The sequence below is a fragment of the Lactuca saligna genome, chromosome 1, assembly GCF_052625555.1.
Source record: "Lactuca saligna cultivar CGN05327 chromosome 1, ASM5262555v1, whole genome shotgun sequence".
In the NCBI taxonomy this organism is placed as follows: Eukaryota; Viridiplantae; Streptophyta; class Magnoliopsida; order Asterales; family Asteraceae; genus Lactuca; species Lactuca saligna.
Window position 1 is genome coordinate 149,552,687 of NC_136417.1, and position 72,089 is coordinate 149,624,775.

Consider the following 72,089-nt stretch of genomic DNA (forward strand, 5'->3'; position numbering starts at 1 on the left):
ACAGGAGAAGGCATTCCAAACCTTGAAACGAGCCTTATGTACTGTGCCGATTCTATCCCTTCCTGAGGGAACAGATGACTTTGTGGTTTACTGCGATGCATCCAATCAGGGGCTAGGTTGTGTTCTGATGCAACGAGGTAAGGTCATCACCTACGCTTCAAGAAAACTAAAGACACACGAAGTCAACTACACCACACACGATCTCGAATTAGGAGCGGTTGTGTTCGCTCTAAAGATATAGAGACACTATATGTACGGTACAAAGAGCACGATATACACCGATCACAAAAGCCTCCAACACATACTTAACCAGAAAGAGCTCAATATGAGACAACGACGATGGGTCAAATTATGCAATGATTACGAATGCGAAGTTCGATATCACCCGGGTAAAGCCAATGTAGTAGTAGACGCCCTGAGTCGGAAAGAACATTCTGATCGAAAGGTTAAATCACTGACAATTACTATCCATTCTCACTTATCCGCGCAAATCCGTGAAGCCCAGATGGAAGCTCTAAAAATAGAAAACATCATAAACAAAACTTTGAGGGGAATGGATAAGAATCTTGAGATCCAAGGATACGGGGTTTATCGTTTCATGGGCCGGATCTGGATCGCAAAGATCGGTGGTTACAGAGAAGTTGTCATGAACAAAGCTCACAAGACTAAGTACTCCATTCACCCAGGTTCGGAAAAAATGTACCTAGATCTCAAGGAGTTATATTGGTGATCAAAAACATGAAAGCCGAGATCGCTACCTTCGTGGGCAAGTACCTAACTTGTGCAAGGGTGAAGGTCGAATATCAGAAACCCGCGGGTCTGCTCTACCAACCCGAGATACCTGAGTGGAAATAGGAGATGATTTCTATGGATTTCATTACCAAATTACCCAAATCTCTGAGTGGGAATGATACCATTTGGTTAATTGTCGATCGATTGACGAAATCCGCCCATTTCCTGCCAATCAAAGAAACTTTCAAGATGGAAAAACTTACACGAATCTACATCCAAGAGATTGTTCGATTGCATGGTGTTCCTATATCTATTATCTCCGATAGGGATAGTAGGTTCACTTCAAGATTCTGGAAATCACTGCAAAGCGCCCTAGGAACGAGGTTGTACATGAGTACAGCCTACAATCCACAGACTGACGGGCAATGTGAAAGGACTATCCAAACTCTGGATGTCATGATGCGAGCCTATGTAATCGACTTTGGTAAGGCTTGGGATACCCACTTACCCCTGGTCGAGTTTTCCTACAACAACAGTTACCACACGAGCATCAAGGAATCTCCATTTGAAGCCCTCTACGGCCGAAAGTACAGATCCCCTCTGTGCTGGGCTGAGGTGGGTGACACCCAGTTAGCTAAAGGATGGATACCTGACAGCACTCTCATAGGTCCGGAGATCATTCGAGAAACGACCGAGAAGATCGTTCAGATTCGTGAAAGATTAAAAGCCGCTAGAGACCGACAGAAAAGCTACGCAGACAAACGAAGAAAACCCTTGGAGTTCTAGGTGGGAGATCGAGTCCTTCTGAAAGTCTCACCCTGGAAAGGCACGATACGCTTTAGGAAGCATGGAAAGCTAAATCCAAGATACATAGGGCCTTTCAAAATTCTCGCTAGAATCGGCCCCGTGCCTTACAAACTCAATCTACCTCGTGAGCTTAGTAACATACATCCTACATTCCACGTCTCAAACTTGAAAAAGTGACAATCCAACGAGACTCTTGTAATCCCACTCGACAAGATCGAGATCAATGAGAGCCCCAATTTCGTGGAAGAACCGGTGGAGATTATGGATCAAGAGGTCAAACGAACGAAACAAAGCCACATCCCTATAGTGAAGGTTCATTGGAATGCCAAACGAGGACCACAGTTCCCTTGGGAGCGTGAAGATCAAATGAAACTTAAATACCCCCATCTTTTTACTTAGTTATTTATAATAACTTAACTACGTAAAACTCTAAATTTCGGGAGAAAATTTCCCTAACGAGGGGAGAATGTGACAACCCGACACTTTTACATTGTGAAATCGATCCATATATGTATAATTTACGTGAATTTTGCATCTTTTAGCAAAATGTTGGGTCCGTGCGAGTGTTTTAGGCTTAGTATATCATAGATGTGGGCCATAGGAAGGGTTAGGAAGGGTGTTGCATAGCAAAATCCAGCCAAACACACCAAGAGATATATTATGTATGATATATGGTTGCGGTATACAGAGTATGATATATGTATGATATACGGTTGCGGTATACAGAGTATGATATATGGTTGCGGTATACTCAAGAACACTTGACAAAAGATCAAAAATAACAAACAATAAGGACCTAATAAATATAAGTATGATATATGGTTGCGGTATACAGAGTACACTGAAACCATGTATGATAGATATATTAGACTAGGATTGCAATGGTGACTAGAGGTGGTCTGCGGTACCTATCAATTCAAGAAGAAGTGTGGACCCAGATTCATCATCCCTTAAATTTGTAGAAAACTGTTGAGTTTTGTTGCATCAAGTACTTTTGTAAACACATCCACAATCTCTTCGTGAGATGGGACAAAAATCAGTTCAATGTTACCTTTGAGTATGTGGTCCTTGATGAAATGGTACTGAAGTTCAATGTGTTTCATCTTCGAATGGTGAATAGGATGTGAGAAATCGCTATAGCACTCTATGAATCACAATAAATCGGTATCCGCAACATTTTGTATCCATTGTCCATCAGTTGGGTTTTCATCCATAGGACTTAAGAACAGCAGCTCGCTGCGGCAACATACTCGACTTCTGCGATAGACAGAGAAACATAATTTTGTTTCCTTCAAGACCAGCTAACCAATCTTCCTCCAAGAAATTAACAACCACCTGAGGTGCTTTTTCTATCCAATATGCATCTGGCGTGATCCACATCTGTAAAGGATTGAAGGTTGAAATCGTTCCATGTGGGATACCATTGGCTGAGAGCTTTGCTTCCTTTCAAGTATTTGAAGATCTGTTTGACTACGGTTAAGTGCGATATTTTGGGGTCAGCTTGGTACCTAGCACATAAGCTTGTTGCAAAGACTATATACATTCTACTTGCAGTGAGGTACTTCAAAGCACTAATCATTCATCTATGAAGGATAAACATAAATCTTATATCCGAAGGCAATAGGAACGTTGGTTGAGGAACAATTATCCGTCACGTATTTCTTCAGCAGTTCAAAGGTATATTTTTCTTGATGAATGAATATCTTTGACGGGCTTGTTTCACTTGGAGTCCTAGAAAGCAGTTAATCTCTCTATTCATGCTCATTTGGAACTTCTTGGTCACGAGCAATGCAAATTCATCCACCATACCTTGATCTGTTGACCCGAATATGATATCATCCACATAGATTTGAATAAGCATAAGGTGATTACCATTTTCCTTTCGAAACAATGTGGGGTCAATCACTAATCTTTTATATTCAAACATCACAAGAAACTCAGAGAGAATCTCATACCATGCTCTCAATGCTTGCTTAAGACCATAGACTGTTTTCTCAAGCTTGAAACAGTAATCTGGGAACTCTAAACTTTCAAAGCCTGGAGCTTGTTGCAAGTAAACTTCTTCTTTCAATTCACCATTCAGGAAAGCGCTTTTTACATCCATTTGATGTACTTTGATATTTTTGTGTGTTGCATACGCTAAGAAGATGTGTATTGCTTCTAGCATGGCTACGAGGGCATATATTTCATCATAATAAACACCTTCTAGTTGACTGTACCCCTTGGCAACTAATCTTGTCTTGTTTCCAACGACCGCACCTAATTCATCGAGTTTGTTTTTGCACACCCATCTTGTTCCAACAATTGTGTGACCCTTTGGCTTCGGAACGAGTTTCCACACTTTGTTTCTTTCAAATTATGCTAACTCTTCTTGCATATCAGAGATCCAGTCAGGCTCCAGAAGGGATTCCATGATGGATCAGGGTTCGACTCCAGACATAAAGGTTGTATAGTGGTAGTGGTTCGTAAGATGATGCTAAGTTTGAGTTTGTACGCCTATAAATGGGTTTCCGATAATTTGACCAGGAGGATGTTCTTTTGTCCAAACATCTGGACGCAGTAATTGATGATCAACAGCTGTAGTGGAAGGAACATCGACGATATCAGAGGATTCTGTGGTAGGAGAAGTGTGACAACCTGACACTTTTACATTGTGAAATTAATCCAAATATCTATAATTCACGTGAATTTAGCATCTTTTAGCAAAATGTTGGGTCCGCGCCAGTGTTTTAGGCTTAGTATATCATAGTTGTGGGCTATAGGAAGGGTTAGGAAGGGTGTTGCATTGCAAAATCCATCCAAAACACCAAGAGAGGTGTGTGCGGCCATCCAGCTGCACACCCAACCGCAAACCCCCTCTAGCCTCACACCCGACCCTATATATTGTAGAGGACCCCTTTCCATTCACTTTTGGCTGCACTCTCTTCCTCTCTCTACTTTCGCTCTCTAAAAACATCACCCGAGAACACTTAGAAGGCCTCCAAAACGTGAAGAACATCATCTTTCAGCTTGTTATAGAGGTACAACACTTGAATCCAAGCCCAAAACTCATAGTGTTCTTTGTGTTCTTCAGTCCTTGAAGGAGTGCAGCCGCACACCTTCATCAGGTGGCCGCACACATTTAAAACACCCTCCAAAGTGAGAGTATGGCCACACAATCGACACATAGGACTCAAACAAGGAGTGTACGCCCGCACACCCCTGTGTACGACCACACACACACCCTGTACGGCCGTACACTCTAGTGTGCAGCCTCACACACAAGTCTGGCCGCATTCCGCAGCCACACACTCAGTTTTATGGTTATACACCCACCCTAATACTCATATTTGGACTTAAACTTGCATAGATCATTGAGTATAGAACACAGGACACTTAGTCCTAGTGATTCCAAGCCCTTAGGATGATTTACCATCATATTTTTAGTCATGAAACACCCTAGCTCTAACATATATATATATATATATATATATATGTGTGTGTGTGTGTGTGTGTGTGTGTGTCACCATATGATTAATAAGGGCTACTTGCGTTCAGAGCATCCGTTGACACTCGACACTCATATCGATAACACACTTGAACCCTACGTCAAACAGTGAGTTCATACCCCTTAATTAACCTTTCAAATTTTTTTAATTGTTTTTATGGGGGGGAATACAAGTTGAATTCCAATATATTGCAGAATCAATCACACATGATTTAAGACATACTATCAAAAGGATTTTTCATTTTTAAGGTATTTTTTCAGTAAAATTATTTCAAATGTTTATCAACCTCCTTTTCTCGAATCAATTGTCTCAAAAACTGATTTTCAATGTTTTCAAACCTTAAATTATTTCCAAATCATATGTACACTAATATATTTATATAAATAAGTATTGAAGGACTTAGAACTGATAACTGACCTTATTTCATGTTGTTGTTTGATTGTGGACTTAGGGTATTAGGTTATCTATCCGATTGTTGTTTAATATTTAGTTATATATCTTGTATATTTGTGTTAGATATAAAAGTTTTCACTCTAATTCGATACTCCTACATATCAAAGACACTTAATTAAGTACTCTAGTTAACTATAATAGGTATAGTTAAGAATTACCGTTCACTACCGACATTATTATGATACACATTAGGGCATGTGCAATTACAAGACTATATGTACAATACACTATGTGAAAAGAACGCTATATACTATACTATACTAAGGTAACACTATCAACTACACGAAGAAACACTATAAACTACATCAACAGAACATTACCTAGTTCACTAAGTGAGTACTATATACTATACGAGAGAAAATACTACAATGGGATGCAATGCACTATTTCTCTATACGACACTTTGCTATGCAACTGTCGTTTAACCATCGCTTCCTGGAAGGAGAGTGACCACTATGTGTATAGATCTATACGGGACGGATTTTCCCCCATCCCGACTGCTAGCTACAGTCCGAGCCTTTTGGCCTAGGGATGACAAACACTACTACACTATTGGTGACCTGGAGGGTCGGCCGCTGTAGTACTATCACTCTGTATGATTTCATACGAGCTCACATTCAAACTTTAATTAAACACACATCCCAAGGTGCATAAAAAATTAATAATATCCGGAGTTTACATTCACTATTACATTTAACCGGCAGGGGTGCTGCTGGGGTGAAATTCTATTCTTTCTCTATAATGAACGAGTTTGAAATTATATTTTCATTACTGATATTTTCACAAGAAGAATGTTACCTTTACAAAGAAATGAACTTACAAATAACCTAGTTTTGGTAAAATACTACTTTTGCTGGAAAATATGGAATATTCTATGAATCAAATAACTTTCAAATTTTGATAACAGCCAATTCACTACAAGATTATAAACACTTTATACAAGCAACGACACTAAGTACTTATGAACTCACTAGCTTTATGTTGATACTCGTTTTCAAAATAACTTGTATTCTCAGGTCAACAATAAACAAGTACTAATGCAACTTTTGGGAAGATGGAGCACGTATAAGACTTATCTTTTATTTTGATTATACTTTTGGTGTCTATTGTATAGAATGCACATGTATTACAATCGTTATATTAATGAAATGGATGTTGTTTCTTGTTTTTACTATTATGCATTGTTATGATACTATACATGACATCCTCCACCCCAAAACGTATTCTACCATTCTCGGTTTTGGGGTGTGACAAGAAGGCAGTTGCCCCTCGACTTGTGAGCAACCTACAGAAGTGTCTTGAACATGGACTAGAGGATTTGGATCAGAATGAGGTTCCCCTTGGATTGTGGATAGGAGTCCCTCTTGAACCAAATATGCCCCCCTGGAATATATAACTTGTGATAACCATTGGATCAGTTCTTGTGTTAGTATTTTCTTCTTCATCGGAGTCTGAGGAAGCATTTGATGGATTCGAGACTCTTCGGGTGGAAACCGGAGCTGCGTCTTTAAGCATTGGAACCTTGATGGTTTTCGTAAGAACCGGAGTAGTGATTTCCCCCTCAACCGGCGAGGTGGAAGTTCCCTGAGACAAGTCATCAGATATGGAAGGTCCAAAAACTTCTGTTTGTTGTTGTTGAGCTTTCGGAGACACAAGAATTTCGGACAGTTGAGCAGTCTCTATGGGGTCGAAGAGATCGTCATAGTTAACTTCAACTATGTTGAGAGTACCCGAAGAGGTTGAGATACCGCTTTTTAAAATTGATTTTGTTACACTTGAAGGAGTAGTGTTGGAGACGTAATAGTCATCAAATTTGACATCTAAACTTTCAACTATTAGTCACGTGCATCTGATAAGAACTCTGTATGCCACTTTGTTTGTTGAGTAGCCAAGAAATATGCCTTCATCTGACTTCGGTGAAAAATTGTTAAGGTGATCCTTGTTGTTGACCACAAAGCATCTACACTCGAATACGTGAAAAAAATCATACATTCGATTGTCGATTGTTGAGGCCCTCATAAGGTGTTTTGTTGAGACACTTGCAGACAATGCTTCGGTTATAAACAAAGCATGTCATTTCCACTGCTTTGGCCCAGAAGTATAGAGGAAAGTTTGTAAAGTTTAACATGGACCTTGTGGCTTCTACCAGAGTACGATTCCTTCGCTCTAGTACTCTATTTTGCTGCAGTGTGTAAGGAGTAGAGAAGTTGTGACTGATACCTTTAGAAACCAAGAAACTATCCAAAAGTTGATTATTGAACTCGGTTCCATTGTTACTTTGGATTCTGTGAAATGGTAGCTTGATTTAGAGTTCAATTTCTTTGATGAAGTTTATCAGGATCTGCGGTGTTTCAGATTTGAGTATTAGGAAGAAGACCCATGTGAAACGAGTAAAGTCATCTAGTATAACCAGTATGTACTTCTTATGATGGAGACTGGCTACGGTAGATGGACCGCAAAGATCAATATGCAGCAGCTCTAGTGGTTTAGAAATTGATGAATCTATAACTAGTGGGTGACCTCCCTTTGATTATTTTCCAGACTCACAAGCAAGGCAGAGTGTTTCATTGTTATACTTCATAATTAAGAGGCCTCAGACGACTTCTTCTATGACAAGATTGTTGATGTATCGAAAGTTTAGATGAGCTAGCTTGCGATGCCACAACCAGCTAAATTCGAATACAGCTTTGGACAGAAAACATAGTTATGGTTTCCCGATGATCAATGAGACATCCAAAGGGTACATGGTTCCTTTGGATTTGGTCAAACAGATGCTTCTATATCTTCATATGATGTAGCAGTATTCATTATCAAACTCAATTCGATGACATGCTTTGCATAGTTGGCCTACACTTACGAGATTGTGTTTGAGGCCTTCTATGTAAGCAACCTTTTGTATTGAGAAGTTCCATATTGTTAATACACTATAACCTCGAATGATACTGTTTGCGCTGTTGCCAAAGGTGACATGTCCTCCATTACAGATAGACATGAACTCCCGAAGGTATTCTAACCTTCTGGTCATGTGCAAGGAGCAGGAACTATCGATCAGCAACTCCTATTCTTGTTCCTCCTTGCACAATGCCTGAGAATTACACGGTTAGTTTGGGAACCCAAATAAATTTGGCACCCGGGGTTACAAGTGAATTCTTCCTAGATGCATGAATAAGGATTGCGGGGATATGTTTTATATCAAGTTTAAGACCTAGACCTGGGTGTTTTGAGGTCTTTTGAGAATTACGAGGTTTCTGAAAGTTACGAGGTTTTGAATGACTACGAGGTTTTGGAGGATTATGAGATTTTGGAGGATTACGAGGTTAGACTTGATTTGGCCTTTTTTTATGCTAAAATCCAAAGGTAAGATTTTTCTCATTTAGCCAGACACCGTACCTGGTCAGTAGTCTAGAGGGTGTGATGTGAGGGTTGTGACCAGTCCGAGAATGAGATTAGACTGATTTGCCCTTGGGATTTGAAAATTTTTGGGCATTGGACTTCCTCCTAGGTTTTGATCTTTTGTCAAACTGACGTGACTTTAAAAGTGTAGGAGTTTGAAAAATTCCTTTCCATTTAGGGTCATCTGATGAATAGTTTTGAAAACGAAATTTGTGAAAAGATTTGACATTCTTTTGGGACTTGTCAGAAGATTTTGAAAAAGCTTTTGGAACTGTACATTCCTTTTTTTCTGTTTTCTCAATTTGAGTGTTTTTTGAAGATAGATTTTAAACATGTTTTTCAGGCACCTTTTTCTTTGAGATTTTGGATTTGTTTTTTGAAAGAGGTTCCTGCTTTTTCCTACGAGATTTGAATTCCTCTTTGAAAGCTTGTTTTACCTAAGTTTTTGGAGAATCGCACTCTGAAGCGTTTAACTGTGGTTTGTTGGAAAACTTAGATTGTTTTTGAAAACGTAGACTGGAGTCATCTGAACAAGAGGATTCTGGACTTTGAGATCATTGACCGGATTCAAAGTTTTCTATGGGTAATTCATGATGAATTGGTTGAATGGTCACAATGCTCTTGACTGTGGTATGTAGTAAAGAGGATTGAACTACATTAGAGTAAGTCAGGGATTTTTCTTTGGAAGGCAATTGAGTTGACTGTTGTTTGAGACTGCAGTGAAAGGGACTGCGGTTTGTAGACAAGTGCGAACAGTTCTCAAGAAATTTGGGACCTTCCATAAGGATTTCTTCATCACAAACTGAATAGGCCTAAGTCGTGGAATGAATTATGCCATTGATGGGATTTTGATTAGATGGATGATCCGAGGTTTCAGGAAAAATTTCCTCGATGACACAATTAGTGCTTAGGTTATGAGGTCTACCGAAGTGGGCACTAATATCTTCGAGAAATATTTTGTCATTCACTGGGAAGTAAAACTCTCGGTCAGGAGGGACATAGGGACAGTCCTTGTTAAATCGGGGTGATCAGTCCTTTTCGGTGGAGTAATCATTAGACCAACCCCAATTGTACGTATTGTCTACGGTTCCATTATTAACAAGATTTTCAATAGCTTCGCTATCAGTAAACAATTTTTCGATTAATAAATTCAAATGAACAATTTCTTTTTGTGCTTAATCCCTCTGATCTAAAGTTGTTCCTAATGGGTTTCACATAACATTCTTGAATCCTTTTCTAACACTAAATCTCTTTCTAACATGGCCACCTTGAGTTTTTTTGTCTTCTAGACATCCTCTTACATGGAACATTTCATGGGATGCTATGTTCTTCTCATCTAGGGCCTTTTTATAGTCTGAAAGGACGGCATCACAGGTGTCATTAAGGTTGTCTAAGAAGGGTTGACAATCATGCATGTTATAAAGAAGAGTTTGAATCATAAGTTTTACATGTTCGACTATGCTCATAGTTTCGTCTTTGGCCCATGAAGCAATAGTTCTTTTCCAGCTTTATCGAACCATCTTCATCAGCAGTTTCCAGCATGCAAATTTTACCCTTGCCCTTGATGTTGAAGTCTTCATCCTCATCCTATGACGACCATACTTGATGATCTCTTTTCACCTAGGCCACATATACCCTTCCCTTTTCATTTTCATCCATATCGTGTGCCATTCGTAGATAAAAGGCTTTTCCCTTTACTACATTTGATTTACAGTCCTTATCAAAATGATTCTCTTTGTTGGACTTGTGAAAAATGATAACATCTTCTTTAACTTCGGTCAGGGGACTGGAGTCAGTTCGTTTAGCAGCTTGCGGTATCTCCTTGGCTTGATGAGAGTTCAGAGGTTACAAAAATTGGCGAGGGTGTTTTGGATACCGAGAGTGATTGTTTTGAGGTTTGAAGTTTCTGTTAAAGGGAGGCTTAGTAAACTGCTGATTTTTGCGAAAGGAGATTGGAGGTAACCGATTGAACTGCTGACTTACAAGAGAAATAGCATTATGGAATTCCTTTTCATCATCATACTATGTGTTAGCTTCGTAAGACTATGGTGGGTTTTCATAGGAGAAAGAGTAAGGTTGAGGAGTTATGTTTTGTGGATTCTGGGCTATGAGAGCAAGTGACCCTCCGAAGTCAGCAGAATCTTTGGGCACGGTTGATTCTTGTGCTTGTAGTTCTCCATACAGTTTAAAAACAGAGAGTGAGTGAATCTTCTTGTCACCTTGGACTATCATCTTTGCGGTAGTCCAGTGTTTCCCCAAACCATTAAGAAACTGAAGACTGGTTTCATGGTTGTTGCAGACAGTGCTAACATTTGACAATTTGGTAACAATGAGGGTGAATCTTTTGAAGGAGTTCTCAAGGCTTTCACTTGCATGAGCTTTGAGGTTATTGAACTCATTGAGTGCGGTGGTGAGCTTCTTATCTTGTTCCTACTACGAACCTTCATACATATTTTTTAGAACTTCCTATATCTCTTTGGCTGATTTACAATTGATGATAATGTTGAAGTTGTCAATAGAAACTCCGCAAGATATTTCATAAAAGGCAATTGCATCATTTTCCATTTTATCGAGATCGTCCTTAGTGGGACGATTCATGGCAGGTTGATCTCCTCTAAGTCTAGCTTGAGCATCGTCAGCTTGAACTGGAGTAAGAATAGCGACATGAGGACCTTCTTCTACAGATCTCCACACATCTCATCCAAGTCTTCTTGGGTATCTCTCCATCCTCTGGGACCAGTGATGATACTCATTTTCCACTAGTATTGAAGCTCTATTCGAACCTCTAACAATATTGGAAACGTTTAGAGATAATGCTTGTGCCATATTTCATTGTTTTGATTTTTTTTTATTTTTTTAAGAAAAATGAGTTTTAGTGGTATAGAAGGCTTTTCAAAATCAGAGTTTTGTTCAAAAAGCAACCACTTTGGCTCTAATACCAATTTTTGAGAGAAAAACTTTTGAGAAACACACTTGAACAAACGTTAGAACAAGTTATAATGCAGAATAACTTTCACTCAAAGGAGCATATAACTCAACAATAATAAGAAATTAGAGTTAGAAAGTTAGATAATTAGATGTGGAAATGTAAAGACAAAAATGTAAGGAAATATAAATGACAACAAGTATTATATCAAGTAAACACTAAGCTGATTCATAACAAGGATTGAATTCAAACCAAGTTAGTAAGTGTGATCAACTTAAAGTGATTAAGTCAAGAGTGACTTGCTCTGAAGGAGAGATTACGATCTTAAGATTAGAATTTAAGTTTTGTAAGATCTTGTGAATAAGAGAGTGATGAGAGAAGATGTAAGATATAAGATGTAAGAGAGATATATATTGCAACTGAAGTAGAAGTCTCTATTTATAGAGTTTCAATAACATTACAGGAGAATAAATAAAGACTATAATTTAAAAAGAAGTGTCCATGTAAGGCACACTGGACAATACATAGTAAGTACATAAGTTAAAACACTAAGTCTTTGTTCTGGTATGAAGGTTGCGGATGGTGTCAACACTTCCCGTTGCAGTAGTGAGGGAGACTTCGGATTGAGGTTCCAGAGGGTCACTTTCTTGATTCAACAATATTTTTCATGAATTTATATTTATCTAGAGAATTAAATGTAGTTAAAATGGCTACACATTTCTATAATCCATGAAAATTTATCTAGAACTGTTTTGATATAGTTAGAACCAAAATCAAAAGTTTGGTAATTTTTATTAAATATTTAGTATTTTTCATGGTTTTATGATTATTCAAGAAATTAAAATGGTGAAAAATAGCTAGACAAATAAAAAAATGCAAGAAAACTTATGTTAAGGTCATTGATTTCAATTAAAACTGAAATGCAATGTTTGGAACTAAATCGACTTAGTTTTTTAATATTTAATCATTGGAACACCTCATAAAATGTTAAATTTTAAGATTTCAATAATGGGAAATCCCACTTGAATTAGTTATACAACAAATTGATTCAAAGAAATCTAAATTTCATAAAAAAATGTTTGTAAATTAACAAAATTTTAAATTTTGACACAATATTAGCATAATTCTATTGTAATAGTAAATATACTAGCGTTAGATTTCGATTAGAGACTCACTAGCATGTACCATTATTATAGGAATCGGTAGTGGTACAAGTGGAATGTAGTTCAAGGCATTATTTTCATCATTCCAATGCATTGTGAGTATTCACACCTTTCCTTATTTTCGGTTTTTAAATGTTTTGGGGTGGAAAAGCATGTCTTAAACTATTTATGTTCGTTGTAATATTTTGACTCGTATCAAACTTGGTTGCTATATTTTGTTTGTATGTGTATGTTACTTTAATTAATGATGAGAGTAATGTAGTTAAGTCCCTAGAAACATTTAACACAACACATTAACTCTTTGAGCCAATGGTTATTATGGATAGTACTATCAGGAGGTAGACAACTCCTCACTCGCACGATTCGCTTCAGTACATTTTACCATTTTATTCTCTATGTTTGTAATACACATAATAGTCAATATGTCATGATTCGGTCCTTAGGCTTGGGTTGTGAACTCATGAATGGAAACTTAATACACATACGAATCTTACATCATATTCTTGTATACTCACTTTAGCAATGAAACTTGTATACTCATTTTAGCAACGAAACACGTATACTCATTTTAGCAACAAACTTGTTTACTCATTTTAGAAATGAACTTTATCTCCCTTGAAAATATGAACATTGCATCTCGTTTTGGCAACGTAATTTATTTCTCATGATGACAACGAACTTTGCTTATGCAAACTTATTTACTCCTTTTAGCAATGTACTTTTATTTAAGAAATTTCTATCAAAACTTGATTACAATTCATGAAACCAATATTATTTTTAACTTGTGAACTCACCAACTATTTTTACAGTTGACGCTCTGTTTACATGCTTTTTCAGGAATCACCTAGTAAGAGGCACGTTGAGACACAACATTTGTAGGAGCATTTGCATATGTTGTTCTATTTTAATACGTTATAATTACTTTTATAACTTATTCAAACTTATTGTAATTTGTAAAGTTTTTAATACTATGGTTGGTGTTGTCTTTTAACTTTTGCTATGAGACCATTGATGGGTTATGAGCAAAACAACAATTCTATGGTGTTCATGCATACCCTAATTGCTTGGATCTAGTTTTTCTAATTGTACATGCATAATTGTCCAAGACTAGCAATATCCTAATCTAGCATACAAAAAAAAATTTAAACATCTAATGCACTTGTTAGAATGTTACCTTGATTGTGATTGAAGATCTTGAAGCTTTGAGAACTTTAGCACCCCAAGTGTTGTGCCTCTAATGAATCACAAACACCAAAAGCAATTGGATGAAGCAAGAGAGAGAGAGAGAGAGAGAGAGGGAGAGAGAGGAGAAGGAAATTTTGTCTACAAGACTCTAGGGTTAAGGTCTAGTCGATTTCCCATGCCCAAGGGGTGTTTATATAGGTCTGAGAATTAGGGTTTCAGTCAAATTCCTTATCTGGTTACTTAGCCACCAAGTATGCAATAAGAGTATTCTGGAACACCCCCTTTGGAGGAATTCTTAATCGTTTAACCCATGGAATTTGTCCACTCTATCTCTAGGGTTTCCTCACTCTACTTTGCAACTATCACATAATTACAAGTTCAGTCCCTTAATTTAATTAACCTCTTTTAACCACAAAATTAATTCTTAATTAATTATTGATCAATGTTAATTAAATAAATATGATTTCTTCTTTAGTATATTATTCTTATAATATATTAATAAACCATAATAACCTCTTTCTCTATAATTCATCCAGTCAAGTTGCTTTGGTGAAGGCAACCCAAAAGGACCGTGCTAAAACTGGGTCAATTACATAGCAATTATAGTTATTGACTTAGATACTAATCTAACAGTTTCCCACTTGGATAAGTCCAATAACTATAAATGCAAGTACGACTTCAGGATCCAGTTAGCAATCACAGTTCTAAAAACCTGTTGTCAACTCTAATCTTATCAGTAACCTTTGCTTTAGATAAGGGATCATATAATCCTCCGTTCTCAAGATATCCTGCGGACAATTACATGGAACTTATTGTCTAACAGTTTTTTTATCAATATCTGATCTGTTTGACATAGAACTTAATCTAACACATCAACTTAGTACTGACCGGGCCTGACACATAAGTCAAACCAAATCATCGAGGGGCCCAATATATCGCTTTTACCCTCTTAGGATAAAAGGAACAGATAAACTTTGACTCATATTCATTTACCATTTACTCATCAAATCATTCACAACAATGTGTTTTATAACATCAAGTTACTGATGCGTTTACGCATTATCAATGCACAACTAACTTTCAAACAATAAACCATATATCTCGGTTTCAAGATTATATGATGTTATCATCTCACAATCACTTGAGATAAATTCCATGAAGTGATTCATGTGAGCATGGGTTTATTCCAACACTCAAATCTTATTCATAATCACTCATGAACGTTACAACAAAGTTTTGCTATGTCTAATACACTTTAGAAAATCTACAAGCCAATTCATGACAGTCTTCTTTCATACCTACTTCCAAAGTATGAGCGACTGTAGATTGTTCGAATAAGCTTATTATTCAGGAAGTCAAAACATGCAAAGTGAAACAATAGGTAAATGATTAACACAAGAAAGTAACTATACTTATAAATAATACTCCTTTATTTAATCATCAAATGTTAATGAAAATTGATCTATTACACATTTTGAAACTATCTAATCTAAACTAATATCTTCCATCAGCCCAATGCTCATAGTGTACTCCAAGTGCTTAACCCTACTCAGTCCCTTCGTAAGGGGATCTGTTGGGTTATCTTCTGATGATACCCTCTTCACTACGAGGAGTCCCTCTTCTACCCGATGTCTAATGAAGGGATATTTCTTGTCGATATGCATGGATCTACCATGATCTTTTGGTTCCTTGGTTAAGGCAACCGCACATTCATTATCACAGAAATTTTCCATAGGCTCCTTTATAGCTAGTACAACTCCAAGGTCTCCCATGAAGTTCTTCAACCATATTTCCTCCTTCAACACTTCGCTCGCTGTTATGTACTCTGATTCGCACATTGAATCAACTATGGTTTCCTACTTGGAACTTTTCCAAGTCACTACTCCTCCATTCAGGGTAAAGACCCAACCCAACTGAGAGCAGTAGCTGTCTCAATCAGTCTGAAAACTAGCATCACTATACCCTCATACCCTTAAGTCATCACTCCCACCGAGGACTAGAAACCATTCCTTGGTCCTTCGAAGGTACTTAAGCATATTCTTGACTATGTTCCAATGCTCTCTACCAGGGATCCCTTGATATCTGCTAATCATGCTCAAAGCAAAGGCCACATCAAGGCGTGTACAGGTCATAGCATATATGATTGAGCCAACTACAGAAGCATAAGGTACTCGACTAATTTCTGCTATCTCGACCTCGATATTTGGACTTTGAGTCTTACTCAACTTGGTATTGCTTTGGATTGGTAACTCCCCTTTCTTGGAATTCTCCATACTAAAACGTTTTAGTATCTTGTCCAAGTAAGTATTTTGACTAAGTCCTATTAATCTTTTATTCCTGTTTCTTACTATCCTTATTCCCAAAATGTATGCAGCCTCTCCGAGGTCCTTCATAGTGAAACGCTTCCCAAGCCAGGACTTGACCTCCTGCAGGGTTGGTATGTTGTTTCCTATGAGTAGTATATCATTGACATACAATACGAGGAAGCTAACTTTACTCCCACTGGCTTTGACATACACACAAGACTCATCCTCACTTCGTAAAACTCTTTGACTTTCTCGTCGAAACACAGATTGCATTTGCAAGATGCTTGTTTTAATCCATAAATGGATTTCTCAAGCTTGCACACTCTATTAGGATGCTTCACATCGAAAAAAAACCCTATGGTTGAATCATGTAAACATCCGCAACCAATTTCCCATTAAGGAAAGCGGTTTCGACGTTGTCACATCCTCATTTTCATAGCTAGAAAAGACCGATTTTGTTTATGCTTTATAAAAATCAGAGTACCTCTTTTAATAAAAATGTTGCGAAATTTGTTCACAGTAAAACATGATAAATATGTTATCAAAGCATTTCAAAGAAAAGTATATTTATTCATTTTAAAACATTTGGGATGTCATCATCAATATAGAAACATAAGCATGAACAAAACTTACATTCATTATCACTAGTGATTTATATCTCCTGAATCTCTCAGTGTAATGTTGTGACAACCGTCAATTTCCAATCAAGTCAAAGTCAACTGGTCAAACCGGTCAACTCATCCAACCTGTGTATACTAGGGTTCACTTTATGTAATTACTGTACAACTCACTATTTTAATAAGAAATCATGACTTGAAAAGTTTGTATTTTTTTATATTTCTTAAACCCTAATCAGGGTAAGTGAGGTAGCAAAGCGATAAAACACTATTACATACCCTTTCGGGGGTGTGTAAGACTCTTAAACATGGCTAAATGGGGTTGCGGACCTTGCGTTGCAAAGCTAAGCACTCAAAAGGTCACAAACTAAGTCTCTCTCAATCCCTCACTATCAATCTCTATCTCTCCGAAATCTCTCCAAGTATGTGAAATCTCTCCTAAATATCTCCAAGTATGTGAAACCTCTCTCAAATCTCTTCAAGTATGTGAAACCTCTCCCAAATCTCTTTAAGTATGTGAAATCTCTCCCAAATCTCTCCAAGTATGAGAAATCTCTCCCAAATCTCTCTCAACTTTTATAGTCATCCGGGACATCCCGACCCTTAACTTGTTCAAAAATCACTCGAAAACGGAAGTTTCTGCAAAAACAGCTCTTACGAGTCGAGCCTCTTAGGAGCCGAACACCCCTGAAACGAACCCTCCTTAATCGAGAAGTAGCCGAAGCCGTGCCTCCCTAACTAGCCGAGACCGAACCTCGCAGGGAGCACCGGGACCGAACCTCACATCAGCCGAAACACTAGGAACTGAACCAAGCTTTTCAGAGCTGAACCTCGCCTTCGCTTCCTTTTTCGAGTTCGGTTCCTCGCCTGCAAATGTACCCAACCGAACCTCACTCTCGGTTTTCACCTCCTAGCCGAACCTCTCTCTCGGTTCCCCTCCTACGACCGAGCCCTCCCTTCGGCTCCCTTCTACTTTCAGTTCTAATCATAAGGGACTGAACCTCCTGCCCTAATCTCGGATTTTCACATATTTTCCTGGTTTTTTACTATTTTCACGTTTTAAGCCAGTTTTTTGTGATTTTAACGTGGGATTTTCACCCAAACTCGTATTTAAGCATAATAAACCCTAAATATTCATATTTTAATTATATTTTAGGGAAAATCCTTGCCTAATAATAAAATCTAGTGGGTAAGATTTATGGGTGGAGTGCTGACTTTACCTTAGTGTGTACGACAAGCAACCTCCCATACACACTCCTTGACCATCCCCAGTCACTATTCCACCACACCTAGGCAATCATTATCCTATTCCCATCACTTTCTTCCAGCCATACACTTGAACAAAAGGTAGAAACATTATCTCTCCTCTCTCATTTCTCTCATTTTCCACCAAAGAACAAACACCTCTCTCTCTCTCTCTCTCAAATTCGAGATTCAAGGGTTGATCATCAAGTTTTCTTCTACTTTTGGGTAAGTATTATCATCCTCCATATGATTATTTCACTTCCTTCTACTCAAATCATGGATATCTTACACAAACATCATCACATTTGTGGTAGATGTTCGAATCTTCAAGGCATCTTCTAAGTGTTCTTGAGTAGAACACTTCTTTTCTTCAATATACACCCATTAAGAACACTCAAGGTGAGTGCATACCCCTATATTTTCATGTTTTCTGAAGTTTTAAGGGGGGGGATACAAGTTAAAATACCAAGAACATAACTAAACTCACCCAACAACTTTCATCAGAAACGTTTAACTCCATTCACGGACTGTTTTGGTCAACTTAAACATTTTAGTTTTCAAAACAGTATTATCCGAAAATAGTTCAGGTTTATACATTTAAAATGACTACTTGAACATGTCCATATGATTTTTCTACAATTTATGGTGCTTTTTACAAAACCGCCTATCACTGTAGCTACAAATTCGGACCAGTCTGTGAATATGGACATTTTCACACATGTTAGAGACATCTAAAAATTATAATAAATTTTATGAACAAACAAGACACATTTTGTAAACTCGCAGAGTTTATGGACTCAGTTTTTGGCTTGGTATGATTTTTCTATGATTTTTCCAAAACAGTGCCGAAATGTTAAAAACAAGTTAACAGCGTACAACTTTCATCACACTTTGAAACATGTTGAGCAAAGTGTTAATCTTTGTTGATTTCATATTTTACCTGTGTTTTCCGTTGTGGTATAATTAGATAATAGAAAATACTCAATGATTGGTAAGACTCCTTTGTCATTACAAATAATACAAGATAATGCATGATAAACATAATTATGTTTTTGCTATACATTCGACTCACATAAAATGTGGTTCATTTGCATCACAAACGTTTTGGATAAACTATAATAGGTATAGTTTATGTTACATATACATTACAAACAGTTATGTTAAACTATAATAGGTATATTTTATGTTACATATACATTAGAAACAGCTATGTTAAACTATAATAGCTATAGTTTATGTATCAATTACATTTCAAGCTCATTACCAAAGGTTTTCAGTTCAATTCACGTAAATCTGTTAATGAATAAATTTGTGAGACATTTGCTTCGCGTTACATCCAAAGTAAAGAAATCAAAAGTCTTGTAGATTGTAACCAGAGTCTCTTGTAGGGAGAATGTGATAGTTGTGTATAGATCTATATTGGGTTTGACAAACCCACACCTGAGCTGCATGCAACAGCTAGACCGGCAGGTATCAGTTGACAGGTGTCGTTTAACTTGCGACGCCTAAAGAACGTCGTATTTTGAGGCCATCTAAGTCACAATATGGTTGTAATAACTCACATGGGGTATTAACAAAACATAAGGTTTACGGGTTCTACTTCTAAATTTAACGAGTTTTATATCGATTCAAACTTGCATAAATTTCTTTAAGTATGGTAAAATACTTGTATACTTCGGTCTTGACTTTTAAGACTACAATGCATTACATAAGGAAAATATTGGATTTTTCTCAAACAAACATCACTTTTACATGAAGAGGATTTTAGTATCACTTTCAAAAGCTTATGAACTCACCAACTTAATTGTTGACACTTTTTTTTAAAAAAAACTACTTGGATTCTCACACAGGTAATCGGCCGCTTTTGAGGATGGAACGCTAAGGTGTCAAACGTTTCATTTCTCTTTGTCAACATAATGTAATTGATTTGGAAACATGTAAACATATACTATGATTTAACTTTTTCAATTATATTTATGTTGGTTGTCTATACTTTGAGCACTATTGTAATTATTGTTATGATACTACACATGAAGTCCTCCACCCCCGAATGTTTCCGCCATCCTTGGTTTGGGGGTGTGACAGATTGGTATCAGAGAAATGATTATAGTGCACTAAGTATATTGAACCATATAAGATATACAAACCATAAACGCATTGGGACTAAAAGACTCTGATTAAACACTTTTAAATGACGATACTTTTAGAAAATAAGTTGTTTCTTGTTAAAAGTATAAGTACATGCATACATGCTCGCGTAGTGTCATAACTAGGAAGAACATAAAATAAAAGAGGAGTTGTGCATTACGAGTATGCCTCGGGATATGTGGCCAAGTCTGGGATGGATATAGCCTAATCAATTGTATCTGTCCAAGAAGTGACTTGCATGTATCGGGGGATAGTTGTAGTGGGCAACAAATCTAACAACCTAACATTCACCCTATAATGAATGAGCTAAAAACCAAACATAACATTTGAAACTACTATGGGAGTATTTTGTAACTTCATAACTCGACATTTTAGGTTTATTTCATATCTCTTACACCTCTATTCTCGTACAAACAACATGGTAGGATTTCATCTACCTAGACACCCTTACTTCCCTAATGAGGGAAACGCTGGATGGCTCGAGGCAGAACCCGAGGAAATGATCGAGGAGGATCCTGAAGAAGACCCTGAAGAGGTTGACGAAGAAGAAGAACCCGAGGAAAAAGATGAAATGGAAGACGAAGAAGAAGAATCCGAAGAGGAAAAAGAAGAAGAGGAACCAGAGGAGGAAGTCATCAACCCTCCTTACATCCCAGGGTTCTTGCAAACCGTTTCAGCTACAACGGGCATGAGCCCCATTGGGCAAAAGTGATCGAGAGGTGGAGTCAAAAACAACGCCAACGATCACCATATGGCGATCAACGGGGTTACTACGACCTCAGCCACGGGGGACCGGCTGGCAGAGCCCTCCCCTGTTGGGTTTTAGTATACTACAACATCCTATGGTGCACATACAACATACAAATATTATATACTTCGGTAACAAAAATAGATAGAATACATACCTTTTTTTGATGTAACTTGTCTTCATGAAGCTTGAATGCCTAGTGCCCCAAGTGTGAACTCTTGGAATAACCTTGAGAATAAGGATACCTTGGTTGTCTCTAGTGGAATCGGCCTTGACCTTTTGTGTACACACACTAGTGCCTATTTCACCAACTAAGGACATCTTTATATAGTGTGGAGACTAGGGTCAAACCCATGACCTTTCATTTCATATGATCCATGGGTTAAACACTTCATGGACTATCCATGAAAGCTTAGCCCAACCTAAATGAACTTGGATACAATACCAATAATTTAGCTCTAATAATTTAGCTCAAATAGCACCCGGGTCTATGCACGGGTTAAAATACCAATAATTTAGCTCAAATAGCACCCGGGTTCTGTCATAAAGTTTTAAGGACAAACCGTTTGTACCCGGGTCTTCCTTAATAATTGAAAACTCACGAAATTTCTAAGTATGATAAATCTCTCTCAACTTTTTATAGTCATCCGGGGCATCCCGACCTTTAACTTGGTCATAAATCACTCGAAAATGGAAGTTTACGCGAAAAACAACTTTAAGGAGCCGAACTCCCCTAAACCGAACCCTCATAAACCGAGAAGCAGCCGAAGTCAAGCCTCCCTAATCATCCGATACCGAACCTCACAAGGAGCACCGAAACCGAACCTCGCATCAGCCGAAACCCTGGGAACCGAACCTAGCTTGTAAAAGCCGATCATGTCAGAGCCGAACCTCGCCTTCGCTTCCTTTTTTCAAGTTCGGTTCCTCACCTGCAAATGTACCCAACCGAACCCCACTATCGGTTCTCACCTCCCAGCCGAACCTCTCTCTCGGTTCCCCTCCTAAGACCGAGCCCTCCCTTCGGCTCCCTCCTACTTTCAGATTTTCGCATATTTTCCCGGTTTTTGACCATTTTCACGTTTTAAGCCCGTTTTTCGTGATTTTAATACTGGATTTTCACCCAAACTCGTATTTTAACATAATAAACCTTAAATATTCATATTATAATTTTATTTTGTGGAAAATCCTTTCCTAAGAATAAAATCTAGTGGGTAAGATTTATGGGTGGAGTGTTGACTTTACCTTAGTGTGTAACACAAGCAACCTCCCATACACACTCCTTGACCAACCCCAATCACTATTCCACCATACCTAGGCAATCATTGTCCTCTTCCAATCACTTTCTTCCAGCCATACACTTGAACAAAAGGTTGAATCATTATCTTTCCTCTCTCATTTTCCACCAGAGAACAAACACCTCTCTCTGTCTCACTTCTATCTCTCTCTCTCTCTCAAATTCGAGATTCAAGGGCCGATCATAAAGTTTTCTTCTACTTTTGGGTAAGTATTATCATCCTGCATATGATTATTTCACTTCCTTCTACTCAAATCATGGATATCTTACACAAACATCATCACATTTGTGGTAGATCTTCGAATCTTCAAGGCATCTTCTAAGTGTTCTTGAGTAGAACACTTCTTTTCTTCAATATCCACCCATTAAGAACACTCAAGGTGAGTTCATACCCTATATTTTCATGTTTTCTCAAGTTTTAGGGGGGGGGATACAAGTTAAAACACCAAGAACATAACTAAACTCATCCAACAGCTTTCATTAGAAACGTTTAACTCCATTCATGGACTGTTTTGGTCAACTTAAATATTTGCACATGTCCATACGATTTTCCTACAATTTATGGTGATTTTTAGAAAACTGCCTATCACTGTAGCTAAGAATTCGGACCAATCTGTGAATATGGACATTTTCACACAAGTTAGAGACATATACAAATAGTAATAAAATTTATGAACAAACTAGACACATTTTCTAAACTCTCATAGTTTACAGGTTCAGTTTTTGACTTGGTATGATTTTTCTATGATTTTTCCAAAACAATGCCGAAATGTTAAAAACAAGTTAACAACTTACAACTTTCATCATACTTTGTAACATGTTGAGCAAAGTGTTAATCTTTAATGATTTCATATTTTACCTGTGTTTTCCGTTGTGGTATAATTATATAATAGAAAATACTCACTGATTGGTAAGAGTCCTTTGTTATTACAAATAATACAAGATAATGCAAGATAAACATAATTATGTTTTTGCTATACATTTGACTCACATAAAATGGGGTTCATTTGCATTACAAATGTTTTGGATAAACTATTATAGGTATAGTTTATGTTACATATACATTACAAACAGTTATGTTAAACTATAATAGGTATAGTTTATGTTACATATACATTAGAAACAGTTATGTTAAACTATAAAGGTAGAGTTTATGTATCAATTACATTTCAAGCTCATTACCAAAGGTTTTCAGTTCAGTTCACGTAAATTTGTTAATGAATAAATTTGTGAGACATTCGCTTCGCGTTACATCCAAAGTAACAAAAGTCTTGTAGATTGTAACCAGAGTCTCTTGTAGGGAGAACATGATAGTTGTGTATAGATCTATATTGGGTCTGACAAACCCACACCTGAGCTGCATGCAACAGCTAGACCGGCAGGTTTGGGGTGACAAGTGTCATTTAACTTGTGATGCTTGAAGAACGTCGTATTACGAGGTCGTCTAAGTCACAGTATGGTTATAATAACTCACATGGGGTATTAACAAAACATAATATTTACGGGTTCTACTTCTAAATTTAACGAGTTTTATGTCGATTCAAACTTGCATAAATTCTTTAAGTATGGTAAAATACTTGTATACTTCGGTTGTGACTTTTAAGACTACAATGCATTACATAAGGAAAATATTGGATTTTTCTCGAAGAAACATCACTTTTACGTGAAGAGGATTTCCGTATCACTTTCAAAAGCTTATGAACTCACCAAATTAATTGTTGACACTTTTTTTTTAAAACTACTTGTATTCTTACGGAATAAATAAATAGGTAATCGGCCGCTTTTGAGGATGGAACGCTAAGGAAACGTTTCCTTTCTTTTTGTCAACATAATGTAATTGATTTGGAAACATGTAAACATATACTATGATGTAACCTTTTCAATTATATTTATGTTGGTTCTCTATACATTGAGCACTATTGTAATTGTTGTTATGATACTACACATGAAGTCCTCCACCACCGGATGTTTCCGCCATCCTTGGTTTGGGGGTGTGACAAATGTGACTTCATATCAACACCTGTGATATAAATAAACTGAGTGGGTCAGGTTGGAAAACCTGGTGAGTACATAGGGTTTTCAACCCACAATAATATAATTATTATGTTTAAACATCAAACAATCAACCCAATTACCCATCCCCATTATCTTCCTTACTCTTAAGGATCTATCCTAAGAATAAACTATTCCTCATTCATTCATTCCTAAGGATCATCCTAAGGAATCGACATGGAGTCCATCGTTTCCATGGTTTACACAACATACACTAAGTATGCATAGTTGCCTAGGTTTAGGCACCAAGTCTGCATGTTCGCCAGGGTTTAGGCATCAAGTCTGCATGATCTCCAAGGTTTAGGCACTAAGTCTGCATAGTCATCAGGGTTTAGGCATCAAGTTTGCATGATCGCCAAGGTTTAGGCGCTAAGTCTGCATAGTCACCAGGGTTTAGGCATCAAGTCTACATGATCGCCAAGGTTTAGAGTACACCGGGTGAACACATCGTTCACAACACCTATAGTTTGCGAGCCTGCTAGTGTTCCAATGGACTGTCCAGAATAGTCTGTGGTTGTCATCCATACTCCGCTAGATGATAGGGCCAGCATTTGGGAACAAGGCTACTCACATTGTCCACGTCTCACCCTTACCTCATGGTTTATATCACCTCTCAACTCATCATCCAACTCTTATTTCATCTACCTATGTTTTACCCAACATATTATGTAGATATAAATACATATACAGTTTAAAGCATATAAAACTTGTATAAATTCGTTCATCTAACATAGATAGCAATTATACAGATAATATGCACACATAGCACGTAGTTTATATAAAATAATTCATATCTATGTGTAAGATGAAAGGGACCATGCACTCACTTGATATGGTGTTGACTCAATACTCGGACAACGCTTCGTTTACTTTAAAATAATTTCCTTTGATGAAACCTAGTATTATTACCACTAGATTTTAGTCTCATATTTATTGTGATGAATTATTAGTCTTATTATTATATAAGCATTTAAACAATACTTTCCAACCACTATGAACATACAGGGGCCGGACATAAAACACCGGAGGGGAGGACCATTTTGGCATATAGCACTTCTTAAATCCAACAACCCTATGCATCCCTTTAAACCAGATTCCCCGTACTGCGAGTAGTTAAAAAGATATTATAACGACACTTACATAATAATAGCTCAAATATTTATTATAAGTTCATAATAACAATACTAATTTTAAATATAAGCTATATTAAAATAGGGTAAGCATAACTTACTTAAAAGGGGTTTTAGCTAGGAGTCAGGCTTTGCAGGGGCATAACTTCGTCACTGAATCTTTCTAAGAAAGATTCGTGCAACGCCTCAATGCTCACCTTACTATACTAAAACTACAAAAAGAGAAGTTGAATCACGAGGGACTGAAATACTCGGGGGATAAGAAGAGAAAGACTCTTGAATCAAGAGAATGGTGCAAGAAATATGAGAGCCCAAGCCTCTTATTTATAGTAATTGAATTTACAAAAACCACCCTCCATAATTACTTAATGAGCTTATAGTTATATAAATGACTAAACACCCATTCGTAATACTATTTTAAATAGATTTAATGATATTTGTACTAAACTAATGTCGAAAGTACACAACACTAGTCTTATAATAACAGCATCGTCGCTACCTTTCTAATGATATATACATTTTTATATGTGTGTGTACGTATATACGATTTATACTTTATTTTAATACTGAAATATGCTATTAGAATTTGTAACTCATTCATACGAACTCCATTTTTGATGTTCTTTATATCCACACATTGGTATTTACGAGTACTACAACTTTCATTTAGACGCCGTCAGCTAATTCTCAGTCTATATCAGATTTACAAAACTGTATCGAATTTATCTCGCTCGAAGAGTAGGGACCAATTTTCATCCATATCTTTAACATGTGAGCTCTACCATCGACATTCTTTATATCCGCGTATAGGTAAAAACAAGATCTAAAACTTTCATTTAGACTTCGTCAGCTAATTCTCAATCGATGTTAAATTTAATAGTAGGAGGAGATTATATTGTTAAATGTTCGTGTAAAATTCATAAATTCTACATACGGACTCCATCCCTCATCTTGGTCATGATCATTGAAGTGATGATATCGTACCTCTCCTGCGTGACACATTGGTGGTACCTGTCTAGTGAATCCTAGTAGGGATAGAAGTTCTCGTAGGACTTTTGGAGTTCGGCAGTCATGGTCGCGAGCATGATGCAATGGACTTTTGTAGCATCACACTCATGAGCCTCAAAGGCACCGATCTCCTCAGGAGTAGCAGCGTTGACATCTACTTCTTTCAGCTCCTTTTTGAGGGCATACTCCTTGTCCTCGTAGCGAGTAACCATTCGTATGTTGCGGATCCAATCATTAAAATTGTTCCCATCAAAGATTACCCTCCCACACAAATTCATGAGTGAGACTGAGTCGGAAGCGTTGTTGTTAGGGTTAGACATCTAAAACAGAAAAGAGAGAAAGTTTGATTAGAAAAGAATCCCCAATTAAACACCCAAATCAGAAATTAGGGCTAGGATCCAACAACATTATTCACAATTTAGAAGAGGGATGTCGTAATCTAAAGAACAAATAATTTGAAGGTAAGTGAATAATGATTCACTAATTTCCACCACGAAAAACAAAAGGAATTAAGTTTTAGATGTTTTGAAACTCCTAGATCTTTTGAGATTCATTGAACTTTTCAATGGCATGTATGCACTTCAAGTTTGTGACTGGGATACCGAGGATCACAAACAAGGTGTGAATAACCATGCAAATGTACTTGGTGCCCTGGATGTTACAGTCACCTACTCAATGTGCCAGTTAGTCACACACACTGCATTGATCTATGATAAACATCGAGTCACCCATTGCCACCTTTGCTAGACCCAAATTAGTGTGCCGGTTAACCACATATGCTCTATTAACGTCTTGGCTAGGGTAAAAAGTATAATTTCATGGAACAACATCATTTTCACAGTTTTCCTAAAGTAACTAAGATTGGGAATTTTTAGAAAAATATTTAGTTACTTTATTAACCATTATAGTCTTAATGAGGAATTAGTTCCCCTATCCAACCCGTTCGGCTAACGAACCTCCACCAATCAAGGAAGTTGTGGGTAAGAGTGGACAGTCATTAAACGGCCATTTTATAGGCCATCAACTTATACCCCCCTTATAGATTGACTTCGTGAATGAGGCCTACTAACAGTAAGACTAGCTTTATGTTATATATATATATATATATATATATATATATATATATATATATATATATATATATATATAATTATTAATCTTATAATATTATAATAATATAAGAGTTGAATTTTAAACTTGTAAAACTCTAGGGTTTGGAATTTAAATATTTCAAAATTAAAACTTTTTAATTAAAAACTTAAATCCCAAAACTTGAGGGCAAGTTTTGAAACTTTTCAAAACATCTTTTAGATCAAATTTGAAAATAATTAAATAATCATATTATTAATATATCACATAATTTGACCTTCATTTTTTTCATACAAGATAATTCAAATCATTTTACAAATAATCAATTTTTATCTTATAAAATAAGTAATTATCTTAAATTGACAATTATCCATTAATTTAATTTGGATATCAATTACCATAACAAAAAATTTGATTTTTAATTTAAAAAAAAAAAAACAAATTATGGTAATTATCCAAAGCAAATCAAGGCAACAAATTTGGAATTCAGCAAACAGTTGTGCTCATGTTGTGACCTTCCTGGTCACATCTTGAGTTTGGTATAATTCAGAAAAAGGGATTTTTTTAACAGATATGAACAATAAACTTTGCATCAAATACATTAGAATAAACATCCTAGCTCTAATACCATTGATGGGTTATGAGCAAAACAACAATCTTATGGTGTTCATGCAAACTCTAATTGCTTGGATCTAGTTTTCCTAATTGTACATGCATAATTGTCTAAGACTAGCAAAACCCTAATCTAGCATAAAACAAAACAATTGAAACATCTAATGCACTATTTAGAAGGTTACCTTGATTGTTGATTGAAGATCTTGAAGTTTTGAAAACTTTAGCACCCTAAATGTTGTGCCTCTAATGAATCACAAACACCAAAAGCAATTGGATGAAGCAGGAGAGGGAGAGATAGAGTGAGAGAGAGAGGGGGAGGACAAATCAGCTACAAGACTTTAAGGTTAAGTTCTAGCCGATTTCCCATGCACAAGGGTTCTTTATATATGTGTGACAATTAGGGTTTCAGTTAAATTCCTTATCTGGTTACTTAGCCACCAAGTAGCCCATAAGAATATTCTGGAACACCCCCTTTGGAAGAATTCTTAAGCCATTAACCCAAGGAATTGGTCCACCCTATCTCTAGGGTTTCCTCACCTTACTTTGCAACTATCACATAATTACAAGTTCAGTCCCCTTAATTCAATTAACCTTTTTTGACCACAAAATTAATTCTTAATTAATTCTTGACCAATGTTAATTAAATAAATATGATTTCTCGTTTAATATATTATTTTTATAATATATTAGTAAACTATAATAACCTCTTTCTCTATAATTCATCAAGTCAAGTTGCTTTGGTAAACGCAACTCAAAATGATCATTCTACAACCGTGTCAAGTACATACCAAATATATTTGTGAACTTAAACACTAATTCAACAATCATTTGTACTGCCACGCCCTATGTTCCCGGTTTAGCGGGGTGTAACAATAACTATTAATCTTATTTATTTTAATATTATCTATATCTGAATCATCATATGATTCTTTATTTATAGTATTAATATGTAATTTACTCATTTGTTCTTGAATAATATCTAACATATAATCATAATTTTTTGGTTTATAACAATTTTGGTGATGGTTGAATAGTAGCATTTTTTTTCTTTGTCTTTTTTCTATATTATCATACCTTTTTGATTATTTTTAATGAGTAAATTTATATTTTCTATTTTTTGTGTAAATCCATTAATTTTTCTCCTAATACTATAGAATATTAATTATCGAAATTTAGTTGTTGTATCATACTATTAGTATGATTTATATCTATTGTAGAAATCTTTCCATCAAAACGTTTTTAATAGGCTGAAAATTTTATAATAATATTATTATTTGTAATTGTAAAAGGGATTTGAGGTGTAAATATACTTGTTATTATTTTGTCACCGAATAAAGTATAATCTCTTTCTATGTTGTGAATATTATGTAGAAAAGTATAAATAAACCAAGGAACAAAATGTATAATTTGATTTATAAAGGATAAATGTTCATAAAATTTATTTTGAATTTCTTGTGGTTCCTCTTTAAAATATTGCTCAAATAACCATTCTTTAAAAAAATTCCATTTAGTTGAATATACGCATCACAAATAATTTTTCTTTGCTTAGAACAAGGCTAAAATCTATTTTTTCTTTTAATCCATTATACTGTAAATTTCATTTCTGAGGGAGTAGATGCCTCCGCCTCATACACAATATCATCATGTATATTCAAATTATTTACTTTTCTAATATCAATAGAGCACGAGTAGAAGGGACTTCTACCTTATAAACTGTTGTGGTGATAGATATGAATGTGAAGATCTTACAAATCTTGTTCATGTTATTAGGTCGTCTTCATATTCTAAATTTGTTTTTTTATTGAACTCAATAGTAACTACACCATCAGAAGTTTGTATAATACTTTCTATATTATTATTTACTAAAGGTATGGGTGGTATATTATTTTCTAAAATCCAGTGTTGAGGAAATTTTATTTCATCCTAATTTATAGCTTTTCTAGTTGTAAATTTTAACATATCAAAATTACTTTCTATTAAAATTATTTCATTTATAGGTTTATTAATTTTTTTAGATCTAGGATTCATAGTTCTAGTGGTTTTAAATATATACGATAATATATGCATATTACTTCTAGGATTTATTTCTTGCATCTCTAAGGACTGCTAACAAGCTTTTGAGTAATCCTTGTATTGTTAATGGTTTAAAAGCAATTTGCACTGAATCAATATATAAATAATTATAAATATATTTATATCTATTAATATCTTGTAGAGTTATTAACTGAACTGTCATATCATCTTCATTCATAGTAAAATTTTCTTCAATAGTTTTAAAAGTTTGAATGAAACATACTGTAGTGACATAAAAACATGGTTTGGCATGCGGAATTAAAGCTTACACAATTGAACATGGTGATTTGGGTGTTTAAGAGATATATTGAATGTATATGGTGTTACAGAAAGGATCTAGATCTAGACTACATAATTAACACACACTTACACACTTACTTCTACATCTCGCAAGCACACCTCTACAAGTGGACAAACCCACCTTATATAGAGGTGTTTACATGTCTCTCTCTCACTCTCTATCTCTCATGTGTCATAAGGCTAATACTCCACATGCAAGTGGGTCTACACAAGTCAAACATTTACAAAGTCATGAATGAATAACTTTGCACCCCAACATTCTCCCCCTCAAAGTTAGGAATGAATGACCCACTTCAAATCTTCCAAAATCAAGCACTACGTGGTTCGAGCCTCAAAGGTGACACATGTCGAAACAAACTTCAATCTTCAATTCTTCCATGATTCTTCAATTTGGGCTCTAGGATGTGAGACCATACAATCCGAGCAGCAACGAATGATCAAGAGTATTCCAAACTCCAAATAATCACCCAAAGTTGCGCATAAAAACACACCCCAAAAATCTTCAATAATTCCAAACCCATTTCAAACACATCACTTCCGAACATCCAATTGCATCATCTCGTAGCTTCAAAACTCCAAGATCAATTCGGTCTTCAAATCCGCGTAATATGAAAAATTCAAGTTCGAATTTCCATATAAAAATTTCTCCCCCTTTTTATAATCGAAATTTAATTATAAAATTCCAAAGGAAAAAGAACGTGCTCTATTCGGAATTTTTCATGTTAAAACTACCCCTTAACATGTGGCATAAACTTTGTGCTTCAATCCGGAAAATCCAAAAAATATTGAATTTTTAGCTTCGTTCACAGATTGCCTTTGACAAAATTTCTCAACAATGGGTAGAAATTGTCAATTTCAAAATTCTGCAGTGACCTGTTGCGCTAAAAAGAGCCAAATATGCGAAACACACTCCCGTTTGCGAAACTGGGTAAAATGTGTAAATTCGCACAAACTGCAGGGATCAGATTTGAAAAATCTGCAATTTCATCATTTTATGACCCCATTTGCGAAATTGGACCATTTGTTTTATTTCATGAAAAGATCAGGGACCAAATGAGAAACTGTTAGCCTTCTTCCCCAATTCGCATTTTTCTGTAAATTCTTTGTGTTCTTCCCCAAATCACAGACTTCGCATCTTAATGTTTCGCATGTTTAACTCACCAATTGCGAATCATAAATGAGATGAATTCGCATTTTGACCCCAAAACAAAACTCCAAATGCGAAATCAATGTTAGCTCTTTAACCAAATGCGAATGAAACACTTTTCTATCAACCTCAAATGCGAACCCGATTTTGGTCTCAAATGCGAAATCATTTTGGAAACGCAGATGCGAACACATGTTTTGATTCATCCATATGCGAACCAAAAAAATCATCAACCACACACTTGTCTCACCAAATGCGAACTCAAAATTGATTATCACATATATATGAACTCAATCCATAGATGCGAACACAACACAGATCTTCGACTCCAAACGTGCGAAACCAACCCATCAACATCGATTCCTATAAATCCTTCGCAATATCGACTCCCAGTAAACCCAAAGTCACAAAGTCTTCTTTTACAGATCATCAACTCCAAACATTCGATCATTCGCCCCACTTCCAAAATCACCGGTTTTTGCTTTTTGTTCAAGAACACAAAATCAATAATCAAAATCGATTACCAATTCCATCTTAACTTCGCATCGATGACTCTTGTATTGACTTTGCTTTTCATTTACCACAAGATGTTTAATTTCAAAATCACATTCAAGATGCAAATATGAACAACTTACAGTGCTCAACATCTCGTTCATGAACCCAACCAATTGCGAAATTAAATTCCAAATCGAGTAAGAATTCAACATTCATAGCCTTTGTTCAACTTGTATCAACTGATTTCAGCATACAAGTCACCGATTCATCGCTTGAATCACGAATTTGACTTTTGTGTTGGATTTGACTTTTCGAAATTATCAGTCAACAAACATGAAATTGATGATTCTCACATACAATTTCGGATCAAAACAAGATTCTCCAATTGTTCTAACAATGTTCTTCACAAAAATTTGGAAGATCTGGATCAATTTCATCAAACTCAAAAGCTCATTGTCGACTTCTTGATTCAGATTTGAACAAACTCGTTTTTAAGATAGAACACATAATTCAAAAACGATTCAAAAAGCTATTTGAACAATCAAAACAAGCATCAATCGATTATTCAGAATGATGAAATTGGAGCACGGAACAATAACCACGATGAAAGTCAAGAACGTACAACTCCTTTATGCATATGATAAAAATCGACTCAATCAGTGAATATTAGAAATTGATGGAATCACTTCCTGGGCTAAATCACGAAATTAGATCACAAAACAAATATGGACTCCAAATAATGAACAGTAACCGATCAAGATTTTGGGCTCAAAGTTATGGATCATTATCAATCATTGATTGGGCTTCGAATATATAAACGATACATATCGAAATTGAGCAACAAAAGTGAATTTCGATTGTTAATTTTTGTTTTGGATTCAAATGAAAAATTACAAATTAAGAATTGAATCAAACAAACGAATATGAGAATGGATCGGAATTTGATAAAAAAAAAATTATTGGATCAAAACAAATGGGTTTTTCAACAAAAATTTAGATCCAACGAGTTAAATGATCACAAATAAAAGACGCAACGCACGAATTCAATGATTACGAGAGATCATAGAGAGAGACTCACCAAAATTGATCAAATTGCGACAAAAATTGCCAAACCGAGAATCGTTCTTCAAAAATCATCTTGATCTTGAAGACCTGCTCTGATACCACTTGTAGTGACATAAGAATATGGTTTGGCATGCGGAATTAAAGCTTGCACAATTGAACATGGTGATTTGGGTGTTTAAGAGATATATTGAATGTATATGGTGTTACAAAAAGGATCTAGATCTAGACTACATAATTAACACACACTTACACACTCACTTCTACATCTCTCAAGCACACCTCTACAAGTGGACAAACCCACCTTATATAGAGGTGTTTACATGTCTCTTTCTCACTCTCTATCTCTCATGTATCATAAGGCTAATACTCCACATGCAAGTGGGTCTACACAAGTCAAACATTTACAAAGTCATGAATGAATAACTTTGCACCCCAACACATACTTCTTCAAAGGTTCCTAATTCATATATAAATTTAGGATTGAGATTAGGAATAGTCCATTTATTATGAAGATCTAAATTCATTGGTACTTCATATTCTTCTATTAGTTGATTTTTAAACAATTGTTTATTATTATTTTTGAATCTACAAAATATATTCATAAACAGCAAGATGAATAATATCACATAGTATTCCATGTCTTTGACACCATAATTTAGTAGGACCATAATGGGATATGAGCATAGGGTTTTCATTTTTGAAAATTAAATTTGAAAACAAAAGAGTGTATTCAGGTTAAACATTTTATATCATCATCATTATTATTATCATTGATATTATATTTTAGTTTGGTATCAGAGCTAGAATTATGAGTTTTTCTAGTCTAGAAATGTGTAAAAAAGAATTTAACTTTTTGTTTTTGTAATGCAATAAAAAAAGCTAAAAAAACTTCTTTCTTTAATAGAAATGGATTTTAATACATCTATTCCTGATAGTAATACATATAGTAGATAATAGTATAAATTCACAACAAAAACAAATAAAAGTTCCTGAACATAAAATAACAAAATTAATCTATTAAATATGTCTCCAGAAATAGAAAATTTGTTAACAATTATTAATAATGAAGAAAACTAATCCGGATATATTTTCGATGCCCTTATTAATAAAAACAATATTAATAAAGATGCTATACGGAAAACAGATTTTACATTATAAGAAAAACATACTTTTAAATATAAATCCATAAAAAATTTCTATTCTAGAAAAAATGATATATTATGGTAAATTTTAGGAAAAGAACCTATACTTATAGAATCAACTCAATTAAATATCATCATACCTATAATAAATAAACAATAAATTAGAAATTGTTTATATAATATTCAAGAAATAGATAGGATACAAATAGCATATATTCATATATCAACAATTTAAGTCATTTTAAAAAGTACTTTTAATGATTTAGATACTCCATTAGAATTAGAAATAAGAGACGATTGTATAATAAATGATCAAGAAATTATTATTGCATAAGGAAAATAGAATTTAATCGAACGAAAAATAAAATTTAATATTAATATTCAATTAGGATTAAATCTTAAAGATAAACTATGCTAAAATGTAATCATCCGTTTACTATTACATATCAGATAAACTATGCGTTAACAAATTCACATTATAGTATTACATGCAAAACAGAAGATCAAATTTATATTGATAAACTATTTACGCCTCTATTATCCCTTGAATCTCCAAAAACAACAAATAATAGAATATTTAATGAAGCTAATTTTCAACCAATAATAACTACTCCTCTAATAAAAGGAAATCCAATTATAGAACCCCACCAATTTCAACTATAATAGGCAGATATTCTATCTCACAAGCTCAACCCTCAACTTCCTCTAAAAATAAAGATTAAAAATTAGAAGATATTAAAGAAATGATTAGATCTTTAAGTGTACGAATGTGACAGAATCATCTATTCATTCTTCGAAACATTTTAAAATACTTGAATGTTCATATCAAAGTTTAAAACCATGTATACCAGATAAAGAAATAATTATAGAAATACCACAAAATTTATCAAAAGGAACATCATACAATATCAGTCTTAGTTTTGAAGAAGAATACCGGTAGGAGATAAATTAAATATAATTAGTAAATAACTAAACAATATTATAGAAATAGAAAGTTTACTATTGCTCAAACAAATTCCTAAACTATTACAAAATACAACTCAACAGAAAAAATAACTTGAAAAATATCTAAAAATAAATAAAGAAAAACCACTTACTATTAAACCACCTTTAACATGGTAAAAGGAAAAAATAAAAAATATTTATGAGAATTAAAACTCAAGTATACTGTAACTTCGATAATAATTATGAAGTTAATTTACTTAAAAAATTATGGAAAGATTTAGACATGTCAACAAAACACTTAAAATGGAAGGAATATTCCGAAGTAAAAGAATTACTATATACAAATCTAAACCGTACTACATAGCAACTAGTTAAAATTGAAAAACTAAGAATTGAAATTAATTATTTAAAACTCATACTAACTAGGAAAGAATCCTACTTTGCGGGGATGGAAACGTCAAAGAAGATGGACAAAACGGGAATATTTACAATAACAATATCTTACAATAAGTTTATTTTCATTTCTATTTCACTAGTTCCCCTTTGCAAATGGGACAAAGTTCTTCAACCATTTCTTGATACACTCAACATGAAAACCATGGCCACAAGCTTTTAACACCCCAATATCATCCATATTCGCATAATCTTCCTGAAAATTTTAAGCCAAATCAACTAAATATATATAATTTTTTTAACATTTAAATGTAAAAATGGAATTCGTACAAGGCAAATGACGCATGTGGCTTCATCTCGTATTTGATCTGAATAACAATAAATGGATTCTTGAATGTATTTTTCTTAAAATCTATAACTAAAATATGTAAAATGGATTGTTGAAATGTGTTTAAAGCTTAAAGTCTTCCCAATGGTAGTTTTCTAACATGTAAGAGTTATCAATATGTTTAAAAATTCAAACAAAATAGTTTTAGAATAACTTCAAAAAACTTCCTAAAAGCAAAATTTATTCCATCCTAGACCTTATTACCATATGCATGTATGCTTTCAACTTCATCTTACTCGTTTTTTCAAACTGACCATTTGTTGCAAATAAGCAGAGACATATAATTTATTTATTTGCAATTTTAGCATGACTAAAAGATATTTGACAACGAAAGACAATAAGTGCATTACTTTTATATATACACACAAACATTTAATTGCATTAGATTTCACACACATAATAAAACCTTACCTAAGAGCGTTCCAAATTTTTCCCTATTTTGAAAGCCTTCACTTTTTGAGCTAAATCCTTATAGTTACCCATTCTTTAACTTCTCTTTGGTTTCCAATCTTTAATTATTGTTACTATGGACAATAATACCCTCTCAAGTATGTATTTTACATTACTTTCAATGTCGAGATTCATCTTCCCCATTTCTTTTATAGATACACACAAAAATTTAATTGCATTAGATATCACACACATAATAGAACCTTACGAAAGACCGTTCCAAAATTTTCCCCATTTTGAAAACCTTCACTTTTTGAGTTGAATCCTTATAGTTACCCCATCCTTTAACTTCTCCTTGGTTTCTAATCTTTCATTATTGCTACTATGGACAATAACACCCTCTCGAGTATGTATTTTACATTACTTTCGATGTCGAGATTCATCTTCCCCATTTAAAAATGAAAGAAACTGAATGCATTACTTTTATATATACACACAAACATTTAATTACATTAGATTTCACACACATAATAGAACCTTACCAAAGACCGTTCCATAATTTTCCCCATTTTGAAAGCCTTCACTTTTTGAGCTGAATCCTTATAGTTACCCCAACCTTTAACTTCTCATTGGTTTCTAATCTTTCATTATTGCTACTATGGACAATAATACCCTCTCAAGTATGTATTTGACATTACTTTCAATATCAAGATTCATCTTCCCCATTTGACAACGAAAGAAAATAAATGCATTACTTTTTATATATACACACAAACATTTAATTGCATTAGATTTCACACGCATAATAGAACCTTACCAAAGATCGTTCCAAAATTTTCCCCATTTTGAAAGCCTTCACTTTTTGAGTTGAATCCTTATAGTTACCCCATCCTTTAACTTCTCCAATCTTTCATTATTTGATAACGAAAGACAATAAACGCATTACTTTTATATATACACACAAACATTTAATTGCATTAGGTTTCACACACATTATAGAACCTTACCAAAGACCGTTCCAGATTTTTCCTCATTTTTAAAGCCTTCACTTTTTGAGTTGAATCCTTATATTTACCCCCATCCTTTAACTTCTCCTTGGTTTCTAATCTTTCATTATTGCTACTATGGACAATAATACCCTCTCGAGTATGTATTTTACATTACTTTCAATGTCGAGATTCATCTTCCCCATTTGACAACGAAAGAAAAATGATGCATTACTTTTATATATACACACAAACATTTAATTGCATTAGATTTCACACACATAATAGAACCTTACCAAAGACCGTTCCAAAATTTTCCCCATTTTGAAAGCCTTCACTTTTTGAGCTGAATCCTTATAGTTACTCCATCCTTTAAATTCTTCAATCTTTCATTATTTAACAACGAAAGACAATAAATGCATTACTTTTATATATACACACAAACATTTAATTGCATTAGGTTTCAGACACATAACAGAACCTTACCAAAGACCGTTCCAGATTTTTCCTCATTCGAAAAGCCTTCACTTTTTGAGTTGAATCCTTATAGTTACCCCATCCTTTAACTTCTCCTTGGTTTCTAATCTTTCATTATTGCTACTATGGACAATAATACCCTCTTGACTATGTATTTTACATTACTTTCAATGTCGAGATTCATCTTCCCCATTTGACAACGAAAGAAAATAAATGCATTACCTTTATATATACACACAAACATTTAATTGCATTAGATTTCACACACATAATAGAACCTTACCAAAGATCTTTCCAAAATTTTCCCGATTTTGAAAGCCTTCACTTTTGAGTTGAATCCTGATAGTTACCCCATCCTTTAACTTCTCCAATCTTTCATTATTTGACAACGAAAGACAATAAATGCATTACTTTTATATATACACAAACGTTTAATTGCATTAGGTTTCACACACATAATAGAACCTTACCAACAACCGTCCAGATTTTTCCTCATTTTGAAAGCCTTCACTTTTTGAGCTGGATCCTTATAGTTACCCCATCCTTTAACTTCTCCTTGGTTTCTAATCTTTCATTATTGCTACTATGGACAATAATATCCTCTCGAGTATGTATTTTACATTACTTTCAATGTCGAAATTCATCTTCCCCATTTGACAAAGAAAGAAAATAAATGCATTACTTTCATATATACACACAAACATTTAATTGCATTAGATTTCACACACATAATAGAACCTTACCAAAGACCATTCCAAAATTTTCCCCATTTTGAAAGCCTTCACTTTTTGAGCTGAATCCTTATAGTTACCCCATCCTTTAACTTCTCCAATCTATCATTATTTGACAACGAAAGACAATAAATGCATTACTTTTATATATACACACAAACATTTAATTGCATTAGGTTTCACACACATAATAGAACCTTACCAAAGACCATTCCAGATTTTTCCTCATTTTGAAAGCCTTCACTTTTTGAGCAGAATCCTTATAGTTACCTCATCCTTTAACTTCTCTTTGGTTTCCAATCTTTCATTATTGTTACTCTGGACAATAATACCCTCTGAAGTATGTATTTTACATTACTTTCGATGTCGAGATTCATCTTCCCCATTTCTTATACGTCCGATGATTTTCAATCGTTTTTGTTCTCACATGCAACCAACAGATCTTCTTTACATCTGAAATTTACTTTACAACTTTACACGTTTCTTTAAATGTATATTTAAATAAAAAAAGTCAAAAAAAGAACCTAATCAACTTTGAATAGACCTTCAAATTTATTATGTGTACCAGTTTTATTTAATGACTTCTTTAAAAATCTCTTGTGCTACTGCAAAACAATCATCAAGTAGAGGAAATCAAATCTAAAATCCAATAATACAAAATATCATTATTTAGTAATCATTAATCATTACTTTAAATCAAAGAAACATAAACATGAAAAATGAAAAATGAATGAATAGTTGAATAGTAACTTGAGATGGAAACTCTGACTTGGAAGCTTTTGGTTCAATGTTATAACCATCGGGTCTACCAACTTTGAAGATTCCATACGTCAGTCTGAGATCAAAACCAAACAGAAACAATATCATTCCTTTAGAAATATTTGGAATAATCTCTAAATTTTCTATTAGACGGGACCGGTTTTGTAATTTTTTGTTGTTGGAAGTATAAACACAACACTTGATACATGCTCTTCTTATAGGTCTATTTTTAATGTTTGCCCAAGTGTATAGATTTTCCCCTGAACATTAAAGAGGTCTTTCCTCTCCTACCAAAGTTCCTAATAACCAGAATGATAAAGTTGTGAGATTCATCACATAATCATTACTACAGATGAAGAAAATGCATTCTCAAAGCAATAAAAAAATGTACCGTGAAGAAATGGAAAAAGGATAAAATAAAGTAATCAATAAAACCATCAATTGTGAACATATTTAACTGTCCCAAGTTAAAGATGCATCATGCAGCTAATAGACACGTCACCTAAGTTTTGGATAGATTTACCCCTACAATAATTGATTTTGTGTGTATTACGGTTGGGGTAATGACAAACCTCATGTTGTGCATATGTGTCTCAGAATCGAACATATGAGTGAGTTGAATATTGGCATCCAAATCAAACTGAAATGGATAAGTAATCAAACAGATAAGAACCTGCAATTAAAAAATGTATTGTGAAGAAATGGAAAAAGGATAAAATAAAGTAATCAATAAAACCATCAAAGGCACCGAGCCGTCAACATTGCTTGGGTCGAGTAAATTAGGGCTTAATGGGCAGAATCACTTCTTCGGTTGTACTTTCTTCGGGATCAGTAAAGCAGGTTTAACGATGGGTTTTGGATGTAGAGCTTCATATACTTCTTCAATGTATGGTGATTCTTCTTCGGGTAGTGGTGGTGGTTCGGGATCTTCATCAAGATACTCTTCATCCACGGGCCGATGTATACAAATTACCGGTGATGGGTACACAGTCGGTGAAGGGTACACCGATGCATTTCGTATTGGCTTAAAGGTAAAGTGGGGTGGAAGGAATGAAGGCACGAGGAGAAGGGTAATGCTGGTGATGCACGTCTAGAAGGTATTGATTTTTTCAGGTGGTGGAGGAAATGTGGGAATGACAGGAAGATAACACGTAGTCTAGGCCACAATTAGTGTCAAAAGATATAACACGTACTAAGTCTCTATGCTAAGGAAACAACTTTGAGATCCAATATAAAAAATTTAATTAGACAAACAACAAAGCATAAAAAGAAAAAAAAAATGCATCCAATCATATGAAAGTTCTGTTCACCAAGGACTTGTAAATTAGTATGTATATAAATAAATCTTAATACTGCAATTAACTTTATTTCACATACTCTATTAATTTGCTAAGTGAGTTCAAAAGTATATATTAATTGTTCCAAAGATAATAGGCTTTGGATTAATAATCTAAAAAGACATTGGAAAACGAATTTAAACATATCTAAAAATATTGAACATTTAGAAAATACTCTATTATATGAAGAAAACTATCATTAACGTTACAACCACAAAGTGATGAGTATATTTATCAAATAAAAAAGATCTCATGATTAACAGAAGGAATTAAGATATATAAAAAAAAATCACAAAATCGTAATTTAGAAACAATAAATAATATTTCAACTATTCTAACAAACAAAACTTCTTAAAATGGAAAGTTTACAAGAAAAAGTAGAAACATTAGCTAAATTATTCGTTGTATTAGAAATCTCATTTTGAAATCCAGGATAACAAAATAAATAAAGATATAGAAAACAATATGGACAATGATGGTGAGGTAGTATATCATTTTTCATCTGATGATGAAAATCCCTACTCCAATCCATATAAAAATTCATATAATAACTTCGAACTAAAAAGAAAACAATCATACGTCGAAGATGATTATCAAAGTCAATTTTTTAATGACCACCTTATTGGAATAATTTTTTTTTATATCGCCAAGGAATTGTTAACAATAAGCACAATAAATGAGAAAAAGTATCACCTCAATATGTGCCGAAATTATTTACGTTCCGAACAAATTAAGATATTTTTTTTATTGATTGTGATCAAAATTCCGAATCCAAAATACAAGAATGGAGTAAAAAATGGGAATACAAATCCAACTAACTAATAAATTACGAAATTTACATCCAAAGAGTTTTCGTAATTATATTATTCATAAAACACAAGGAAATGCATATCGTTTCCTTTCATCTCTCGATGACAATGAAACAATGATGATAGCTACTATCGATGCTATGGAAACATTTAAAAATATACTAAATCGTCTTATTCAAGAATTTATAGGAAAACAAATAGAAAATAAAGGATACCAAGAAGCCTTTCAAATAGAATCATTATGATATTTAACCAATTTACGAATTTGTAACATATGCTATTTAAACCCCTTTATATGCGAATATTTTAAACTTTACTACAATCTAGATCCAGGAAGAAAATAGCATTAGATATATTTTATCGAAAACTACCATCATTATTAAGTCAAAGTGTACTAAAAGATTTTGAAGAAGCTTTATAATAAAATAAAATAACAGATTCTTTATGAGCACAAATTAGTATACTAAAAACATGGATGCAGAAGAAATGTTTAAAACAAAAAACAAAACAAGATGAAAAAATTAATTTATGTTGTGAAAACCTTTCTAATAAAGTTAATCAATATGGTTGTAAAAACAGTAAGCGACAACGATATAAAAAGAAGATTTGGAAAAAACAAACCTATAATCCTAAATATAAACGATATTACAAACAGGGTGTACGGAAATATTTTCTTAATAGAAAACAGTATAAGCAAAAATATAAACCTAAAGCAAATTATTGTCCACCTAAAAATAAAAATTGTAAATATTGGATATGTTAAGAAGAATGATATAAAGCTTTTGAATGCCCAAAAAAGAATAAAAATGAATGAGAAACTAATTTATTAAAAATTGCTTATGATCTAGGATATGAAAACTACAATATAAAGATGGAAGTACTTCGAATGAAGCCCTTAGCTTTATAGCACTATTTTTTCTTTGGATGACATAGTTACTTTTATTATTATTATTATTATTATTATTATTATTATTATTATACCATTTGTAAGAACTAGACCACTAAAATCGTTTAGTCTTTGGGATGGACGTATCCATTTTTTGTGGTGGGTTAGAGGCCATCTCATCGGTGAAATGATTCAGACCACGGCGAGGTACCGCGACACCAAAGATCAAGAGCGATTTACTCTCTCTCTCTCACACACACACACATACTCTCTCTCTCTCTCTCTAACACCCCCCCCCCCCCCCCCCCCCGACCATTGAAATCGGTAATAATTTTAATTCTTTTATAATCCTTTTAACACTACAAATACAAACCTTGACCTTTTTAAAATCCACAACTTTCTACAATTTCATTCCATCTTTCTTGTATTTCGTTCATTTTCTCTAGAATTTAATTCTCATTTCATCCGGTTCCATTTTAAATGGATTCTCATGGAAAATCCAAACAATACACTTCTAGCCAAAGATAAAACCGGCGAAACAAACCGTTTATCAAGATTTTCCATTTTTCGTACCGAAAACCCAATCAAGCCAAATGTCATCTCCAATTCAAATCAGGCGCATAAGAAAACTGTGAAAGCATAGGAGCTCGGGCCCCTTCGGGTGGGCTAACTGTTTCGATGAAAGTTGATTTGTCGTGACGGGATCTCTAAGGATGGGTTGAGTTTGGTTTTTATAGTTTAGTTGAAAGGAAATGAAATTCTAAAATATGCTATTTTTATGAACAAGGTAAAGTAAAGTATAAATTTTAAATAAAAATTATGGTTGGTTTATCGATTTACACTATTGAGCATCTTCCTGGCCTTTGAAATATAGGATGCATTGAAGGTATTGAAGTGTTGTATAGGTAGTGATTCCATTGAAGCTTCATGTGGAAAAAAAAGTGTGACATGTTTTTGGCTAATAAAGTTTAATTTTTTAGTTTACTTTGTTTTATTTTAGCTTCTATTCTAAGTTGTTTTTATGTCATCTAAGTTTTTCCCTTTTGTTTATAATGCTTATTCTTCTTATTAATTGAGGGCAAGTAAGGTTTAGAGATAATGATTTGATAGGGTAAGATATTTTCTGAAATGTACACATTTAATCCTTATTCTTTTTTTCTTGTAAAATAAACTCTTATACTTTAATAATATGTACATATTAGGTCATTTTCACCGGATTCTACATGTTTTGCTGACGTGGAGGGTTTATTTTACAAAAAAAAAAAATAAGGACTAAATGTGTACATTTCAAAAAGTATCTTATCGTATCAAGTCATTTTCCATTTCTTTTATTTTGTTGAAATGAAATACCCAGGTGGCATCCACATATCCACAACGAGATTTTTATAACTTTTATTCATCATGAAAAAGAGGGAGAACCCCGATCTCCGGCGACTCCTTTGTGTGTTCCTACACATCACTGGTAGCAAGGAGGAATGATGGCAAAAACAACAAAGTCGAAGGAGGAGGCAGGAGGAAGTAGAGATGGTGATTGGTGGTGAGGAGCTGCTCTGGTAGCCCCCTCGTCGATTCATTCTTCTTTTTCTGGCAACATATCTCAAAGATGGAGGCAAAGAGAGACAGATCGGAGAAACACAACAGGTAAAGGGTGTTTGGTTGTTGTTGTTCGGCCGGAAGGAAAAGAGACGAGAAAGAGAAGGGTCGCCACCCTTTTCTTGTTGCTGGAAGGTCACCCACCTCCAATGACTAAGCTAATTAATTGCTATTTAGTGTCACTTGTGCTTCCACATCAGCAAAACTTGTATAATCCGGTGAAAATGACATAATGTGTACATATTAATAAAGTATAACGGTTTATTTTACAAAAAAAAATGGACTAAATGTATACAATTCAAAAAGTATCTTACCCTATCAAATCATTTTCCCTAAAAGAAATTTTGTATATGTCCGGTATACCGGGTATAGCCGGTCACAAGGATTGCATTGTTACAAAAAATAAAGTATAAGGGTTTATTTTACCAGAAAAAAAAAGAATAAGGATTAAATGTGTACATTTCAAAAAATATCTTACCCTATCAAGTCATTTTCCCTAAGGTTTAAGCTTTGGGAGATTCGTTAGATGTCATTTTATGCATCTTTTATATTAGTTTTTGTTACTGTTTTGTTCCATATTTTATGCTTTTATATTTGTACGTATTACTATAAATAATGATCAGCTCATGTTTTTCACCAAAATTCTCGTACTGCTTATATTTTTATTTCGTTTTCATTTATTTTTAAGGGAACAACAGTCTAGAAGCTTTTGGAAGCAGCTTGTATGCATTATAGGAGCTTATTGGAGTTGGAAATTGAAAATTAATGTTGGAGAATGATCAAAGTTGTAACATTGTCGTTTCATGGTAGGCATTAATTATAAAAATATGTATCTAGGTCAATCGATGATTGTAATCATTTATGAATAAATAAAAAAGAACTATTCGAACATATGTGTTTATATATTGTCCGTGGAAAATAGACATATATATATTATGTGTATATAATATATTTTTGTAAAAACGTATGTTAAAACTTAATAAATATGGCTAAAATAAACATTAAAATAAAATCTCAATTAGGATAAATGATCTAAACAAAAGTCGAAGTAATCGTCAATACATACTCACCGGTATAAAAGAACGTCAAAATCTGACTTCGTATGAAGAAGTTATGATTGTTTGAAGTTTCGACTGCAAACAGTACAGCAGTGTACAACACAAAAATCGTAATGAAAATCGGTTGATTGTTAGCTGAAACAATCTAAATGAAATTTGTAGTACTCTTCAATAGGAGACCAACGATATAATGAACGTCGAAAATGGAGCTCGTACGAAAAAGTTACAAATTTCGCAACGTTATTTAGAGTCTAAACCTTAAATTGGTTTTGTTCTTATGGCAACGATGTAATCTTGTGATCATGTTTTATTCAACTTCCATCTGCTCTATCATCTTTGCAAAACCGCTACTTTTTTTTTTTTTGCTAAATGCCTACAGCCCACTAATGGATTGTTTCAATCGTCTTTACAATCCTATCATCTTGTATTCATGTTTTTTAGCTGTTATATTCTTTGGTGGCGCTTTTTTGGGATTTAACAAATTGAGTTTGAAAAGGTTTGAGTTAAGTTATTTTAGATTGTGCAAGTTATATATTTTATTTGGTGTGTGTTTTGAGTGGATGTAAACTTATAAATTTCTATGGTTGATGTTCAGATATCGGTACTTAATACACTCATTTTCTTGAAGTGTCTATTTCTTACTAGTGTCCATTTGATTTCGTAATAGAATATGTTTGATAAATTTTACATTTATTACCTGTTACGTATTTTATAATAAACATTGTTAAATCAAGTTTACATACACAGATGTGACTGTAATGTTACTCAAATTTCAAACTACTCAAATTTATGAGCAACAAGTAACCATTAATATGAGCAGAGGAAGGATTAGACTCAAGAACTACGCCAGATAAGTAAAAACCAAACAAACATCTCCAGGGGTAAATTCATCCAACCATGGCATTATGGTAAAAACGATGTCAGATCGGTAGCTAAAAAACAATTCAATCCCCAAGAAAATAAGATATATGCATGGAATCAAAACTAAAGACAAAAATAAAAAAAATCCAACCAAAGTTCTGCACTATAAGAGGACCACTGACCTCATGATTTTGAAAAACAATGTACACCTCATATCAAGCCAAAAATAAATAACAAACCAACTATATTAATTAATCTATTAGTCAACTTGTAGAAAAAAACCTCACATGATGTTGAAATGGATCCAAACAAGACTAACAAAATGGTGTATGTGAACAATGAGACATCATCCAAAACCACAAATATAATCAACTTAAGTTTTGTTTTATAAATTGCTTTCCAAGGTAATGTAATAGTTTCTCCAAACAACAAATACTAAGTTTGTGAAATTTGAAGTGAAATATTGTAAAATAGATTCTGTTTCATAAATAGATATCTATATAATTTATTAAAAACTACATGGATTCATTTTAAAGAAAAAAAAATTAAACATTTGAAAAGTTGAATTTAAAAAAGAAATTAAAAAATCTTGAATTATTAAAGTAAAATTGTTTGTTTTTCTTTTAAATTAAAAAAATAATTTAGATAATAACATAAACCTTTAATTTAGAAAATTTGAAATTAAAATGAATTCAATTAATGAAATTGATATTGATTTATTATTACATTTATTGTAATTATTACACTTAAATATTATGTGGAAATTAATAAAATGAAAAAAAAAAAACACAAAATGTCAAGTGAAAAAAATAAATAATTGAAAATAACCACAAAATGATATGTAGACAAAAATCAATTAGAGTGCGATATGTGGCAAAAATTCAAATAACATATATGACTTACAAACTCCGCTGTTAAATAAAATAGTTTACAAACCCAGCTTGCAAATCTAGAGATTTGACTTGCAAACTCCGCTGAGTGACTTGCAAACTTTGCTGATTGACTTGCAAACTCCACTGAATGCAAGAAAATCAGCAACTCCCGGTTTTATTGTAGCTGAAAGAAGCTCTTGAAGTGGAAGATAGATTCATTGTGCTTACAGATTCAGCTCCACGGTAGTCCGGTCTACCTTATCTTTAGAATCACCAGTCTCCTTAGCGGTTTTAAATACGTCATGGATGAGACCATGCATATCATGGCTCTCTCCATCACACGTCATCATTTCTGGCCACCAGTCATAATTGGTTTCAATCAAAAGCTTTATAGAAATAAACACTGCATCATTACGTGGTAATTGTGAGTAAATTGCAATTCAAAAAAAAAAAAAAAAAAAAAAAAAGCTAAGAGAAACAATAGATGTGATGAAAATGAGTGTAATAAATAAGCAAAGATAGTTATCTACGTACATCTGAAAAGTATTGCTGCAGAATCGATTGAGGTAGCCATTAGAGGGGGGAAGCTCATGAACTCAATAGATCATTAGATCTTATGATTACTGATCTATCTATACTCGTTGCATTTATATAAGCAAACTGATGCAAGTGGGTGCATATAATTTATTATTTCTGTCGTATTCTTTTAGTGCTCGCATGTGACCACCAACAACTTTATCTCCGATCGAGATATCGTTTTTACTTGGTAATAATACAAGAGCAAACCCTAGATATTCACGCTTCAGCAATCGACTCCACCCTAAAGCCCAAAACCGATGAAACTCGTGAATTTCAATTTAACCATTTATTATAAAATCTTTAGGTTGTTAATGTGATTATGTTTTTTTATGTATATTTTTCTATTTTTAATCTTTTAGATGATATGGACAATTAATTTTTATGGTTAGTATTAATATCTAGTTTTTTATTTATCAAAAAATATTAATTTCAGTTGTTGGTCTAAATTGATAATTAAGCATATATGGATTAAAAGTTAAAGTTTTTAGGCAAAACAGTAAAAGGAATTAGCGGTCAAAGTATTCATGATAGGTAATTTAATAATAAAAAGAAAAATATCAATAATTCCTTAAAATGTTGAAGTTGTAATTTAAAAATATTGCACAATACCCTTTTTTTTAGTTTACAAAATTTTGCTACCATTGTTTAAAAAATATGATTTTAATAATAAATACTTAAAAAAGCTTGAAGTTGCGTAAAAAAATGAAATAGAACATGTCTAGAATAGGTTGGGATTTTTTTTTTTTAGGATTAAATAACCTAAATTTATGTTAATTCAACTAGTGACATTTCACTTTTAATGTTGCATACAACACACATGTTGATAGACCCTTAATTTGTAACTAGACATCTCATCATTAATTTATTTAGTATAATATTTAATAATTAACTTATCATTATCTTATACTTTTAAAATAATGATTAATTTTCTTTTTATTTATTGTATTTAATAACTGTTTATTAGTTTTCTCAAAATAGAATAAATATTATATATGCTTTTGAATTTTATAATAAGCAAGCTTTTTTTTATTTCTATTATTTAATATAATTTTTTTTATTTCAATTATTTAATATAATTTTATTATTTGTGCATGTTTTTAAATAAATTATTTAATATTTTTTTTAACATTTTGTTCATTTTCAAGTTATACAACACACAAAATTGAACAAGTTTTGAAAAAATTAATATATTTATCCCATTAAAACCTGGTTGTTTTTCAAAACGAAAAAAAATTCACATCGCAAAATTCAATTAAATTACGAATTACAATTAGATTGATAATGATTAGATAGACAAAAATATCATCAAAAAATATATTAGAACAAAACGCTAAAAAAATTATTCAAGAAAAACTTCGAAAAAAATATAAACGGATAAAATGTCAAAAAAAACATTAACATTTTTTCGAACAAAACGTAAATAAAAAAAACTTTACGTTGCAAAATTGAGTTAAATAACGATGGTTACAGTTGTCATGAATAGACAACCAAAACTTTAAAAAATATTAAGAAATCTATTCAAACAAAAGAATAAAAAATTTATTTGAAAAAAAAAAAAAGTTAAAAAGAATGTAAAAGAATAAAACATTATAAAAACATTAAAAACTTTATTCGAAGAAAAAGTTACAAAAAATAAAACGGAAAAAAAAAAAATAACCTCACAAAATTGAATTAAATTAAGATTATATATATATATATATATATATATATATAATATATATATATATATATATATATATATATATATATATATATATATATATATATATATATATATATATATATATATATATATATATATATATATATATATATATGGGAAAAATGAATATACCCTTAAGGGTATATAAGCTATACCCAAACCCACTATAATTAGTTGTTTCATTTCATATATTCATTATAATGTTATTAAACTTCAACCTTAACTTGATTTACTTTGAAGATTTTCGAAATTTCATGATTGTTTTTCTCTTATATCACTTTTTTTTGCCGAAATAGGTTATATATATTAGAGTTGAAAATGAAAATTATGTAAGAGGAAGATAAATGTGAAATTTATAAAAATCTTAGAAGTAAATCAAGTTAGAAGTTGAATTATAAGAACATTGGACAATTATAATGTATACATATGATACAAACAACATAGTATGGTGACTTTGGGTACCTAAGTTTATATACCCTTAAGGGTATATTCACTTTTCTATATATATATATATATATATATATATATATATATATATATATATATATATATATATATATATATATATATATATATATATATATATATATATATATATATATATAGGTTCAGGTTCATTTGAGACCATTCTAATTTTGTGAGACCGTGAGACCAAATCTAAAAATAATTTTAAAATGCAAAATAAATGGAAAAATCCAAAAATTCTTTTTTTAAATATTATTTTCGGAACTTGAATTAACTAAAAAAAATATAAAAAAATAAAATAAAATAAAAAAAATTCCTTTTTTTTTTTTTTGAAAAATACGTGAAATATTCTAAATAGAATATTACACTGACATATTCTAAAAAATAATTTTAAAATGCAAAATAAATGGAAAAATCTAAAAATTCTTTTTTTAAATATTATTTTCGGAACTTGAATTAACTAAAAAAAATAAATAATAAATAAAAAAAAATAAGAAAAAATTCTATTTTTTTTGAAAAATACGTGAAATATTCTAAATAGAATATTACACTGTACATATTCTAAAAATAATTTTAAAATGCAAAATAAATAGAAAAATCAAAAAATTCTTTTTTTAAATATTATTTTCGGAACATGAATTAACTAAAAAAAATTAAAAAATAAAAAAAATAAAAAATGCGTCTCACGGTCTCACAAAATATAGGTGATCTCAAATGAACATAGCCCTATATATATATATATATATATATATATATATATATATATATATATATATATATATATATATATATATATATATATATATATATATAAACACTAAAAACAATAAAAATATATTAAAATAAAGCATTAAAAAAATTAAAAATATTCAAACGAAATGCTAAAAAGAATGTAAACAAATAAAATTAATTTTTATTTAATGATTATAGTTACTAGTTTATAACCCGTAGGAACCACGGGTTATAATTATAATTAATTTTTCTTAATAAAATTTTATAATTATTAATCAATTATTTTAAATAAATTATTAATTAAGATATATATCAAAATTTTAAAGTTATTATAAATTCAAATTTAACATATAATTAGAAAATATAAATTTGAATTTTGAAATGAGTTGTCTAGTATATATACATGATATAATATTACTGAAGAGTTGTATTAGAATAACACTTAACAAAAAGAGATTAAAACTATATATATATATATATATATATATATATATATATATATATATATATATATATATATATATATATATAATCAAGTAAAAAAATCCTAAAAACCATTTTTTATGAATACATTAATTAGAAAATAACTAAGAAAAGCATTTATGTGTAAATTAATTGATTATGAGATACATTAATTACCATGGTTGATATTTTGTAAAAAAATCTAATATAAAAACATGAAAATAAAAATATACTCCATGTATTCAGTTTGAATATTAGATGTATAAAAAAAAAAAGTTGTGACTTTCATTTACCAAATAAGCAATTGATTTTCACTTATATCCACCCCCCTTTCTCTCAACACACCTAATTTAACTTTTGCCCTAAAATCATCGGTGACAGAGAAAATTCTTCCACCACTGGCTACCTTTGCTCCAGCTAAAATACACACCAAGTATAATCCGATTTTAATTGCTCATTCTGAAGTTTGATCGGAGTTATGGAGTATTGGATGTTGGATGACAACATGAATGAAGGTAACACAACATTAAATGATGTTGATTTTTTGTTTTTTGAACATAACATGATTATGTTTGTCTAGAAACTTACCTGTTTGATTCGCAGATGATTATTGTTGAAGATGATACACAAGTGGGAATTTGTTGAAAAGTAAAGATTAAAGCTCTTTTTCAGTGGAAGCAAGAATCGGGTATGTGTGATTATATATTTCTAATTTGAATTCTGAAAATGATAAATAATAGGCTAATATTTAGGCAAAGTATAAATCGGATTAATATGATTAAATAAGAGATTGATTTTATTTGATTTAATTTCCAAATGAGTATCACATAAACTTTGGTAGGTGTGTGATAGATCTTGTGCACATATTTTAGACCCATCGATGTATATGAGTTCAAATTCGCCAAAACGTTTGTTGTGGATGCCATTTCCCGTTCTCTTAGTTAGACTTTGACTCCCACTTAGGTTTAGTTGTCTGCTGTTGTGGAATCTAAAAGATTGGATTCCGACATAACCAGAATTCATGGGTTAACTTGTTGTACAAATGGGTGAAATTCAGTTGCATTCTTTTTTAATAAAAGACCAAAATACCTATGTTCTATATATCTAAATGAATAATTACGTATAAAGATTGATTTCAATGTACTTTGGTCTTTTAACTCCTTTCAAGTGATTTGTTTGGTTGCAGTTGTTGAATAGATATATGGGAGGACTTCGATCCCATTCTTTGTTGGAATAAAGGTTTTTCTACCAATAAGTTTGGAGAAAGTCCTACCAAGGGTTCAATCCCAAGAGAAAGAGGAGTTACGTCAAGAAGAATCAACTCCTTAACATCACCTCTCAGAATTCCACCTTGAATTATTTCTCCCATGGCAACTGCTTCATCAGGATTCACTCATTTACGTGGAGTCTTCCTAAATATTTCAGTAACAACCTCCTAATCTTTAGGGACACGTGTCATTCCGACCGCCAGAAGAACTTCATCAACCTCTTTTGTTGTGATTCCAACATCCTTCACAAGTTTTAGCATCAGATGCATCAGTTGTGATGAATGGATGGTTGATGTATGTTTGGTTGTAGAAGAGAGCTCAATCATGGCTTTCTCAGCTGCTTCCCTTAGTATTTCAAAGGCACGACAGTCTTCTGACATGTCAATTCCTTATGTTCTTTTAAACTCACTCACAATAAACTCCAGCGTTATGTTTTGAAAGTTCTCTCTTACAAGGAATGTGTCCCCAATCATTGTTTAACCAATATGAAAGTAACGGTTTCAATTTTGGCCCCCGATCTTGTTCAAAATTATATTTTTGGTCCGTAATAGTTTAGTCTTGCAATTTTAGTCCCAGAGTCTTGAAGTTGAAAACTATCTTAAAAGAGTAACCTAATTTGGGTAGGATGATAACACCGAGTGTAAAGTTAACAAAAAAAAAATTGTTGTATAACATTCTATTTAACACATAGGTTTATAACATGACTTTTGTGTATTTGTAGGTTTTCTCATCTGGATGGAATCCAGATGGCTTGCTACAATCACCTTAATATTATTAAATTTGTTTACAGAGGTCTAGCAGCTTGAAAGTGGATATGATTTCAAGTAAGTGGTCTTATTTTTCCTGCATATTAGGAATTTATGTTTCTTTTTCTTTTATTTCTAAATTAGGATAAAATTGATAAAAAAAACACATTTCCTTATTTTGAATAGTTGTGGATAAAATTACAATAAACAAATGATAGAAATAGATGGAGTAAAAAATAAATAAATTGAAACAGGAAGAACGAAACAGTAAGAAAGTGGAAGAAAAAGATTAAATACCTGATGTTTGAACTTGCTTTTTAGCAGATTCCAAGAAATAGGAAGAAGAAAGTATGAAGAGTTTAAGTATCGCAACGTATGCAGGTATATATTTGTATAATTATGTCCTAAAATGTTAAGAATGTTACAAATATTGAGAGATAATGGAATTACATAAAATGGCAAGATACTTTTAGAGTATGTTGCCATTTAATGTTATTACTTGATCTTTTGTAGAAATTGTCCTTATAGTCTATATTTCTGTATTAATATTTTGAACTTAACCATTTGTATAAAAGCTTTAAAAACCAACAATATACTACAAAATATTTACGTAGATGACAGTAATGTACATATAAAGTTTTTTTTATGTATCCAAACATATGTCGTGAATATTTTAATAAAAAAATAGTGTCATAGATTGACCTCTATGATTATCGTTTCAGAAAAAAGAGAGGATGGAAGTGAAGAGTTTTGTATATTAAACATAATGGATTGAAATGTATGAATGTAGATGCAGAAATGCGGAAGAATTATACCCTGAAAGATTTGAAGACACCAGTGAAGAAAACAATTTTAGGGATAGATATTTGTACGTATTTATAGGTATAATGATAAAGTAATTGAAATTTCAATAGCTGATTTTTAGGGATATCATATCTCTATATCTCTATAATTTTGAATGTATAAAAGGAAAACATAAATTGAATGTTTTAAATGCAGATAAATTGTGGAGTATTAAAACTGATTTGATGATTTGTTGGAGTTAATATGATAATTTCAAATTTTGAAGCAAAAAATGGATGGGAAAAGAAGGCAAATTGTATTTGTGGTAGTGAATCGTGGAATTACAGAGGTTTAAGAGGGGGAAATTGGAGTATCAATAGCTGCTTTTTAGGGATATCATATTTGTATTCTCTATATTTCAATGCAGGTAACTTTGGAGCATTAAACTGATTTACTGATTTGTAGGACCTGATTTATGAAATAAAATTGCAGTTGTGGTATTTAGACCTTGAATTTAGGAAGCTTAAGAGGCAGACACACAGCAGTTAAAGAACTTGACAAATGGTAGTAGGAGATTCAATCTATTTATTTATTAGAAAGGAAGATTTAAGAAAAACAAAGTAATCATTAAGGGTCCATTAAAAGTTTAAAAGAAATCCATATATATATATATATATATATATATATATATATATATATATATATATATATATATATATATATATATATATATATATATATAATCTTTTAAACCAAATTCTCATCATTGTCTAACTTATAACGAATCTAATAACACCTTAATTTCTCAAATAGAGAAGGTAATCAAATACATCCTAACATCATCTTTGATAGTAATAAAATAAATAATAAATAAAGTAAATCCTAGGAATTTTACATCTTTATGGAACTCCAATGTTGTCTTGGTTGGAATAATGTCTAAGACTGCAACTATTTTAGGCAAGTATTTGACCCGATTGTGCATGGTCGTTTTGGGTTGCCTTCACCATAGCAACTTGACAGGGTGATTTATTATGAGAGAATAAATATTATTAATATATTATGAGAATAATATAAGGAATAATAATATTATTATTTGATTAATATAAGTCATAAATTAATTAGGTATTAATTTGGTGACTTAAAGAGATTAATTAAATAAGAGGGTATAAACTGTCAATTGTTTGATAGTTACACTTTGGGCTGTAAATTCTTCATGGATAGGGTTGGACGATTTCTAGGGCTTGGGATAAGCCACAAATCGTCCAAGGGCTTATCTTGGAAAGCATTTGGATTGCTTTGAGTAAAAGTTATCCAGTGAGGGTTTACGGATGAAACCCTAGGAGCCTTACAAGTATAAATAGATCTCTTGGGGTGGGGAAATCGACACCTGTGTCTTTGGAAGAACCCTGGCTGATTTTTGTCCTCTCTCCTCTTTCTCAAATCATCCTCCTTGCTAGTTGGTGTTTGTAAGCCATTAGAAGAGTGACATTTGTGACTCTAGAGCTCCAAGAACAAGAAGATCAAACAAGTGTTTCAAGGTAAACTTCTAACTTTGATTTTGTATTGTTCTTATACCTTATTAGCCATTATAAGTCTTGGATTCAATGCATGTTTAATTAGAGAAACCTAGATCCAAGCATTAGGGTTTGCATGTGCACATAGGAATGTTCATATGGCCAAAACCCATCAGCGGTATCAGAGACTAGATTGGTTTCTATTAAATTGATGCATGGTTGTTTGTTTCTTGCTTGTAGAATTTGAATTTTGTGGATCTGAGTGTTGAACTCGACAAGTCCCATAGTGGACTCGGCGAGTTGCCTTGACTCGGCGAGTCCAATTGGGTACTCGACGAGTCCGAATGTCAGGAAGAGCAAAACTCGGGATTTTTTGATATTTATCTTATGGAAACTTGCCTTTATCATATTAGATCAACCTAAATCCGATTTTTTGATATATATGACTATATGCTTGATCTAATTGAAGATGTTTATCAATTAATAAAATATTTAATTTCCTTATGTGATAATTATTAATTATTTTAATTAAATTGATAAATTGTTTTGCAAGAAATAATTAAATAAATCAAATATGGATAATTATGTGATTAAATGTTAATTTAGATTATTTGTTATTTGATCCTCTATGTTTTTAAAAGTTTAAAACCTACCCTCAAGTTTTGAAATTTATGTTTTGTGATTCCAAGTTTAATTTGGACAATTTAAATTTCAAACCCGAGAATTTTATAAGTTTAAAATTCAACCCTATACTAATATAATATTACAAGATTAATATATATATATATATATATATATATATATATATATATATATATATATATATAACTAAAATACTAGTCTTACCGTTAGTAGGCCTCATTCACGAAGCCGGTCTGTAAGGTGGATATACGGTTGCTGCCTATAAAATGGCGCTTAATGGGTGTACACTCACACCCACCGCTTGCTTGATCGGTGGAGGGTCGTTAGCCAAATGGGTAGGATAGGGCAACCTCATCTCCTCATTAAAAGTATAATATGAAATACAAAGTAACTACATGTTTTTTCAAAATTCCCAATCCTAGTTACTTTAGGAAAAGTGAATTGATGCAATCCCATGAAATTACACTTTGCACCCTTGCTAAGAACTTAGTGGAGCGTGTTTGGTTTACCAGCACACTAATTGGTTCTAAGCGAAGGATGGCAAAGGGTGATTCATTGTTTATCATAGTTCGATGGAGCATGTGTGGTTTACCGGCACGTCGAATAGGTGATCGTTACAATGAAGACACCATGTGAATTTGCATGGTAATTCACACCCGCTTTATGATCCTTGGTATCCCAGTCACAAACGAGAGGGGCATATCGAGATTTAAACATGCCATTGAAAAGTTTCAATGAATCTCATTCAAACCTAGGAATTCTCAATACATTTAGAACTTAAAGTTATGTTTTCATGGTGTAGAATTAGTGAATCGTCATTCACTTACCTTCAAATTGTTTGCATGTTAGATTACGACATCCCTTTTCTAATATGCAAATATTATTGTTGGATTCTAGCCCTAATTTTTCTTATTGGGTGATTATTAGGGATCCAAATTCTAATCTAACTTTTTCCTTTCTATTTATAGATGTCAAACGCAAACAACGCTGCTGCAAGCTCGTTCACATTAATGAGCCTTTGCCAAAAGGTTACTTTCGATGGAACGAACTTTAGCAAATGGATAAGATAGATTTGCACGATTGCTCGCTACGAGGACAAGGAGTATGTCCTCGATGAGAAGCTTGAGAAGATCAATCTTGAAATCGCTACTCCGGTTGAGATCACCGCTTTTGAAACTCATGAACGTGATGCAACGAAGGTTCATTGCATCATGATAGCCACTATGAAATCTGAATTCCAAAAGTCGTACGAGGACATGTATCCGTACGAAATGCACCAAGACTTGTTGGAGAGATACCACCAAAACGCGAGACAAGAGCGTTACGAGATTTTCACTAACATGATTTCCGCTAAGATGGGTCATGGAGAATCTCTTACCGTGCACCTGCAAAAGATGCAAAGGTATGTCGATCGTCTTCGTAAGTTGAATGTTGACTTTGGGGAAGACTTGGCGATCGACATGGTGCTTCACTCTTTGCTTCCGTGTTACAATCAATTTAGGATGACCTATCACATGAGCAAGGAATAGGTCACCCTAAGTAAGCTCCAAGGTCTCCTTAGGGTTGCTGAGAGCAATCTCAAGGAAAAGTTCGTTGCACCTACTCCCAATCCACCCGTTGCTCCTGTTTTGGCCATTGGGCAAGGAAGAGGAAGGCTCCGTCTAAGAGCCACCACAAGAGAAAGTCCCAAGATGGTTCCTCTTCTAGTGGGACAAAAGTTGATCCCGCTAAGCCTACTTCTAACCTAAAGGAGGCAGAGTGCCACCATTGCCACAAAATAGGGCATTGGAAGAGAAGCTGCCCAAATTACCTGCAAGCTATCAAGGAAGGAAAGATCAAGCCGTATTTCACAGATATATACACAATTAAATCTAATGATTCATCTCATGCTATTTCTTGGGTCCTCGATACCGGGTGTGGTTACCACATTTGTTCTGAATTGCAGGGACTAAGAAGAAATAGGGATGTGGAGCATGGAAGAATAAATCTAATCATGGGGAATAGAAGATCGTCGCCTGTGACCAAGATTTGAGTGTATTCTCTAGTGCTTAGGAATGGTTTATGTTTAGATTTAAACAATTGTTGCTATTTGCCAGAAATGGCTAGAAACATTATTTCATTTCATGGTTTGTTTAGACAAGGTTTTAGATTTTCTTTTAATAATGAGAATGGTTCTATTTTGGCTTATCTAAATGGTGTCTTTTATTTTGAAGCAATACCGTGTAATGGAATTTATGAAACTGTTATGATTGTTGATAACTTAGGAAATGATGTTTTATGCATGGATTCTTCCTATAGTATGGATAAGGCATCCTTGTGGCATTATCGTCTTGGACATGTCAACAAGAAACTCATAGCCCAACTCCAAAAGGATGGAGTGTTGGAGTCATTCGACCTTAGGGAAGATGACACATGCGAGTCTTGTTTACTTGGAAAGATGACTAAGTCACCCTTCGCTGGCACGTGCGAAAGGGGGGAGGGTCTATTGGACCTCATACATACCGATGTGTGTGGACCGTTTAGATCTACCACAAAGGATGGAAACCGCTTCTACGTGACTTTTACTGATAACTATAGTAGATATGGGTATATCTACTTAATCAAGAAAAAGTCAGAAAATTTTGAAAAGTTCAAAGAGTTCAAGAATGAAGTGGAGAATCAATTGGGTAGGAAAATCAAGATGCTTCGATCCGATTAAGGAGGAGAGTACCTAAGTCTTGAATTCCACGATTATCTCAAGGAGTGTGGAATAGTTTCACAATTGACACCACCTAGGATACCGCAGTTGAATGGTGTGGCAGAAAGGCGTAATCGAACCTTGTTGGACATGGTTCACTCTATGATGAGTTGTGCTGCGCTATCTATCTCTTTTTGGGGGTATGCCTTAGAGACTGTCGCCCATATCCTTAACCGAGTACCTACTAAGAAGGTTGTCAAAATGTGGATGGGGAAAGCTCCTTCGTTAGCACATATCAAGGTTTGGGGTTGCGAGGCTTTCGTAAGACGAGATACTCACGACAAGCTCGAACCTCGTAGTGAGCGATGTATTTTCATCGGCTACCCGCAGAAATCCTTTAGATATCTCTTCTATAGACCGAAGGACAATGTTGTCTTTGTTGCGAGGAGAGGAGTTTTCCGAGGACGAGAACTCATAGGCCAAGGAGACAGTGGGAGGAAAATCGAGCTTGAAGAGATTAAAGAGCTGATAGATGAAGGAACCTCTACCGCTGGCACTCAACCCGAGGAGGAAACTCTGGTTGAACCGATTGACGTATCATTACCTCTTAGACATTTCGAAAGAGTTAGAGTTCAACCCCAGTTGTATGTATTTCATATTACTACCGAAGGGGACACATATATTAGTGATAGTACACTAATAAACCTTGATGAACCTAATAGCTAAAAGGAAGCCATGGCAGGCCCGAAGTCTAAAAAATGGAAAGAAGCAATGGATAGCGAGATCCAATCCATGTATGATAACCAAGTTTGGAATTTGGTTGATAATGTGCATGGACGTAAGACCGTTGGGTGCAAATGGATCTTCAAGAAGAAGACCGACGTGGATGGAAAAGTACACACGTTTAAGGCGCGATTGGTTGCGAAGGACTTTACTCAAACTCTCAGAGTTGACTATGATGAGACCTTCTCACCAGTTGAGAAGATAAAGTCTATTAGAGGGATGCTAGCTATTGCTGCATTTCATGATTATGAGATTTGGCAAATGGATGTCAAGACCGCTTTCCTTAACGGGAAGTTGGCTGAGGATGTTTACATGGCTCAGCCGGAGGGGTTTGTGGATCCGAAGCATCCGAATAGAGTGTGTAAGCTTGAGAAGTCCATTTATGGACTTAAGCAAGCGTCTCGCAGATGGAATCTTTGCTTCGATGAGAAAGTCAAAGAGTTTGGATTTGTACGAAGCGAAGATGAATCGTGTGTATATGTCAAAGCCAGTGGGAGTATAGTAAGCTTCCTCATTCTATATGTCGATGACATATTACTCATAGGAAATGACATCCCGACTATGCAGGAGGTTAAGTCCTGGCTCGGGAAGTGCTTCACTATGAAGGACCTCGGAGAGGCTTCCTATATTCTGGGAATAAGGATAGTGAGAGAACGAAGTAAGAGACTAATAGGACTTAGTCAGAACACTTACTTAGAGAAGGTACTAAAACGTTTTAGTATGGAAAACTCAAAGAAGGGAGAATTACCGATACAAAGTAATGCCAAGTTGAGTAAGACTCAAAGTCCAAGTACCGAAGCCGAGATAGCTGAAATGAGCAGAGTTCCATACGCTTCCGTAGTTGGCTCAATCATGTACGCTATGACTTGTAATCGCCCTGATGTAGCCTTTGCTTTGAGCATGGTTAGTAGATATCAAGGGAACCATGGTAGAGCTCATTGGATTGCGGTGAAGAATATCCTTAAGTACCTTCGGAGGATGAAGGAATGGTTTTTAGTCCTCGGAGGGAGTGATGACTTGAAGGTGCGAGGGTATAGTGACGCCAGCTTTCAAACCGACAGGGACAACTACCGTTCGCCGTCGGGATGGGTCTTTACCCTGAATGGAGGAGCAGTAATTTGGAAAAGTTCCAAGCAAGAAATCGTAGTTGATTCAACATGCAAATCAGAGTACATCGCAGCGAGCGAAGCATCGAAAAAGGCAATATGGTTAAAGAACTTCATTGGTGATCTTGGAGTCATACCTACCATAAAGGAGCCCATGGAGATTTTCTGTGATAATGATGGAGCGGTTGCCTTGACCAAGGAATCGAGGGATCATGGTAGATCTCAACATATCGACATAAAATATCATTTTATCAGACATCGTGTAGAAGAAGGACAACTCGTAGTGAAGAGGATATCATCAGAAGATAACCCAGCAGATCCACTTACGAAGGGATTGAGCAGGGTTAAGCACTTGCAGCATGCTAGGAGCATTGGGCTGAAGGATGATATTAGTATAGATTAGATAGTTTTAGAAACGTATAGTAGATAAATGTAATTAACATTTGATGATTAAGTAAAAGAGTATTATTTATAAGTAAAGTTACTGTCCAATGTTAATCATTTAACTATTGTTTCACTTTGCATGTTTTGACTTCCAGAATAATTGAGTTTATTAAGAATAATCGAATTATTCAAATTGTCCACAATCGTTCATATGTTGGAAGTAGATATGAATGAAGATTGTCATTAATTGGTGTGTAGATTGTCTAAATGGTATTAGACATAGAAAAAGATTGCTGCAATGTTCATGAGTGCTTATGAACTGGTTTTGAGCATTGGAACAAACCCGCGCTTGCTGGAATCACCTTATGGAATGTGATATAAAAGGTGATCGCAAGACGATAATATCATATAGTCTTAAAACCTAGATATATGGTTTGTTATTTGTTAATTGATTGTACATTGATAATGCGAAAACGCATCAGTAACTTGGTGTTATAAAACGCATTGTTGTGTATAGTTGATTAATGAATAAGTAAATGCATATAAGTCGAAGTTTATCTGTAACTTTTATCCTAAGAGGGTAAAAGCGATATCTCGGCTGCTCGATGATTTGATTTGACTTATGTGCCGGGCCCGGTCATAACTGAATTGATGTGTTCGATTAAGTTCTATGTCAAATAAATCGGAGATCGAGAAACCAAATGCTAAACTAATTATTCCATAGAATTGTCAGCATGATATCTAACAGAGGACTGTACGATCCCTTATCTAAAGGACAACATTGATTAGATCAAAGTTTGATAGCGTCTTTGAGAGCTACGATTGCAAACCGGATTGTACTTGTGTATATAGTTACTAGACTTATCCAAGTGGGAGACTGTTGGAATAGTGTCTACGGCAGCAACTATTTTAGGCAAGTATTTGACCCGATTGTGCATGGTCCTTTTGGGTTGCCTTCACCATAGCAACTTGACAGGGTGATTTATTATGAGAGAATAAATATTATTAATATATTATGAGAATAATATAAGGAATAATAATATTATTATTTGATTAATATAAGTCATAAATTAATTAGGAATTAATTTGGTGACTTAAAGAGATTAATTAAATAAGAGGGTATAAACTGTCAATTGTTTGATAGTTACACTTTGGGCTGTAAATCCTTCATGGATAGGGTTGGACGATTTATAGGGCTTGGGATAAGCCACAAATCGTCCAAAGGCTTATCTTGGAAAGGATTTGGATTGTTTTGAGTAAAAGTTATCCAATTAGGGTTTAAGGGTGAAACCCTAGGAGCCTTACAAGTATAAATAGACCTCTTGGGGTGGGGAAATCAGCACCTGTGTCTTTGGAAGAACCCTGGCCGATTTTTGTCCTCTCTCCTCTTTCTCAGATTATCCTCCTTGCTAGTTGGTGTTTGTAATCCATTAGAAGAGTGACATTTGTGACTCTAGAGCTCCAAGAACAAGAAGATCAAACAAGTGTTTCAAGGTAAACTTCTAACTCTGATTTTGTATTGTTCTTATACCTTATTAGCCATTAGAAGTCTTGGATTCAATGCATGTTAAATTAGAGAAACCTAGATCCAAGCATTAGGGTTTGCATGTGCACATAGGAATGTTCATATGGCCAAAACCCATCAGTCTTCATGTTCGAGCATTCTTTTTTTCTTTTACGCCGTCGCTTACAATAAAATTTTATGAGTTGTGCACATTTAAAGTTTTGACATGGTAAACCTAATGTATAATGTGTTTGTGTTACATATAGATGTTTATCGGTATAAAACTAAATAGTTTATCATAGATCCCACTACAAATCATATGGCAGTACTAGTACATATCATCAGATGCCACTATTTAAGAAAATGTTTAAATATCCAGAGAAAAAATCCATTAACTTTGACATTGACTTTTTAGCCTTAGAACCCTTGAAATGAGATTATTCGTTCTTTGTTGTTGTTTTTTGTTTTAATTGATTTTGTAGGTTCCAATAAAATATAATGATTACCATCATTGCTAACTTAAAAATAAATCAACTTCTGGCATTCTCACTAGGTAATTACTTTCTCCAAGGTCATTAAATGTTTTGGTAATATTTATAATAATAGCAGAGTCTGTTTGGGTTGGCCTCATAACCCAAATAACATAAGAAATGAAGATAACTAAGTTGTTAATTTATTTAGGAATTAATAAATTAATTAGAAATTATTTTGGTAATTAATTAAAAGGTATTAATTAATTAAAGAGCTTGAATATTAAATAATTATGTGAGATATTAATTGTAATATTCCAGAAGCTTCTCGAAAGTTTTTAGGGGATGGCTTTGAAGGTTCTTTGAATATGGATATCATAGGTTTGAATAAGATAAGGATTAACCCTATAGTTTGATTTTTTTGAGAATTTTATATGTGGCCTCTATAAATAGACTGTTAAAGGTCAAACCCTAAAGTTGGTTATTCTCCTATTAATTATCCACTTATCTCTTCTTTCTCCTAGATATACTAAATTCATAACCTAGGGTTAGTAAATTTTGCATAAACCCCTAAACTAGGGTGTCTTCCTTTTGCTTTTGGAGTTGTTGGTCTGACCTCATTGGTGGGGTGCTACATTAGATCCATCATTCATAGCAATGAACTGGCTGTCACAAGATCACAATTAAGCAATCAAGAGATTAGTAATTCCTTATTTTGTTGATTTTTAAAGTATTTTTGCTAAAACTAGTAAAACCTAGATTCTAGGGTGCATGTACACTTAGGTAAATCTTATGATTGTTTCGGCTACTTTACATAGTGTATCTGATTCTTAAGAATCTCAGCAGTGGTAATAGAGCCTAATAGGTTTTAGTTTTAGCACAACCTTTGTAAAAATTGAAAAATAAAAGAAACCTATTAATCGCGTATTCGATCCTAAGTTTTAGTTTATATCACAAACTTTGTAAAAATTGAAAAACAAACCTCGTCATGGGCGTATTTTCAGATTTTGGGTTTTTGACTGATTTCAAAATTTTAGGGATAAACTGTGACAACCAGAAATCTCTATTTGAAAGTCAACTCAATCAATCAAAAGTCATACTTGCTTCTACTATTTGTTAACGTGTTTAGAGGCAGTTTGAGAGTCTCTAATCCAAGTGCACTCAAGGGTTGAATGTTGGGAAGCATTATCTTGGAATCAGTAGTTTGCACTCGAGCCTGGAAAACCTTCAAAGGTGGTTCACGGATGCAAACTAGGTTCACAGTCGTGAACCCATGCTTGGGTCATGAACCACCCTCCATATATATGGGATTCACTCATTTTCTCCTCACTTCTCCAAGCTCCAGCCGTGAACATCTCCATTCTCACTACAAGAAAAAAGGCCTTTTACGACGCGTAAAATACGACGCTCATTGATCTATGTTACGCAAAGGAGAGTGACATTAGAAAAATGTCATCTCTTCAAAAAATTTAAGGATAGAAGACACGCATTATTGCGCGCCCTTAAATTAGTCTCTAAAAAAAAAACACAGAGGGCACCTATAATAAAATGCGCGTCGTCTAAGGATGTCGCTTTATAATTTTTAATGGAACGCGCGTTCCATCCTTTAACAGTAGGGGGAAATGAAATTCTGAAAAAATTAAAAATCCCGCCTTCCTTTTTTTTCTCCTTTCCCTCTTGCCCTGGACGCTCCTTCCTTCCCCCTCCCGACATTGACTGCTGCTTACTTCTTCCCTCACTTCTACCTACTGGAACCACCATATCTCCCACTCAATGTTGAAATTGTTAGAAAAATCCCTAATTATACTCTCAAGTCTAAATACAGAAAAAATACAAGATGGTGAAGAAGTAGCAGTAGAAAAAGCCCTAATCGGAGGTGGTCCTGTTCTTCATTGTTTCTTCGATGTTGAAATTGTTAGAAAAAGCCCTAATCGGAGGTGGTCCTGTTCTTCCTCCCACCACGATTCCCAGCTTTTGTTCGCCGGAACACCGATTCCACCGTGGTTTCTGATCCACGTTGACCAGTCGTCCCAGTCTTCAACGATTTTCTGCGATTCAAATCCGGATGGGTTGAAAAGAAAAGGGGCGAACAGCCACGACACGACTAGGAACCACATTGAGATGGTTAGGTGGCTCTGTATGTGGCGCCGCCGTGGAGAATTGTGCGACCGAAATAGTGAAGTTTGGTGCCAAGAGAGAAGGTGAAGAAGACAGCGGAGAGCTGGAGGTTCATGATTATTAGGTCACCGAGTGCAGTTCTGAGGCCTCTTTCGAGTCCGATCTCCATAATCATCGGTAACGCCATTAAAAGAACAAGTTGAACTACAGATTGAGAAGCCATGGCTGCTTTCAAAGGTTTATCTCCTTGCATCTTTGCTGATTTCATACTCGCTTTTTCTAATCCACTTAAACAGAGATATAATCTCCCGTATAAGAACGCATACACAGTAAGCATCACCATCTGAAACATAAGATAATTTGTCATTTTCTTTAGACTTTAAACTGTTAGACACACACACACACACACACACACACATATATATATATATATATATATATATATATATATATATATACAGATATTAATTAATTTACCATTGAGCTAACGTCGTCCTAGTTCTTAGATGGTGTTTGTGTGTGCATAGACACACACGAATGTGGAGTCTCCAAAGCTGTTGATATCATAGACAACATCATAAAGGATCCTTCAAGGGCACAATTGCTAAAGTTTTTCATGTCTGATGGAGAACTTTCAAAAGAACTTGATGACAGATTTGGCTCTTAGTGTGGGGATATTTTGGTCTTGATTGTTATTAGAACTTTTTAACTTTTAACTTTTATGATTTAGTAATGATTTATTCCTATTTTTATTTTGTAACAGGCTTCGGTTCCCACGAACGAATCTGATAATGATTGACCAGGTTCAACAAAGTCAAACGTTCATATTTTGATAGAGGTAAATACCAGAATACAAAATGAAACCAAAAAACAATAATTTATAAAATGAAAATGATCCTGTATTTACAAAACCAATAACAATCGATACATCAATATGTACAACAACTTACATTACAATGAACCCGTATCGTTAACCATTCAAAATTGACATTGAAGAAACAATGAAAAGTTTTTACCTTTTGTTACTTTTCTAACTCGGTTTAAGCAAAAATTCACCTTTTTTTTTTACTGGGATTGCAGCTGTGTACTTACAGTGGGCAGGAACATTTTACCAAAGAAAAGAAGGAAGAATGATTTCAAGAGGAATTGGAATTGTGATCATCTGCGACTAATGTGGGTATTTGACCTTGATTGACAAAGTCAATCTTGTTTAATCTCAAACAGCAAAGAATTTTCTCGGGTAATTCTTCTGGTTTTTGAGCATGTATGTTTTTTTTAACAAGAAAAAATATTAGGGAGGGAAAAAGTTGTAATAGTTTGAAAGTACATCAACAATTCATGATTAGATTTAGATTACTTGAATTGTTAAGCCGAGATTCATAATCCCGTGTTTTAGACGTTCACGAAATGCATCCAATCCTTTTCTTGCTATGTAACTAAATCGATGAATATCAAGGTGAATTTCAAAGTAATTTGATCCCTTAAAGAAGTTGTGTTGGGGGCGTGAGAACATGGCTCCATATAATCAACAGAGTGAAGGGGACAAAAATATTAGTACTACTACTCCTCCTGTTGTTGCTGCATAAAGCAAACCAAATCTGAAAAAGATTCAAATGATGTCTAAAACAACAGGTGAAGATAATATTCAAAGCATAAAAACTTATGTTACTGAATTAAAAGAACGTGTGTCAAAGTTACAATACCAAAAACAGCTACTTGTCTGCCAGGTTAGTTACAATTTAGAAAGAAAGTAAGTTTTTACTAAAATTCCGAAAATGCCCTTTGTAAAATTATTGTTTTGGTTTGAACAGGCATTCGAGGTAGAGGAAGCAAACGATGGTGGTGGTGGTGGGGCCTCTGATGAGATGGATTTTGTGGAGGAAATGGAATATCCTATCATGCCACGTCACCTTGTGTTATGTCAGGTACCTATGGAACAAGCTTGTACTCCTCGAATAATAGTATTGCAATCACTCATATTACCATAAATTTCAATCCTATAGACTTACAATGCAATTTCGTTCTAGGTATAATTCCATCAATGATATACAACCAATAAAACTACTTTTGTCAAACACATATATGTACACTACACTAACGGCACACCTGTTGGATTAGGGTCTGATATGTGTTCTACAGGTGTATAATCGTACTGCCATCCCACTGGATTCATCCCCGTTGCTTTCTTTCTTTTTACATTTGGCAATGTTGGCTATCTACGTGTCATTTCCTACAAAATATCCGTTTGTGATAATAATTTAAAAATAAAATAAAAATAAAAAAACTCTTTTGTAAAAATCTATGGGCCGAATAAGAAAGAGTGCATTTTAATTGATTCATCAATTAACTTTTTTTTATAAGGTGTAAGTTAATTATCGTTCGATATAATCGACTTTGATCGATAAAAGTTGAAATGCAATAAATATGATCAAGGTTTTCTAGAGATAATGCATAATTAAAAGGTTCCCTAAATAATGTACTGATGAAACGTGGCTTTCGCATGTCGGCATACTTTTTTGTTTGACTTGATGGGCTTTCTTGGTTAACCACTTAATCTGGACAGCTTAGTGTATCAAAACACCAATCCTTCCCCTACTTGCCCTTAATATTTTTTCCACCAACTTCTCTCATGTTAAAATTGATGATGATTATGAAATCTGTTTGTTGGGATGTAAGGGTAAAATGGTCATTTGGTCTTAGGGGCTGTTTTATAGTTGCTAACCATTCAGCCACTTTACCATACAAGACTTGATGGGAAAATAAAAGAAAAAAGAAACAGTCCCTGAATTATTTGTATTGATTCATGATTGATACCTTGTGTTTTCCCATTCCAGGTAACAGTTTCAAATTCGAATCCAAACATAGTAATGGTTGGATTTCGTGTCCCTGTGGGGAACACATTAGCAAACCATATACCCTCTGAGATAACAATTTTCCAAAGAGTTATAAAACTAGACGAAGGCATGAGGTCATGGTATGACATCCCATTTACAGTTGCAGAATCCCTTCTAGCTGATGAAGAAATTACAATCTCCATAGGAACAACTTTCAACAGATCAACTTTACCAAGAATATACACTTTAGAAATTTATGGTAGAGTAAAGGATGAATTTGGTTGGAAGGAAAAAATGGATGCAGTACTGGACATGGAGGCACGTGTGCTTGGTAGCAGTTCTTGGGTTTCAGGATCTGGGAAAAAACGTTGCATTGGTCAAGTTACTCCTATTGAAGAACAGGTTGTTTCAAGCCGTTTTGCCTAAATGAGAAATATATTATCAAGTACACAAGTCACTTCTCTACTTCAGTTTTTTATATTATGCTTTTACTAATTTACAATCACAGGGACAACAGATGCAAATGAGGAATCTTCACGATCACATGCCATTCTTCGTTTATAAATCTTGCAGGAAATGAAAGAGGTGCAGATACAACTGATAATGATAAGAAAACAAGGTAAAGGTTGGAATATAGAATGGAATGGAATGGAATGAGTCATTCCTTCCATTTCTTCCCTCTTTATTTTTCTCTCTCTCTTTTATTCTAATGATCAAAGTTCTTGTTTTTAATATCAGTTTCCCTGTTCTCTTTTATACTTGATGCACCTTTTATTTTCAGGCTTGGCCTGTGCGTACTCCAAGGCCTGTTGCTTTCAAGCTTGTTGCTGATACCCCTCTTCTTACTGGACAGGTAAGTTTCAAATCTTTTTGTTGTGGATTTCTTATAGTTTCTTTTTGTTGTGGATTTCTTATAGTTTACTTAGCTTCTTAAATCAAAGAGTATAAAGCTTTCCTAATGTGTTCTAATAATTAAGAAAATGGTGCTTTTTTTGAAAAATGCTTCTCAATTTATCTTATTAGGAAGAATGGAGAATTGGCTTCAAATCATATGTTTTTTTTTCCAGTAACTTCCACTTCCTTCATGGGTTTGTAACAATACTGATGGACTTTGCTATTTTGTTGTATAGTGTATTACCTTGGATATAATTTGTTTTTACAGTTTTCTCTTTTTATTTAATTTAAATTTGGATATAAGTTTGTAACACATGGGATTTATGATTGCAGCAAACAATCTTTCTTTTCTTTCCAGACATGATTAAAGGCATGTTTTTGGCTGTAGTTATTGGACCACCTGTTGTGGTTGCCATCATTTTAATAGTACATGTATTATTCTATCTCTGAGAAATTTCATTTGCCATGTCATCAAAAGTTGCCAGATGGACTATTATCTTTCATGTTTGAGTTGGTTCTCAACTTGTAGAAAAATAACATAAAATATTTTGGCATCTGAGTGTAAAAAATAATATTTGAACTCATAAGTTCCTTAATAATACTTTATTGTGTTACATGTACTTTATTACTTACTCATAATATATAATTCAATCTGATTATTGATTATGTTTGGTGAGATCATGTTCTCTGTTCTTGATGCTGCATCTGATAGGGAACCAAAAGTGAGGACTTTTTTTCCCCCTGACACTTGAAATAACAAGGTAAGGAGAGCATTCTAAACATTCTGGAAACTTTAAAAGAAGAGGGAAATAGGGTCTTGTTCAATGCTTTAGCTATGTTTTCTCTAAGGGAGATCAACTTATCAAAAGTAAGTTACTGTTTCACCCTTTTATTTAATATTTTTGTGATTGAATGAAAGTCTTAATGAAAGTAATTGACAACCCTTTCTCTGTAAATGATGTTGTGATTGTGGGAGAGGTGTTGTGTTTTTCTCTGTTGCTAGGTAACCTTCTCAACAACAACATTCTACTTAAGCAGGTGAGTAATCAAGATTAAGGGAGACTTGTAATCATGTTTGACATTCCTTTCCAGTAAGAAATAGAGTTGTATGATTATTTGTTAGTTTTATAGGAATGTATAACCCATGTTAGCAATGTATTATTTTTGTTTAACATTTGAATGATTCTTTGTATGACATTACAATTTGTGTAATTTATTTTATTTTTTGAGTATGAAATTTTATTTTATATTATGCAATGGATTGTATTTTTTGTATATGGTATTTTATTTCTATTATGAGAAATTAAATGAAAATTTAATTTAAAAATAATAAATATATAAATTTATTTTTTTTAAACATTTAAATTTACGATACGCAAAAATGTGTATCATCTTCATTTATGACATGGCCTTTCTTGACAGGGGCTTTCTTGATACGCATTGCGTGTTATTAACACGCGCGTCGTAAGGTTACGACACGCGAATGCGTGTCATCTTCCTTTATGACAGGGCCTTCCTTGATACGCATTGCGTGTCGTAAACGCGCGTCGTAATTGCGTGTCGTAAATGAGCGTCGTAAATGCGCGTCGTCTATAGACGACGCGCAAAAGCGCGTCGTCTCTCTTTATGACAGGGCCTTCCTTGACACGCATTTGTGCGTCGTCTGAGCCTTTTACGACGCGCAATGAGCGTCGTAAAAGGCCTTTTTTCTTGTAGTGTCTATCTCAATTATCTTCAACCGTGGTCACCCCTAAAGGCCACAAAACATAAGTGTTTCATCCTTTACTTGTTTATGCTTAGAAACCCCTTTGTTCTAGCCTTGATTCATCACTTTTCATCACCATCTTCAAGATCTTCAAGAGTTCACGGTGGTAAACCCTTCATAAGATCTTGGGTCGTGAACCATTGTAAAATTGTGAACCCTCCTTAGATGCAAGATTGGACTGTAAACACATCATGTGTTCTATGGTTGTGAACCCTCCCAAGATCATGAACACTCCTTGTTTGGCCGATAACTCCCTTCAATCAATCATATGTGATTGTAACACTTCATTGCAAGTGTTTCCTACTTACTAAGCTTTTTTTTACCTTAACATGTTGGTTGTTATATACACTAATTGTGTTCATATATGTGTCAGTATATGCTTAATAGGATCCGTTTGTGCTCGAGACTTCACTTGGGATACTTAGCATCCTATATAGATCTTTCATTCAAATCACTCACTACAGGTGAGTTCATACCCCTACAATCAACCTTTTACATGTTTTAAATACTTTTTTTTAGGGGGGGGGGATACAAGTTGAAACACGAAAGTATTGTGTTTGTTTATACATTTGATTACTTGCAAACAAAAGGACTTTACTGTTTTCAAACATTGTTAAACTTCACTTCAAAACCCTTTTCAAAACTACTTATAAACTCTTTTACTTTCAAAACCATATCCATATAGATATTTATGTATAAATATGCTTTAATGGACTTAGGACTAATTTTAATAAGCATGACTCCTATTCCTTATTTGGTTGTGGGCTTAGGGTAGGATTCACTAGTTTGAGTGTTGATTAACTTATAATTATACATACTAAATACTTATATGAATATTAAACCTCATTCTCAAAGTTATACTTAACTTAATTGTTTATGCTTAACAAGTGACTCTTTTCAACAAGTCAGTTACACAACAAACATACTAGTAAACTATAATAGGTATAGTTTAGAGATCATACATATACATATACAAGAACAAGAAGTAATACTATACACATACATTTACAAACAGAACATATACACTTACAAAAGGAACACACACATACATATACAAAAAACAGAAGGAACATACACAATATACATGTACATGATAACTAAAATGTGAGATACTACTTCATGACACAACAATACACTTGTTGTGTCACGTTTTGTAACCAGAGTCACCTAGAGGGAGAGCGTGAGTTTGTGTATAGATCTATATGGGATTGACAATCCCACACCTCGCTGCTAGCTATAGTAGGACCTGCAAGTCCACAGGTGAACAAATGTCATACATATTCGACGTCTGAAGAACGTCGTGTATTTACACTAGGTCGATCAAGCATGGTTATAACCCCATCACATTTTAACCTACATTAACCAACCCAATTATAAGGCAAGAAAACTATCAGTTGAGTATCATTCACTAGTACAAACATTTCATTTTCATTTCTACAAGAGAACAAACATACAAACAGTCGGGTCTTGGTAGAAGACAACATTTCATTATAAGCAGAAAATATAGGATTTTTTGGGAAAACAAACAAACCCTTTTTATGATACAAATACAAAC

The 72,089-nt window shown here is 33.7% G+C and overlaps 3 long non-coding RNA genes across 5 annotated transcripts; 1 reads left to right on the forward strand and 2 right to left on the reverse strand.

Moving 5' to 3' along the window:
- Nucleotides 1-38,165: 38,165 nt before the first annotated feature.
- LOC145001067 (uncharacterized) lies at nt 38,166-39,552 on the reverse strand. Its single transcript, XR_013661474.1, has 3 exons — nt 38,944-39,552; nt 38,671-38,844; nt 38,166-38,572 (listed from the first exon to the last, which is right to left on the reverse strand). It is a non-coding gene; the product is annotated as an uncharacterized LOC145001067 (long non-coding RNA).
- Nucleotides 39,553-47,103: 7,551 nt separating this feature from the next.
- Nucleotides 47,104-47,737, reverse strand: LOC145001074 (uncharacterized). Its single transcript, XR_013661475.1, has 2 exons — nt 47,641-47,737; nt 47,104-47,509 (listed from the first exon to the last, which is right to left on the reverse strand). It is a non-coding gene; the product is annotated as an uncharacterized LOC145001074 (long non-coding RNA).
- A 3,622-nt stretch (nt 47,738-51,359) lies between these two features.
- Nucleotides 51,360-54,310, forward strand: LOC145001082 (uncharacterized). Of its 3 annotated transcripts, none has more exons than XR_013661478.1 (5): nt 51,360-51,561; nt 51,650-51,734; nt 52,233-53,138; nt 53,385-53,441; nt 53,783-54,310. It is a non-coding gene; the product is annotated as an uncharacterized LOC145001082 (long non-coding RNA). The 3 variants fall into 3 exon arrangements; XR_013661477.1 differs by having other exon boundaries at nt 53,851-54,310; XR_013661479.1 differs by having other exon boundaries at nt 53,036-53,138; nt 53,851-54,310.
- The last annotated feature ends 17,779 nt before the right edge of the window (nt 54,311-72,089 follow it).